A 72,089-nucleotide genomic window follows, 5' to 3' on the forward strand; every position below is an offset into this window, starting at 1 on the left:
CTGGCTGAGTCAGGCTTGCAAATTTTTTTCATTTACCACCATCAAAAAATGAGGATGAAATTAAACAAAATCTAACTTTCTACTTAGTGGTCAATAAATATGAAAATGCAATGAATAAAATACTCTGTTTCTCATATATTCCACTAAACATGCAATCCAATCCAGCCTTTATGCTTCAAAGCATGACTTGTATTTCACATGCTTTCTAGGGCACAGAGTTCTGTGACACAACAAATACAGACTGCAAGTTTGAAACATAGATGTTCAACTGGTTCTTCTGAGGTCATTTATTTGGTTGGATTCCTTTTGAGCATGAAACATTTCTATAATGTCTGACAAAATATGGAAACATTCTCAGATGAAAGGATACATGCATTCCAGAAAATAATCCACTGAAATCTAAAGAACCTCTTCTTGGAATACTTAAGTGCAAACTCTTCAGTTATGCAATTTTAATATAGTGGAAAGAAAGAAGTGTAAGCTATTAAATTTTTTTTTAACGCTTAGGAAGCAAATTAAAACAAAATAACATACATATTATTAGTGAACAGCTACAGTGCAAGGTGCGTAATTACATGTTAATTAAATTCTCCCCTTATTATAGCTACAGTGCCTCAAAATAATGTTTTCCCTCTATGTATTTTCCTTGTAGCAACATTTCCTGAAAAAAACCATAGGTGTAAAGCAGAAACTGTTAAGTATTTCACAACTGGAAGAATAAAACTGCACCTTTTTTTTTTAAGTTAGAATTTAAAACTGTATTCAGAAAGAAACTGAACTTCAACGTGTTTTAATTACCTGCCCTTCTGTTTATAATCTTCAACTTAAATCTAAACTAAACAACAACGCTGGCAGAATACCATAAATTTGAGGAACTGGGATGAAATACTTCAAAGTAAATGTTAACAGAACCATTTTCCTCTATACAAATATAATTTGATTCAGGTAGTGAGCCAGCCTTTGTATGTGCCATCCCCTACTGCCCAATTCCTGCAAAACCCAGCATCACCTTTCTTATCTGGCTATTTAGGACTTTTCAATTTTTCTCTTCACCAAGTCTAAGCTTCTTCCTGCATTTGCAGCTTTTCTTTTAAGTCTGCCTGTAAAGCAAATCAGAAGAAAGAAGAGGTTATGATGGAGCTATCTTAGGGTGCACATTGTCTTTGTGGTCTTGACACAGAGTGGAGCAGCAAGGCAGCCATTATCCTCCACACCTTCCTGTTTTGCAGACAGACCGGTGTTGCCGTCTGTCTTAGGCGATAGCGCGCTATCACGTTGCCCTGCACCATTCCGATGGATGGCACGGCTGCCATGAGCAGGAAGGGATCTGGGACAGCCATTCCTCACCTAACCTTGTCTTGGAGATAAGCTAATTTTCCTCTATTCCCAGACAGCCTTTACCAATAGACACCAAATCAGAAAAATTGCTTTGGGACCGGGTTGTTCCTACTGTTTGCCTTTGCTGCAGATGTTTGTTCTCTAGTGTAATGTGTTTTATTGAAACAGTGCTGGAATTAAAAAGCATTACTGAAAATGAACAATAAAAAACCGTATTTCTGTGATGCTGCTTGTCTGTCTTAATTACAAACACAATTATGAATATGCATCTCATTCTGGAAATCCAAACTGCTGTAGACATTGAGTGTTTAATTTGCAATGTAACATTTGTGGGGAAGGTACAGGGGTTGTGATGTATTCTAATGAAATCTTTGGCAGTGATAATGCATAGCAACCTCTGATCGTAGAGCACTTGGAAATGTGGGATCACTGGAAAAAGGGGCCACAAACACTGGTGTTTTATGGGTAACTTGTATATTTTTCAGTATGAGAATTGCTCACTGCGAAAATACAAGAGACATGGAAAGAGTGCAATGACAGTATTTCTAAGAGTCATAAAGTTTTGTTCAAACTACTGGGACAGGCTGACAGGTCTTTTACAGACTCTACATAAACTGTTCCAAAACTCAGAGTTACACTCTTAATGGAATTCAGGTAATTTTGATAAAGCAAATGGATTTGTACCAGAAGCATGGATTTGTACCAGAAGCACTTGCAGTAACTTGACATTTTAGGAACTTTTGTAGCTTGCCATTCCTAGAAATCCCTGTTAGTGCTATTCTGCAATATATCAATAGTAGCCACAGCTGAAATATTTTCAAAGTTCTCAGTAGCTCAGATTAGAACCAAAAGGCTGGAATTTGTCTCTCAACTTCTAATCTTTGGAAATGGTCTTCACCATATTCAATTCAAGAATCTACAAATATGTCTTCATCCCTTTATGTGATGTGTACACTTGGTTGCTGGAACAATGATCCTCTAGGCTAACAATGATCCTCAACTCCCAGCCACTCCAGATGCCTTTTCTTCTCCACTTTTTACACACCTCTGGCTCTGGTCCTACCTCCACTGAAAATCATCTGCCACCACACTTTGCTATGGCTGCTGCTGAGACCACTGAGTGTCAGCACTGTGATACCAGACTAAAAGTTATTTTCTAGACTCAATTAGAGCAACAGTTGCATTGTTAATGCCTATATTGAGACATAATGAAGATTGTGAAACTATATTTCACACATAACAAAAAACAGTATGAGTTTGATCATGAATCAGGTAAAAATCTAATTATAAGACTTCTTTGGAGGTCAAGAAACTGAGAAAACAGGTGAAAATGATACACTGGTGAAAGAATTAAAACCTGAGGGGAAATTATTTTTTTTTTTGTATACAACCAGAGTTGCAAACAAAAAAAAAAAAAAAAAAAAAAAAAAGAAAAAAAGAAAGCATTTTTCTCATCTGTGCAGTCTTGTAAAGAAAAAACCATAAAACCTCCTAGCACTGATGTTAATGGCATGAAGGTCAAGTGAAAACCAGATATTTACTCTTTTCTATTGATAGGGACAGGAATGAGATAACACAGGCCAGAGATTCCCTCCCATTTCTAAAGACATGTTGAAATGGAATATGAACTCAAATAGGTTCATCTAATGATCTAATCTAGTCTAATTAATATAATAATTCATACAATAATTCTAATTCATATTTCCCACTGATGCATAGTACAAGCAAAGCAATTTACCAATACCATAGTATTTTCAGATAATATTAGGTATTTATTAAACTGCTGCTTAGTCAATAGTGTCTAATGTGCTGTATCTGAAGTTCAAAGTGCCCAATGCCACCTGGTTCTTGCCAGTGAGACCAAATTCCAGCAGCTCCTTGGTGCAAATCTGTTCTAGCAAATCTGTTCTTTGGCTTTCAATCATTTCCTGTTAATTCCAGTGACAGCAGCTTCCTTCTCTTCCATGAACCTCACAGAAAGAAATCATAGACCCCTCAGAGTCTGAAGACCACATACTGACAGCTGATCTGTTTCATTAAGGCAGCTCTTGTGTAGTCACACACCTACCAGACAAAGCCTAAAATTGGCATAAGTGAGTCATTTCTTACACAAATTGAAGGATGTGTGACATAGATGCATCTAACAACTTATATTAAGCACACATTGCATATACTCCAGTACAGCAGCTGGTCCTGAACCCCTAAGAAGGAATTTTATCACTGACATCACTGAGAGCAGGATTTGGCCTGTGTTTTTGACACATAGTAAGGCTGAAGATATATGTTGTCATATTACTGAGTATTTTTTATCTTATCATATGTAAGCTGACTAAACTAGGAGTTATTTATAGAGGCTAATTCACATTTTTACAGCATATGGATGTGCTTTTTGCCAGCTTTAGCACAAACACAGTTTATATTCATTAAGACTGAGCTAGCTAATTAACCATAGACAGAATTAGTGAATAGCTTTCTAGTAATAGTACCTCAAGGTTGCCAATAATTTCATTTGGGATTTCACACACTGCAGACTTCTCCTCTTCAGCAGTGACACCAGCTACAGCCTCGGAAGATTCTGCCCCTGGACAGGGCTCTTGCAGGCAATCCCCCTGGTCAGTCCCCTAGCAGCAACCAGCCAGAGGAAACACTGAGTTAGAACATCCTCCTGTCCTCTCTGAGACCCAGCAGCACCAGCACAAAGAGAGGCAACAACACAGAGCTGCTTTTGGGAAGCATTGCCCTGACAGAGACCATCGTGGCTGTCTCACACTGCCCAGGCCAGGCAGACACATCCTCCCACAGGGTGAGAGCCCAGATGGGCTCACTCAAATAAATGTTCTCTGCTGACTGATTATTGCATTAAATGTCTTTTCATTCAATCTGAGAAGAGAATGCATGCTATGTTCTAGAGAATAAATGCCATCAGTGACTGGGATCCAATGGAAATTCATAGAAAAACAGCTTAAACACACCCCCCCTGCCCTTGCCCCCAATAAACTAAAAGGAACAAAACTGTACCTGAGATTCTGTTGCTGAAGCTGAGGGGGAAAGTGCAGGTTGGTCAAGTTCAATCTCATCCTGGTAGTATTAAATAGAAAAAAAAAAAGAAAAAAGAAGAAAGTAATTTATGTTTAATTATTGCTCAGAGGTTTCTTGCAGTTTTTTTTAATGGAAATGAAATGGTTGGCAAACAGCAAAAAACAATACCTTTTCTGTTACTATCCAGGTGCTCAGAACTGGAAAGCATTCTGAAAATGATTATAGATCAGCTTTAATTTCTAGTTGCATCTCAAGGGGCCCTCTTTATAATGCTTGGAAAGAACAGATGATTTTCATAATTTCATAACACTACAGCTTCTTACTCATGTGGATAATTACGTTTAGAAAACACAGTGCTTAGGTAACGTTCTGTCTTCCCACTGCAAATTTGTCACTTCTGAATGGGGACACTGTTGCAGTTTGGAATTGCAGGGGAGTATCAAAGGAGTCAGTTGGAGTGAAGTTGCAGTGACACAAAATCAAATAAGGCCCTAAGGAAACTATTTTAATATGTAACTATAATTTAAGAGTTGCTAATGGTCCGAGTTTTGCTGCTTCTTCTTGTTCCTTTGCTGTGACCGTGGGTACCTCACTGCAGAGAGGGGGACCATGGGACCTGCAGCTCCAGGGCATGGCTTTTCCCACCTGGAGCAGCCAGATGGAACACCAAGTCCACGCTCAGGTTCTCAGGAGTGATGCACAAGGCAGCCCTGTGTCCTCTAAAGGAAGAAGGCTTTGTGTCCTACTTTAAAAAAATGGATGACAGAAAACATATGTGCCAAATAGGGCGAAAAAAGGCATTTGTGGCCAAGCAAGGAGCAGGGTACAGCACTGAAATGGTGTGTCTGGGGCCTCTGCAGGGGAAGTGCCCATCGAGAATACGAGGCAGATGTTCCAGTTCTGAGTCAGCGATTACAAACAGGATTTTGCTTGGATGGTGTAAGTAAACGACATTAATTCACATCAGGGTAATTGCAATTCCCATAAATTAATTTCCTCATACTTTTGAAATTCTAGCTAGGTTGATATTTGGGTCATTTAGTTACTTGCTACAGTTAACACGCTGAAAATATTAAAGCTTCTATACATCTGCAGAAGTGATAGCAACAACTGAAAATACAAAGTTAGACCTAGCCACTTCATTACAATAAAAATCTCTTTTGTAGTCCTAAAAGCTTTTCAGAACTTCTGTTTGGACTCTGTCACTACCACCAAGGTTCCCTGTTATGTGTGAGCTCAGTAAAGTAGGTAGATAGCATTAGCCCGTGTTTATAAGAACCTAACAGGCTGACAGAAAGATTTGCAGATTGCAACCGAGGAGAAAAACAGAGTTATAGAAGCATTTTCTTTTATCACTGTAATTCAAATTTTCAGCACTTTGTCAATGCCTACATACTCACAAAAGAAATAGTCAGAAAGTTTGTGCTTGGAATCAAAATGAAAAAACTGACTCAAACTGTATTTCTTTCAAAAACAAAGACACATTGTATTCAAATTCTAGTTTTTAAAAAACTAGAGCTTTTTTAATTTAGCAACTATCTCAATTTTCTTCCCTTATATTTTCTTATTAAAAATATTAGCTGAAGTGGATGACAATTCAAAATTACTTTCTGCTTCCTTAAAATAATATTTTTTGCTTAGTAACCTATTCACTAAAAATATATTTTTTATTTATATTAAATTATCATTCCATTTATTTTCTCCAGGCCAAATTAAAAAAAAAAATCAAATTATGTAATAAAAATAGACCATGTTTTTAGAATCAATTCCAAGCCAATCAAATACACTTTTGCTGCATGGATAAGATTTTTCAGAGGTTCTGTTTTTCTGAATAATATTTTTACTTCACTGCGTCTTTTTACAGAGAGCCATTCTTTACTCATCTGTTCCATGTCTAATAATAACTCTTGGATCATTAAGAAATAACTAAATTACAGCAGAACTAGTCTCTTTAATGAGCCATAATAGTCCCAACAGTCAGCCAAAAGTTTTTTTTAAAGACTGTGAAACTTCAATGTAGAATATGAAGCTTTTTGTTTAGTAATAACAAGTTTATGAGCAGGACTACAGTTTACTGCCAAAATATAGTGACCTAAAAATGCCATTCTGCATTGCTCCCTTCTATACATTGTGTCCTTAACAAGTCCAGGGGAAAATTAGAACGAATGAATTGTGGTGAGAGCCCGAAGCCAACAAACGTATTTAAATGAATCCTTCTGATGCAATACTTTCCTTTAAAAAATACAATTAAGTCTTTGTGTTTCCTTTGAACAAAACCTCATGTTTAATAGCACCAATGGCTCTGTAGTAAAATCTATTTAAAAACAGAGAAGGAGACACAGTAAGTTTTATACAGTTACAAAGGTTTTAAAAAAATGTTGCTAGTTTCTGACGACTGAGTAAATTTATGGTGAATTACTTCCACTGACCTACATTAAAAACTTCACTCTCCTTTTTTTAATTCCTGAAGATTTGTCATTATGTGAGCATTATTCACTATGACAAAGATGTATTACTCAAAGTGTCCTCTTGAATCAATATAACTATCGAAATGTGAGGAACAGTTTGGCAAGATGATAATGCCTTAAAAATTAATTGGCGATATTTTCCTGCACACTGCGGTCCAGTGGGTCCACAGGAATTCAAACATCAAGACATTGTGAGGCAGTTGCACAAATGTAGCTGGCATATCAGTGTCAGCTGCTCTGAGAGAGACTGAAAGGACAATTAGGTGCACTATTCTTACCAGTTCTGAGGTGAGGTGGGGTGCCAGGAGGCCGCTGGGCTGGGGAAGTCAGCACAGCCTGACATGGGGCTGATGGGTCAGCAGCACCTCCCCAGCCCAGGGGCAGCAGCCTGGCTGAGAGCAGACACTGCTCTCAGAGCACAGCCCCGTGCCACAGCCCTGCTCTGCAATTCTTACTGCTGCACGTCTGCATAAAGACAGGTTTGTATAAAAAGCACTGTGTTGTTCTGTACATAAACTCGTACACTTTTCTTGTTGTTGAGAGGTAGCAAATTGCCTTTTTACAAATGTAGGCAGAGAAAATACAGTAAGATAGTACAGAGGGAAATTTCTACAACAGAATAATAACAGGAAAGAAGATTGGTAAAGCGTTCTAATAGATGAGTTCCACAGATGTGGTAGTTATAATAAAATTAGCTTTGCATAACTTACCAATATACCATTGCATTTTCTCCCTGATGTTATCTCTTACTTAAATTAATTTGTCTTAAGTTACTATTATTGCAGATTTTATCCATTTTGTATTTTATTATTTAAAGTTTCTGTGGCATATAACAAGCCCTGGCTGATAGTGTTACTTTTAATAATACATATAAGAGGTTTTAGTATTATAGAAATGGCTGCTGGGAATATCTTAATAGTCATAGCACAGAATGTCTGCTCTCAAAATATTATGTAGATTAAAACTAGCTATTTACTTACACTCTAATTCAAGGCATTGAAAAGGTTTGCAGTATTTATGTATGTGGTATGAAGGGGAACAATCTACTCCAGGAATAAATATCAGAGTTTGGGAATTAGCAAAGCTAAGGTCAAGGTCAGTTTGGCTTTACTAACGTGCTTACTGAAAATGAGAATTCAGAGTTTATGTTTACTTATTTCATAAACGAGAAAAGAGACTGAGGGGGTGATGCATTTGCCTCTTTGATAGAAAGCTTTTGTACCACAGAAATATTTTAAAACCACCTTCTCAGCTTGATATTACCTGAAATTCTGTACTCCTTTCTACACAGTCTTAACATAAATTCTCTGCAGCTAAACTTACCAAACACAGGAAAATAATTATTTATAAGGATTGGAAAAAAGATCCCATGTTCAACATGGACCATTTCTAAAGCCTCATAACATCTTTCCAAGCCTTTCAATGGATATAGGTTTGATTTATATGAAGGGCAGATGAATTTCAAAAAGGGAGTTCTTTGTGCATTATTCTCTATATTCATATCACCTGTGCAGTTTTTACATGTATGCCATGGGACCTTATCCTACCAGAGGCCTGCACAGATTTCTCTCACATATATGTGAGCTTTGCTATCAAACAAACTCTGTAATACAGAGGATTTACAGAATTTACATTAGTTTGCTATTCATGCTAAACATGGTGGGCCCCAGACCTACAAATGTGCTGAATTTCAGCTGCTGCAATAAAAGGCACTTCCAAGAGGTGGTTTGTTGGATGCCTGTATTTCATGTGGTTGAATTTGAATGAATACCTAATGGACAGAGATGCACTGACTCAAACCAGCCTGCTTTTTTTAATCCCTCCCCTTTTACCTGCCAGCATGTGCAAACACAACAAATCCACCCCACCTGCCTGCGGAGGCATCGCCCACGAGCGTTCCCACAGGAGGTTCCTGGGAGCTGCTGACAGCTCTACAAACACATCTGCCATCCTCTTCTGCAGCAACTGAGTACACGAGGTCCAAAGGACCAAAGGATTTTACAAAGCACTCAAAAACTTAATCCAGATGCCTGATCTCTGTGGTGTGACTCAGGTGGCAGAGCTTCCTCCTGCACAACCTCACTACACACATTTGTATTAATATTAAAAGTAGGATTAAGATCAATGAGGGCCTAAAACTCTGCCTCTGAAGGATGTCTCTGGCTGCTAATGATGCACATGGAAATTCTGTGTGCGTGTTCCTGGGCAGGAGTTTTCAAACCACTATTCCTAAAAGAAACAGAGGTTCAGTGAGTCAAAGGTAGGCTTTATGCTCTTATTCCTGCATTTCAAAAATCCAAGTCAATATGTTCTAAAAGAGTTTTCCATGTTTCTGATCTGTGATGTGAATCGACTTTGCTGACAATACATTAGTAAAGAATCTAGTCTAAAATAGCTATTTGAAGCAATTTGGTGCCTACATTGACAAAACAGGATCTCCTCCTCCCCCCAGGAAGCTGTAAATCAGTCAGTGACATCTGGCCTCAAGGACATCAGAGTCATCTGAAATGTGGTAATTTATATTAATGAACATCAATATTAATTTTTAAATAAAAAGAATTTGCTACTGCCATTATGTTTACATAAGAAATATTATTTATAGCTTGTGTTCCTCCTTTCCTACATTTCGCCCATAAATTACTGTAAGGAAACACAATGTCACAGTTATAAATATTTTTCCTTGGAGTTAAAGCTTTTACATATCCTCTTACTGTTTTCAGTAACTACATGAGGACAACCAGGATTTTCTTGCTACTCCAGGAGCTGCTGCCAATTTTAATGCTTGACTGAGTAGAAAAGGGTGCTTCTACAAAAACAACCAAAGCCTTCCTCTCCAGAGATATCTTAATGCAGAGTGCCCTTAATGCCTAGATTCTGTAAGAATCTATCTTAACATACCAGGAAAAAAACCCAACAATAAAACCCCCTGATTTTACTAGGCTGCAGTTGTCTTCTACTGCTTTCACCAAGCTTCCAGTTATTGCTGCCAATTTGCAGATTATTTAGAAAGACAAAATAAAAGACATTAAAAAAAAATCCCAGCTGGCTTTAATGCTGAGGACACATCACTGAATGATTCACCTTGGAATGGTCACTCTAAATTCACATTGCATTTAGCATTGCCAAATCTCCCAGAGTTATGGGATTACAAGAGAATCTCAGCTTTCATTTAAAAATAAAGTTAGCTCTTATGGTTGCAGAGGAAAGATTGAAAACATGAATCTTAAAAGCTAAAAAACTAGACAGCAAGGAAAAAGAACCAAACAATTATTTTTAAGCAACTTATTATTTTTTGGGATACGTCTCATCATTTTGAATGATGAGGCTCATCAAGGCTAATATAACCCTTTAAAAAATACATACAGATTTTCAGGAGGGGTGAACAATTTTGGTTTCTTTGTTCTTGAAAGTGCAACTCTTGCATGTCTGGACTCTTCAAAGTATGAACTCCCCCCTTTCCATTTCAAGGGGCTATGGAACAAGCCATGGAAAGCAAAGAACAGCCAGCTTCTATATTGGCCACACAATCATAATCAACAGGGATCTAAAGTCATTTAAAAAATAAACAAAAAAACACCACAAGCACTGTTCCCACAGGAACCACCTATCTAGAGCTACAAATGGTTTTTTAAAATGAAGGCCCTTTTATTACTCATATGATCACATCTGAAAACCATAAAAGTAAGTTCTGTTGAACCCAATGAACAACAGGCAGTGGCATCCACCTTTATCAGGTTGGAGCTTTAAACTTGTTCTGCATCTTTTCTACCACATTACTTTATCAGTAAAGAACCAATATGAATGCTGAAAACATTATGATAAAAATGTGAAACAAAACTTGGCCAGGGGCATCTCTGCACCTCTTTCAGGGACCAGGCTTCAAACATTTTATAAATACTGCAATTCCATACTCTCAGAAAACCAATTTGCATGAGAGCATGTGCCTTTGGCAACAAAATGGCCTATAAGAATTAAATTGCTTGGGGGGCTGGTATTCATCACACCTGCTTTAGGGGCTCTGTCAACCCCCTAAACCTCTGCTTGCAGAAAGTGCAAAGACAATTGCCTCTCCTGAGAGACAGTCAACTAAGATAAATTAAGAACCTAAAAATTTCTTAATGTACCTGCCCTGGATTGCAGCAAGCACAGCCTGCTCTCTGGCCTTTTCCCAAGGGGAACCTAGGAAAGCTCACTCGGGGTCCCTGGTTTGCCTGGTGTAAGAAGCATGAAATATTCCCTTTTTTATTCAAATGGTCACTGTAGGAACTCAGAGATGATTACCAGCACCACGTGTTCCTCCTGCACCCTGAGTGTCTAGGGAAGAGCCAGACAGCTGTTGGCACTATCCTGGACTGTTATTTACAGGTGTTACATCCGAGATGCAGCAATATCTCACCAACTCTTACTGTTCCACAGGGCTTTAGGTCAGCCTCAGGACTTCCAAAAAAAGCCTGCTAATGTAGACATGCCTGTTTCCAGCATGTGTGAATCTCCAGTGTGTCTCAGGCTCTGCACACACCAGTTCAGAGCAGCCTGTGTGCCCCTGGAGCTGAGCACCACCCAACTTCTCTTACTTCAGCAGGCACACACTTCAGGCTTTACCTAAACAGGAAAAAAAGGCACCAAGATTCCAAAAACCTAGGAAAACTAAATCCCTCCACTTTTTAGAACAAAAAGGGCTAGAGAAGAGCCCAGAGGCACCTGCAGAGAACAGAAAAATAGCATTTTGCTGTTGGCACAGTGAAGGGCAGTCACTGCCTGATGCTGGAAAGAGGTCTCCCCTCCTGCCTTTGTCTGCCACTGCTCTTGGACAGCCTTCCCTTTCTACCCACTTCCTCTGAAATCAGCGTTTTCTCCACACAAGACTGGTCATGGACAAGCCCCTCACACAACTGTCCTGTGCTCTGCACGCTCTCTCAGCACCAAATGCCAGATGAACAAGCTCTCTCCAAACTCCTCTCAGTCATTAGGTGCATTAGATGTGGATAGGCTTGTCTGTATTGATTCACCCCCAGCTGATGCTACAGAAAATAGCTGCACTAACATTTAAAAGGTTGCTTTAAAAAAACCCCAAACCAACACAACCCAAGGAATATTGATCCAGTGCTAAAAGGGGGAAAAAACTGCTCACATAATTTCAAAAATACAATATAGATCTTTTTAAAGAAAAAATGCCACATTAGAAAACTGCAGAATATATGGCCACATAAAAATGGGGAGCTTGTGTTCTTTGTTATTAGACCTAAAACATAAGGTCTTTGCCTCAGTGTGTAAGTTTCTGTTAAAACAACAATTTGTCCTGTGGACTGTAAATTCAATTACTGTTTTTATTGGAATCACATTTTGCTTTGGAAACAATCATGCAGAAAAACAACCAGTAACTTAGACATCTTAAAAACATCTCAGAACAGGCATGGCTCTGAGAACAGATCAGTTATGGTAATTCTTCCACTGTGAACTGCAAGGTTTTTTAAATCCATTTCCATATTTTTAATTAACACCTAGTTAAAAAAAAAATCTTACTGTAGGTCATTTTAATCACAAATGGGAAAACAAATTTGTTTTATCAGAAAATGGATTCAACACTATTTTAGGGACTTATTTTTCATGTTTTTATCATAAAAATTAAGCCATTAGCATATATTTCCCAATGTAGGAATGCAGAAGAAAGCCAGCTCTCTGAAATTTCAGAGTTACAGTTTTCAGTCACCTCTCTATGTGAAACTAGTCTATTTTAACACCAGAATATTTGATCAGCACACACAAACCCTCCACATAAGTCTAAGGTATCGGTGCTTCTTTACAACTCTATTTCTATGGAATTTCAATCAGCAGAGTTGTAACCACGGCCTGTTAGTCTAAAGAAACCCTCCCTTCCTTACATGATTTTGTGCCCCAATATAAAGAGGTTCTCTCATTACATATGTGTTCATAAATCTGTTTATGCTGCACCTCCGTGTGCGTGCCTGTGTTTGTTTTAACTCTCCCTTAGAATCCTGTCATTCACGTTAGATAAAAACGCAGCTGTGGGTAAGGGCAGGGTTGGTCTGTGAATGCAGGAGTTAAACAAAGCCTTGCCTCAGCACAGCTTGGCTAGGTGGGTGATTTGAAATCTAGTAAAGCTTCCCCTTGGTAAACTGCCAAAGCCAACCACACCTTGGATGATGTGAGGTTGTTTTTGAGAAGGTAACATCTCCTTGCAGATTATCTCCTCCCACTTCAACTTGGAAGGTTTCTGAGAACAGTCATTTCCATTTCTGTTGGGGCATGAAATGGTTTCTGCTGAAAAATAGCATAAATCTCATTTTGCTTTGACTTGTTAGGAAGCTCATGACAAATCACATAATCCAATGTGGATTTTTAGAATTTGTTTCAACAATGCAGGGAAGAAACAAACATTTCTACTGAATAATTTCTCTCCAATTAAAAAAACAAATTAAAAACAGTCTCTTAACTCCTTATCCCTTATAAAGTCTGTTTACTACATCTTATAGAAAATCACCATACTCACAAGTAACAGAACTAACAAAAATCTAACATTTGGTCAAAGATTTCCACAATCATACAGAATTGTATCATCACTCAGAACAGAGAGCAAACACTTCCAGCTCTGGAGTGACAATCTTGAGCCAGCCATAGAATAAGTGAAGCTAAAGGGTATTGCATTGAGTTGTACACTGCAGCCTTTCCTCTCCTCCCCTTGTGCTTTGTCTCTCTGAGAAACTCTGTTCTACAAAAATAGGCAAAGAACATGTGACCACAAAGTTTGTACGCAGTTTGCCTGATGAGATAAAGACAATGTGTCAGCTTTTGATGGGAAAAAATGAAGCAATGATGCCAAAGGGTTTTATTTATTCCTTTCAGCAGCACCTTTTCCTTGGCAGCTTTCCTAAATAGCAATGTCATAAATACCTAGAGGGAGCAAGCACCCAATGGCAGCATCTTCTCTTGAGAATGCAGAGCCATTCCCAGAAACATGACATCTCCTACTCTGAAGTTGCTGTCTTTTGATCTAACCCTTAGAAGAAAGCACTCAGCAGGAAAATCCAATGTGTCTGGATTGCCAAGGAGAGAAGTGGAGGAGAAGATAGGAAAATCACTAATCGCTGGGAAGCTTGGCTAGCAGCACAGAGAAAGGCAGGCTGGATGAGGACACAGGACTTCATTTGGTGCTGTGGAAGAACAGAGCAAAAGTGATGGGAAGCAGCAACCACATCTCATGGGTGGAGGAGAGGCAGTAAGGCTGAGCATAACCCAGAGATCAGATCAAAGGTCTCACTCTGAAGACTCCTGGAGGTGGGCCCCATTAACTTCCTTACCTACATTAAGCTTCTCCCCTCCAATAGTCCCTTGCTCCATTGAGACAAAATGTCACAGATCCCAGTCCTTCTATGATGCCATTTTCCATTTTGGTCTTAAAAATTGGCAGAATGTGAAGCAATTCTCACCACTGTCACTGGGTTTGTGCTTTTATGTTGGCCAGAAATATTGACCCCTGCATGGAAACACAGTCCACACACACACACACATATACATATGCAACTGCTAATTTGCATATATATAGGAAAGGACTGAAAAATAAAATTTCAAAAAGGCTTTTAAAGAGGGAGTCGATATCAAGAGCTGAAAACAAAAATGACTTAACTAGAGACCCTAAAGAGAAAAGATCTTACCAAGTATAATAGACAAATTTTCAGTAAAGTCCCTCTGTACAAAGTATTTCCACATTTATAGGACTGACTGGTTTAAGAGTTCTTTACAGGTGTCCATTGTATCATGTATACCCTTATAAGTCATACTGGATGCACAGCTCCATATGGAAGAAACAGAGTTGATAGGAGGTACCTTTGAAAAACCTGGCCCCAGAACCAGAGACAGGTTATTTTTCCATGACAACAAGTAATAGATATGTTTCTCTCTCTGTGCTAAATTAGTCTCAAAGCAACACCCTCCATCAGAGAAAGACCTTGAGGTGCTCTTATAATACAAGTGAATGACAAATGGAGCACTTTAACTGGATTTTTAACAGCCCTAAAATTATTAAAATTGTGAACTTTAAATAATTATATTTCAACCAGTGTTTTACTAGTTCTCTCCCTACCTTCTCTGATTTTAATTTTCTCACTTGTCAGCGTGCCTTGGCAGTGAGAACAAGAAAGACCTCAAACCTTTGCTGATTGCCTTCCATGCAATCTGATTTCTATAAATTAGAACTTGCTGATGGGAAAGCAGACAGCACTACCCTTTGATCAAGATACACATCTTGATCTCTTTTATCATTTTTTAAAAAAACAATAATATTACAACAAAAAAAAAATCATCATACAAGCTTTTCGATCAAAGTGTGTCACTGTCTGCTTCCCAGCCGACATACTGCCAGTAAATTGGCGCGGTGCCCGGAATGCGCAGGCAGCAGCTGGTGGGTTTGATTACCATCTGTATAGCCACTAGTGTAGAAAATATTATGTCTCCATCTAGTGGGCATCTGCAGTTTACAGGAAATTTCAAAATGGGTTGGAGCAGACTTCCGTGCGTGGCGGGAGCTTCGCGCGACTCCCCAGCAGCAGAACTGGGCTGTCTGAAACAAGAAGGGCTTTGGAGCCCCGCCCCAGTTCCATCCCTGTGCTGGCACCTGTCCTTGAAATAATGTTTTCTGCAGAGGTATTCATAGAACAACTATTTCTGTTCTCACAACAAACCACCTCTTCCCAGTGCTCTGCAGCACCCTGGAAGCCTTGGTGGCCAAAATCTGAAATGTAAAAGAGGTAACAGGAAACGGAACGTGAGAGCAAGGATGCCATTAATGACCAGAACTCCTGAAATAAACAATAAGGAATAAGATGAATATGCCTAGACAATGTGTCCCTTTATATTAAAATAATACAAACTGCCCCCCAAATACTTAATGGCAGAACAGGTAAAATGTCTGTTAACTCTCTCATATAGTTTCTGATAACATCCTTGACTGAAGAGCAACAGGGGTAACACAAGATACACAAGCCTGTTTATCAGGAGAGTGCTAAGGAAACAGTCTTGGAACACAGATTTTAGAATCCATGTGGCCACCCAAAGGAGAAACTGAGGCACGAGCCAGCACTACGACAGCTCTCACAACAGTCACAGGACTAGAACAAACAGTTAATAAAGATAAATTCTACTCCACTCATTACACCTCGCTCCTTTTCATCGATTTCCATCCTTTTTGACAACTACTCCACCAGCAATGTACTGACTGGGCATATTTTATGCACAGCCATCTACTGTGAAAACCGTATCCTAATGAAGAATATCAGTACAGCAAAATGAAATAAAAACCAACAAGATCATACTATTGATTTTCTCCATCCACACAGACCAGATCTAAATTCCCTTAGCTTGAGAAATCTGTTGAGATAACTCTCCAACACAGGATGATTACATTTCATTTAATGACTTTTCTGAATGCACGATAGGTCCTGAAACAACTCTTCTTGTTTTTCTGAGTATCTTTTAATAAAGTTGTCCTAAATGTGTTTTGATTTGACACCTAAACTGGTTACAGTAAAGCATTTTTTATTTTTATCATACATTTTGTTACATCAGAGGTGAGTATTACATTATAAATAATTCATTCAAAGAAGCTTCAGTTTAACAGCACCTAATAGACACAGTCACTTAAGGCAGCACACTGGCAAATTCCAGCTTTAAATCAGAAGCTGATCTTTCTTCACATAAAAAAATGAAACTTCGCAGAAGAAAGCATCAGTTTTAAGAAACTCAGGCGTAAGCACTTAAAAATGAAGTCAGTGTGTGCCAACTACTGACTTTTGTACTAATTTATTATATTGCTTGTTTGTGCAGGAAGAGGATGAGATTTGTTTCAACAGAAACTAGAAGAATTAGAAACGACTGTTGCTCCCTCAACAATTTGCTGTGATAGAAGCTTTATTTTTCAGGTCAGCGCTCTCCATTTTTGATTGCTCAATGGGAGTGCCACAATGGCTAAAAAAAGAATGCTCTGAAACTTCAGGAAATAGAAACTGCTGACTACCTGGTGAAGGAATAATGATTTATAATATATGAATAGGGGCAATAATTGGATAGCAGGCTGTACTCAAAAAAGCCTTAATTCACAGATCTGACATCAGAAAGTCATAATCCATCGATCTAGCATCAGAATGATGGATTATGACTTTTTGAGAACATGTAGATATGTCAGCTTCATGAGCATTCCGGGAACCGTAGTCCAAATTGTTTTACTGAGATCATTTGAACAATTGCAGCTTTTTCCAATAAAGCTGATGCACTAATATTTTGAAATATAAAAGTTCTGTTGTTTTTTTTTTTTTTTAATCCTAAAAATCCTCCAACTAAATATCACAGGTTGCCATAACTTGAGATTGAAGATTTATTTTTTTTAATTGCTTAGAAGTTGTGTGATTTTCTAACAGACATGACAAGAAGTTTAAAACCTAATTGCTTTTTATGTCAAAAAAGTTTCCTATTCGAGTTTGGAGGCAAAATAAACAAGGTGTTTTCTTTCAGGAAAGAATTGACATATTCTATGCATGTTCCCCCCCAGTCTACTTTAGAAAAAGTTATTATGTGGAATTAGATAGAATCCTTTATGAAAATAAATAATACTCTTGCAGTACTTGAATACCTAGAGGTTGAAGTATATTTTTTATAGAGAAGCTTTTGAAATTTTAAATTTAAAAAAAGACAGTTGGAACTTCACTATCCTCATTTAAAAAAAAACAAACACCACAAACATGGGCTAAGGTTATTGAATAAAATATTCACAAAAGTTCCAGAGATCATTTCATTGAGCACTGCATACTTATTTAAACGTAAACCAAGATTTCATTCATAAAATTCAATTGCAAAATCTTCCACTGACTTTTCCCCATTACAATTAAGTGAAACCATCTCTCAATGAACAACTGTGACATTAGACTAATTCGGGGGCTCAGATGCGTAAGACCTCTTCCAAAAGTGCTTTCTGCTTCAGTGAAGTGTTGAGAATAAAAAGAAATCTAAAACATTAAATCCAAAATATTACTAAGTATTTTCAATGTATACTCATATTAAAACTATAAAAAACCTGTGACTAAAACATCTTCCAAAGGTATAAGAACTTTATGTTATACAAGTAACAAGGGCTAAAGGGCAAAAGAAACAAACCAAACCAAGCCAGGGTTGCATATGCCCCTATTTTTTTTCTGGAAGTTCATTTGTCTGGGAGGTTGAGTTTCTCCTTCTCTAGTTTTTCTCACCTTATTTTCTTTCTTACTCACAAAATGTTCTAATGGGCGCTTATTAATAAAGGAACTACTTAGGTGAAGTTTTTATTTGATACCCCCTCCCCCTTTGGTCTGTTCCTGAATAAAGGTACCACAGAGGAAATGTCACAGGGCTCTTTTATAATGGATGAAATAATTTCTTTCACTAAGTCCTATGTATACATTAAGTAAAGACATCCTGGGTCCAGTGTCAACCCAGATTTCAAAGCAAACAATAACAACAACAAGACCAAAGGAAGGGAAAAAGCTGCAGGAAAAAAGAATGCACTTTTTAGAGCAGACAGAAGTGATTTACTTCCTTTTGACAACTAAATATTAAATGGCTAATAAAAAAATCACTGCCATGTTCCACAAACTCCTTCCTCTAAACACACCTAACATTCATAAAAATCTCACATAAAGGAATCACATCACTGAAAAGCAACTAGTTCTCTAAAAGAGCCTTAAGCAACAATCACTCTGCACAACTGACCAAAAGAGAGGGCACCTCATGCCATTAACTTTTCTGGGGAACTACCATTGGCAGGCTGTAATTACTCACTTGAAGGCAGTCATGAGGACACCATGCCCAACTGTTCTCTGCCTGTGATTTATTTGCCTGAGGTAATGACCAGTGGCCAGAATATCAGTGTGGCAGTTCCCTTCAAAGAGCCCATTGTGCAGCACCAAACTGGTTCACTATTACTTCATCACCAAACCATCCTCTACCTGCATTTTCCTTGGATCCTTTTCCACCTAAGTATTCATCCAGCTCAACTCATTAAGCTCATGCCATTGAATGAGATCAAGCAGGAGGATGGCTACAACCTTTCCAGACTGAAAAAGACTAAACCCTTCGGACTGCATGCAGGGGAAGACATTGAGCATCTCCCAATTCCTCCAAATATTTGGAAGTGTGCATTAGTCCTACCCCTTTCTCTTGTAATTGAACTGGTTGTTTCCTTTCTTTGTCTCCACTGACACCACTAACTCATTTAATGTATGTTATGAAGCACCAGTCAGATGTTAAGTTTCTGCCTTTAATGATGTGTGCTTGAACCAATGACCTTGAAGTGCAAGGCACAATAGATCTTTACCATTCCCTCAACAGCCAGGCCTTTATTCATCAAGTTTATAAGCAAATCCTGTGTGCAAAAGGAACACTTACTATTATGGTCATTCTGCTGGGGCTGTACATTGAACTGAAAGAATATGAGTTATAAAGTGCATGGGTTAGTAAAATTTAAATCAAGCAAATGTTTAATACTGAGCCATTTCATCTTTTTCCAAAGTTCAGCAAATTTAATACAAAGCATTGAAATTGCACTTCAAGCCCTAAGGCTTGCAATGTTGGAGCCTGCCTGATTAACATAATTAAACGAATAACATAACTCAAAATTTAGTAAATAATTAAATATATGCAGACCTATTGTTTACTTCCAACTGATAGCATGATTCTACCTAAAAAATTGCACTACTTCATAGCTGACAAGTTGCTAGAGCACACCCCCTTTTTCTTGCTGCGCATATGATTCAAAAAGCAGAGGTTAAACACAGAAATTAAAAAAAAAAAAAGGGAGAATTCTATTTTTGGTCACAGTGGTGCTTAGTTTTTTCCTCTCTTTTTTTACAATAAGCAGGTGTTGCTGAAGAGGTGAAAAGACTCATGGTAGGAGGACATTGAGCTTGAGAAGGGTAGGAAAATGCTTCCTTGGAAAGAATTGTCCTCCCCTTCCACAGTCACTACATATCTTGTATTGCATTTTCCTACCTTAGCCAAGATCCGGCTTGCAGGATAAGCCAAGCTATATCCATTAGATAACTGGACGTACACAGCGTGTGAGACCTGATCCAGAGGACTGCTCAACAAGGGCAAAGCTGACAATTTTATGTGGCATAAAATTCCTGCCTTACACAGTGCTTGTGAGCCACACTCACACCTGCATGGCCACAGAGGGCTCCCAGAGGTCACAGAGACAGATTTTATGGGATGGAAATCTTATTTTCTTGACCCTGAAACCACAGAAAAAGTGCTTACTTTTTCTGCAAATGTTGCCTGCTTATCTTCATTCTCTCCTACAACAATTCTGCCTTCTCCTTCAACCACCACACTGATCAGCAGCCCCTCCCAACATATGAGGTGGAAAGCCAACGACAAAATTAAAACAAGTTGGCAAATGTACCTATATATACATATTTCATGTTAGCACAGTTATGCTTCAGAAATTATGGCAACAGCAATAGAATTCTGCTGCTGTGATCATGGATAATCAAAGCAAGTGAAAAAAAAAAGCCAGTGCTGAAATATTTTCAAAGGTATGAAAGTCTTTACTGTTGTGTAATTTAAATTTACTTGCCATCACTTGAAATTTCCTTTCGTCTGCGTGATTAGAATTTAAATGTTCCCAAAGTACATTAACAAATATAATTCCCGTTGTATTGCAGATATACTGCAGCAACCTCCTCTTAATGCTGAACACTAACTAGGCTCCTTAATTCACTACAGAAAACACAAAGCACAATTAGTTAAATGTTTTCAAATGAAGTCTTATTTGGGAATGACCCACAAGATGAACCAATACAGCACTTTCTACTCTACTTACACATACACACATACAACCACACATCACAAAGTTGTAGTAGTATTTTCTACAGCTGTAAATACGGGATGTTTGCATTAGGGAGAGTGTTTGTAATGTAACAGTTTTCAGTTTGAGGCCAAATTTTGCACATTACACGCCATGGTAATATACTGTTTATTTTCCATACAATCCTAGCAGTTCCCCTGAAATTACTTAGGACACAGTGTATTGAGGAAACATGAACTGAATGGTAAATCTTAGCAGCTCACTCAAAATGTTATACTCGACAACAGTAACAGAAGGACAGACCTTACAGCAATAAGGTAATAGTAACAGAAGGACAGACCTTGCAAGCCTTCTCATGCAATATCGCATGAAAAATTTGTCTAAGTCACCATCCCAAATTCTTTAATTTTCAAATTCAAGATATTTTTGATGAATAGAAATTACTGTTCCCTGAAGACAGAGTTCAAGAGCACATTAATGTCACATCAAAGATTTTATGCAGCCTGAGTAAATTGGATCTTAACTGGGAAGTAGTTGACAGAGTCAACCTGAAAGCCAGGTAAACATGAAGCTGCAACACCCTGCTGAAACACAACTATTTATTGTAGCATTGGTCAAGTTCAGTGTACTTTTCATGAGCAGATTTAATTTTTCCCCACCATACTGATCTTATCAGATGTAACAGGCAGAATCCTCTAAATAGCACAAATCTATAAAAATGACCTTTTATGTAACTGAATTCCATAGAGCAGGGTTTAGTTTGTTAAGTCATGCTACCTTTTCATTACTCTTTGTCCATTCTTCTCCAATTGATTTGGTAGAAGGAGAAAATGAAAATTTAAAAAATCAAATTCTGTATGTCTGTATAGGTTAGAGCTATTGGTACCTATCTGATTAAGCAATTTATTTTGCTACTAAAATTGCTAGTATGTAAACAGATAAATGTTAAGGAAGAAAGCAGATTTGTCTTCTTAATTGTATTGGTTCACTACAAAATGAAACAAAACCAACTCATGTTATGGTCTGCAAAATCCTAAATGTATTAAAATGACAATCAAGCTCTGAAAAACTTTAGGGCTTAATTCCCAATTCCTAGAGCAACTCAGTCCCCTGTGTAACACACAATGCCCTGTTGATCATTTAATGTATAACCTTTAAACTTTCCCATTTCCCAAATAACCTTCCTTACCACAGACTTCTACATTTTTTTCTAATGCATATGGTTTGCTGCTTATTATTTTTTGTAATGTTTCCACTACTAGGAAAGAAAGAAAAACCCCAGCAATCCAGGAGACAAAGTCTCATTTTATCTTACATTTGTCAAATATTAAGATTCTCCTAGCCTGTCAGATTTCTAAGCTTGTCCAATGTCTTTCATTTGTATCCAAAATTAATAAAGTCTATCCATGCTGTATGATTTTCCAGTTGCTCTGATTCTGATTATGCACAATAATTTGTAATTTAAATTCACAAAGATGTGCCAATGTAGCAATGTATTTATGTTGTCAGTTTTAAAGGCTTGGCCTTTTTGACTCTGATACCAAAGCCCTGTTCTTTCCACCCACTATAAAGTTCCAGTAATGCTTGGACTGACCAATTACTGCTGGTAATTTGATTATGTACTCTCTTTCTTTTATTATTTACCCATTTAACTGAGGATTGATCAGAACAGAGAGATAATTAAATATACTGCAATAAAACCAGTATGAATAACAAGAGTAGGAACTGAAGACAAACCAGCAGTAGTTCAGAAACACAGAGATAAGACTGAAATCCTGTCTTTAACTACTCCTATTGTGTTTGGCCATGTTAGGGTTGCAAAGAAAAGGATATTAATTTCATATTCAGTAATTCAGAGAGCTCTATTTGCAAGCAAGGAGGAAGGACAAAAGATAAAATCTGTGTCATGGTAAAATAAGTAACATTTGGCTCCTTATTTCCACCTTGACAATTTCTTGATTTCTCAAACAAAACATGATTATTAAACAGAAATTAATGGTTCAGTGCACAGTTCTAGGCATGCAGTATTGATAGAATCAAGGGGTCATTCTCAAAATTGACAGAAACATAATGACATTTTTAGAAATTCCACTGCAGGGCACCACAGTGAACCAATGGTAGGATTATTAAAAAAAAAAAAAAAAGAGTAAAAAATGCCACACAAAAAACCAACCATCCCCTCCTACCCCCCTCCCCACCCCAAAGTCAGCTACCTAGGCTCTAGTCCTCACTTTCTTTTAATCTAGACCTGCCAGGACAACAGTAACACTAAAAACTGACAATAGTTTATTATGAGAGTAACACTAGTTCATTGGAAATCTGACCATTACAGGTAATTTAACATTTCTCCAAAAGTAAGTATTCAACTATATCTTAATTCCCATTGAATACAAAAAGCTGGCACATCTTTCTTAGAACAAAAGAAAATCATTAAGATCCTAAATGTATAACAGATAGAGACAAAAATGATAAATGGGCACCATGAATACAAAATGAATGCTAAGAAAAACGCTGAGTGAATGTAAAGTAGATATTCAAAGTAGAATAATCTCTAAGGAACATCCTTAGCACTCTTTCCTTTTATTATATAAGAGTACTATATGCATTGGTTGCAATGTATTGCAATCTTTTCACAACACAACAACATCCAGTAAATCTAGAAATAGACCTGAATTCCAGCCTGTTAATGCCTGAAACTTGTCCACAGCCTTGATCAATGCAAAATTCAAGACATATCAAGCACAGGATGTTCTCACAACTCCGAGACCATATTTGGATGGCCTTCCTATAAATGAAGCATGCAACATTCATCTTTATCACTTAAAATCTATGTCATTTCCTTAGATTTTGTTCCCAGGCCAAATTTGATATGCACAGTCAAAATAAATGACAGTGCAAGTGCACAGGAGATATTTTTCCTTCCCTCGTATTATTTGAATAGAACAGAATCAACACATCAAGCACAGGAATTCTAACACTAAGAAAATAGTCATATGTGTATCAGAATGTAATTCATGCAGAATGACCTGTTCTGTGGGAGTAGTAACAATATTTTCTGCAATGTGTATTTACGATATTGTGGGATTCTTGTAGAACCAAGCAAGAAGTCAAAAGGACCACTTGTCATAAAAATGGAAAGCAGAATGTTGAGGTATTTCAGCCAAAAACATCTGTGTTTGTTTAGGAATTATCCTGGACACAACACCATCTGCAATGTAACCCTGCAGAACCTACATGGGCTCTAACATAGGCTTTGCTGTCAGAGGACAAAATATGAGGATGAAGTTAGCCTACAAAAAAAAAAAAAAAAAAAGCTGAGCACTCACCATATAAGCACCTTAATGTCAGCCAAACAGTCTGCCCACTCTAACAAGTAGGAAAGAGCAAACAGTAAGTATAAACAATTAAGTATTTCTCCTCTTTGCCTTAAGTTGGCCAAGAAGAAATTCAGGATGAGTTCACTACCAAATTTTCAACAGCACACATGGAAATCCAAACCAAAAAATATTTTAGATAATAATCTTAACTGTGAAGAACACCAAAAGGCTCCAGCTGTTGTGATTTCAAGCCTATCTGATGTTTTCTGAGTGCTCAAAACACATAATGGAGTCTCAGCTTCCACACAAACACAGTGGACTTGTGGGAGACTCAGGCAGCACAAGGTTAGTTAAGGCTGATGGAAGAGGCAGATGGGAGCCCATTTCCCAAATCAGAAGAGGAGAGAGTGAGGCTCAGTGGACTGGAGCTGGTGGGAGGTGGCCATCAGCCCACACTGAAGAAGGGATTGGAAGGACAGAATTTCCACCTTGCTCTGTCGCTAGCAGCCTGCAAGTGACTGCAGCCTTGGGATCCAATGGTGGAGGAAACTGTGCAGACAGGAGAGAAAGGGGCCAGAGCCCTGCACTGCCACATCTGGGCTACCTCACCCTGATCTCTTTGCTCACCAGTGCAGGGGAAGGAGGGCATGGAGACCACACTACACCCAACATATTGGGTATGTACAGGCTCTCCTTCCAGTACCATTTGGCAGCTTATTCCCATATTTCTGGTGCCTTACAATATTGTTGCAGTATTGTATTCAGACTCTCGTGAAAGGATCAAACATTATGCTTTGGATAAACTCCATCCCTTTGCCAAATGTTTTCCTCATTTAAGCACTAATAAAAACATTTTGAATGATTACACTTAACCTAAACTGTGCTGAAGTCTTCCAAAAGTCTAGCAAGCTTCAGAGAACAAATAATAAAAATGCTGAAGAAAACAGTTGTTTTGTTAATATTCTATTTACACAGCTGGATCCTAAGGAATTTTATCCATCTGTATATTTAGTAAGCAAGGCAAATTAATGCTTAGAATTGCCATTTCCTCAGTGAAAAACAAACCATTAAAATGAAAAGGCTCCCCCACAATCTGTCTCTCTCTGCCCCATTCCAGATAGACATGCTCACCTCCCCCGTAGCCATGAACCACGAAGTAACTGGAGAGGATTCTTCACAGACAGATGTAATTTATAACAAAGGCAGGAAAAGGCAACCCTAACACAGAGCTTGCTGCCCTTCCTATAAAGTTCATATCCTTAGCAAGAAAAAGCAGAGAATAATTTGTTTGGTTTCTGTACTCAACTCCTTTTTCTTTTATTGTGAAAAGTTTCCATTGTCCTTTTATGTTTTGATTATTGAGTAAGTTTAGAGACTTGCCAAATAGCCCTAGATTGTTAACAGACCACCACTATTTAGCTCTGAATGCTTTACCAAAATAAAGGCACAGTTCACATTAATATTAGATGCCCTCATTTTATTTATTATCTTTCCTTTGAAATTTAAACAATTTTCTTAGCTAAGGTTTATTAAATGTAAACCTAAGTAGCAATATAAGTTACCTCAAATACCAACCAGACATCCTATAAAACTTAGCTTTCTAATGAGTAACACTACATTTTGCTGAGCTTAGCATATTTATAGGAAATCAAAATAATGTTTTATGAATTAATATTCAAATACATCAGATTCAATATTCAGTAAAAATACTTTATGTTGTATCTTATGACAAGTTGTAAAATTCAAGGTGGAATTAGAAGACACAAACTTTCTGGTGCATTTTAAAAAGGAACTTTAAAGGATTGTAAAACTTGTCTGTTATTTAGACTTGGATTACATTTGTCCTCATAACATCAACTAAATGGATGAAAATTTATTAAAATGTATATTGATTATAAATCATCATGGTAAAGAAATGTCATGCTATTTATTTATATGAATAAGGTCAACATGTTATTCATAACATAAGGTCACAAGATGTCTGAATTTGATACTTAAATATTCACCCGTGGGGATACATTCCCATGAAATATTACATCACTTGCCCATTCCACCAATACTTTTATGAATGCAATTTGATTTTCAAGATGATGAAAAGCTGCAGATAAAGGTAAGGGGTACAAAACAGTTGTTAATTGTACTTTAAGGTCATGGATCTCTGTCAGTCAATTACCAAATATTATGCAGGAAATCTTGGAAACAGGGCAACTGCTCTGGAAAACCAGTCTCCAGTAAGTCAAACTGTACAGGCACCAAAATGGTACCTTCTGGCAAACAACTTTAAAAAGGGCAGCTAAATTTGAACCACCAAATATAAACAAAATGTGGCACATTCTTGAATAACTCCTTGATGCCTGCTACTTTACATGGAAGAGTTTGACACTGAAAATAGCACTGTACTGCAGCAGACATAATGCATTGGGCTCAAAATAAAATGTGTCTCTACTTTTTTTCAGCAGATTCCTTTCAAGTTACGTTCTTTGAACTTCCTAAAGTTGAGTTATTGCGTGAATACCTTTCTGCCAATGTGCCAGCAGTGACCTACCTGGCTCTCACCAGCATATGTACAAAGCCCTTCCAATGTTTTCCACACTGGCTGATAAAGAATCCTGTTTTCTAGATTGCTGTCTCCCCAAGCAAGCTGAGGACCCCTAGACTGTGTGGGTCTTGCTCCAGCAGAGCCAACTATGCTGTATGGCACCATGATGGAGCTGGGGCTCTGAAATCACCTTCAAAAGCACTGCTTTTGTGTCAGGGAGTTTAAACACAGACATGTAAGAATAGCAATCCTCTTAAGTGTTTATTTTTTTGTTTTAAACTGGAATTAAATAAACTGCAAAATTCTCAGATTCTCCTATGAAACTAAATTACCGATCTTTGCTCAGCTCCAAGTACTTTTTTCATGCTGGTCAAGTTAAACAATTAGAATTTGCAAAGGGCATCAACAGATTGAGGTATTCTGGAATACTAGAAAAGTAAAACAAAATTCATATCCTAATAGTCTGTCCTCAGCTACTTTGCTTAACCACTTAAAAACGTCTCCAAGTCAATACATTTCTGCCACTCTCAATGTCTTCTATTAAAATTTACATCTTGATTGATAACCATTTTTAAATGTGCTGTAATCTTCTGATAGAGCGCTTCATCATTTGGGTCATAGAACATTCTGATGAATAGCAGAAACAGGCTGTCATTAATGCACTGACTATCCTTCCAATCAAAGCCTACAATTCCTAGCTGACCTGCATTCCAGCAAATAAACAAGTCATTACTGCTCTTATCCCAACTATGTATGCTTACATACATTCAAACACATACACACACACACGATTCCATACATATGGAAATCAAGCAACTTTCTAAATAAATAATTAAAAACTCATAGAGCACATCTGTGTATATATTAATTCCTGCATAGTTCCAGAATTGTTTTCCTGCCAAGAATTGAAGTTTTTTTCCCCCTCTCTCTCTAACATCATACAGTCAAAAAATGTGATGCTTTGTCAGTTGTACAACTGAAGTAAATTGATCGTGAGCCTCTATTTTTTTCCTCTAATATATTTAGTTTTTCATCCTCCAGGGTGCTGAGCAATGTGACCTCAGTCACTTCTCAGTTTAATTCTGTGTATGTGAATAGGTCCATTGAAATTAAAGCTCCCAATTTTTTAAGACTGGCTGGGTCAGAACCATGGTGCTCAGCACACTGAAGGCACAGCCCATGTCAGTTATTTGGCACTTGTCCTGCCTGAATTCTTTTCTTTCGTGACTTCACGCATGTTACTGAGTTAAGAAGCAGGCTTGTTTTGTATTTGATGTTTCCTAAGAAAATAATTTAAAAAACGTTTTGTTAATCACTCTCTAAAGCCTTGTAAAAGTACTCAGCACTGGCTTATGAGTTCCACCAGCTCTCTGGAGCTCTCATCAGCTCTTAGGGCAGAGCAGTTCAGCTACCAAAACTCGGGAATGTTAAAAGTTCATTAGAAGATCATCAGCATGTGACATACATGGAAATTAATTGCTAAGCATCAGTGTAGCTCCCCTACTGACAAATGAGTATACCAATAGAAGCTTTGGAAAACAAAGGCTGTTTCTACTAGACAACAGACGCTTAAATATTTGAAGTAGCACTGCATAAAATTCCAACAGACTCCACTTTTCATTCAGACTAATCACAAATCCTTCAAGACCTCCAGTTCAGCCATAGCAAGCCTCAAGATCAAAGAGCTGGGTATCTGTGAATTTTGTCAAAAACCCACTGGCTCTCCAGCTGCTTACTTCAGTAATCTGGACTTGGGTATGGCACACTTCTGTAATGGACATCAAAAATTTTCCTTCAGACATCAAAAGACTGAGTACCAGTTTTAAACATCTACAATCAGAAAATAATGAACCTACTCCTGGAGCTGTAGTTTTGATCTTCATAGCAGCAAAGGCTTGAGGAACATGTTTGAAGGAAAAACTAAATAAGAGCATGGAAATTAAAGAGAAATAGAATGTAACACAACATCAATTTATCAAAGATACACGATGCCAGACTAATTTCATAGTAAATTAAATAAATAATTTTCTAGACAAAAGCAATGTGAGAGACATGATCAATTTATGAGCAGACAGGAATACCACACAGATGGGACTGAGCGCCCTTGAAGTCTATTCACTCTTGTATTCAATGACAAATTGGGAGGTGACATTGTGGGGACATCTTTTTTTTTCAAGCCCATAGTGCACTGGGAGTATCTCAGCTAGAAAATACAATAACAAAGGAGAACTAGAATAGCAGATGTACAATGAGATAGGCACACGATACAGGTATAAAACGCTTCTAGGACCTATCATGTAGGCTATTCCCAGCAGAGGAAAAGAAAGCACTATTGATATTTTACAAGGCCTTGCTTTTATCTCAGCAACAATATTATGTCAGTTTGGTCACTTATGTTCTAACAAAACTGATTTAAAGAGGAACAATTATAGAAGAAGGCCAACAGGATGACAAGAAGCTGGTATGGATGTAAGCACATGTGTATCAAAGTCTACCTTTAAAGCAAAGATTAGAGAAGGCTGGCTTTTCTAGTCTAGCTGAATGAAGGCTGACAATAAGATTGCTGTCTCTTTATGCACTAGAAAAATAAACACAGGGGATGGAACGAGAGCTAAAGGTCAATACCAGCACAAATTGTCACAAGGACAAATGCACATAAGCTTGTCATGAATACACCCTGACCAGAAATTGAGGTTTTATAACAATAACAGAAACCAGGCATCAGGGCACTTCCTAACTGAAGAGCAAAGAAAAAAAAAGTTAACTTTTTAAACTGGAGTTTGACAGGCTTCTGAAGAGGATTATGAATGTTTCCCTAAGAGAAAGCAGCATGAGAGTTAACAATTGAAGACATCCCTTCCAGTCCTATGTTCTTCTTGATGTCTTTGCCATGGTGATATTTAGAAAACAAAGCTACAAAACATCAACTCACTGGTTTTTAGGCACTAAAAATATCTGAAACCTCCAGGCTTTGAAAAGCACTCCATTAGCTGGGGAATGAATTTGTGTAGTGTGAACTGATATGCTTATGGAAATATTCTGGTTTCATACATCTCTAAAATGCAGTTCTCAAGAAGTCATGGATCAAATTCATTTAAACAATGATTGATTAACCAATCTAAATATGCAACACCTAATGAGGATTACGTATCAAAGTCAAGTCCCAGATTGTAGGGCTTTTGCCATCAGAAGAACACAAAGCTTTATTAGCTTTCAAAAAGCATATTCTTCCTATCCATCTCCTTAAACTCAAACAAAGAAGGGATTTTGTTCTAACTTAAAAACAACCCCAACCCATAACTGGATAAGGACCAGACACAGCCCAAATGCTTAATGCTTCAGAAAGTAGGGAGTACATAGAACAAAAGCATTAATAGAAACCAGTTTGGAACTCTAAGTACAGAGGATGATATCTAGTAACTGCTACAATACTGAATCTGCACTGTCATTAAATTTAATCTTTGATATTTTTATTGCAACCTGACCCGCTATGACATCTCTAAAGAAAATTACATTGTACACTACTATTTCAAGAAGTCAAACTTAGCTAGTCATCTGGGCCATAAAATAGCAGATTACTCCATCAGGCTGGCTAAAGCAACTAGGAATAAAACTAGATTTATCAACCACATTATTTTTATTAGGAAATGTTTCAAAGCAGACATAATCCCAAAAGACCTTAGCCTTATACCATCCAAAAATACAAAACAGAGAGGAGCAAAAACCATGAACTGCAGTATAAGGTACAATTTGTAAATGAGAGAAAAAAAATTGCCAGATATTGTGTAATATCCTATCAAAGCAAAATATATTAACTAAATGTAGAAATAGAGAAGAATTAACTTCTACACAATTCATGTATTAACAATTTAAACCTTTGTTCTAAGATCTGACGTGTTAATAAGAATTGCTCCATTGACTCCCTGAACATCAATATTTAGTCTGTACTGCTTTTGCTTTCCTTGAAATTGCAGGCCAATATAGGTGTACTAAATCACAGCTAGAGAGCAAAATGTCCAGAACAGGCAGAAGGGAAAAAAAACGGTATCTTTAACAGCAATATTCCTGAAGAACTCTGGTATGGTAGCACTGCTTGCATTTTATTTTGGATCACAGCCACAGAACAGCTAAAGCAGAGCTTCTTCTGTAATCATTCTAAATGGGGGGAACTGCTCATAATAGTAACAGGAAAAAAAAGCAATGAATTTACTTGGCAATCTTAACACTTCTCAGCAATTCCTTGTACCGTCATGTTTTCTAACAGGTATTCATGCATACATAATATATAGGTCTTTGTAGATTTGGAATGAAGGAGAAGTAAGGGATTTGATGGCTAGAAAGGCAAGTTTTAAATTTTAAATACTGTCAAAGTAGGTTAGAAGTGTGATGTGTGTTTTATCATCTAATCAAGCATTCATGTCTTTCTGTTTTAACCTTTTTTTTCCTAGGCAATATGATCACCTTAGGCAGTTTGAGGTTTAAAGGCTTTAGCCCATGCAAAAAAAAAAAAAAAAAAAAAAAAAAAAAAAAAAAATTAAATTAGCCTGGCATTTTTAATCTTTTTTTAAGACTTGAACACTGTCTGTGTTTTACAGAGGTGGCTTTATTATGCTAGCTGCATCAAATGCAGAATATTAATCAGACTGTGAAGCTCCACTAATTATGTGCTACATTTAAATAACTTACATTTTGTTAAGTGGCATGACCACAGATATTGTATGCATAATCTGAGTTTTGAGTCATTTCCCTTTTCTTGTCTGATTTTATTCTACACAGGAAATGACAGGGTCATTTGAAAATAACTGCAGTGAAAGATCAAAAAGGAAACTTGATTGAGAACACTGTATAATTGCCTGTGCTAGAGAAAAAAAAATTCCAATGACTTTACAACCCATCGCTATAAGATTTCTTTGGAAAACACACACTGTGGTTTCCCTAAAAGGATATCCATTACAACACTGAGTACAGCTTTTATTTGTTGTAGCTGTATCTCTTTTAAAGCAGCAGATCTTCTCCTGAGGGTGCTGGGCTTTTATTCCGTAGGTAATTTTTTCGGTGCACATACTCGCTGAGCTAAAGCCATTTCAGTGGAAGCAAATCAATTCTGTTGAAACAAGTAATTTCACTGACTCGTCTCAAAGTGTTCATTTGCAAAAGGAGATAATGCTGTAATTAAGCTCTTGGAACACTGCGCTTCTTGTTATTTGGGCAAATCTGGCCATTACAATTTAGAGTGTCCTGTTCCAAGAGAACAGGCTTTTATTGCTGGAGCTAAAGGAAAACTTCTTAGACGTTAGTTGCACTCAGCTTAGAGTCAAGATCAGATCCAGCTTTGGGCTGTCGTGTGTCTGCAAGGGCATTTTTATTGTAGTAAGACACTGGCCTACATAACAGGACAGCAGCCAAACTTTCAGCACATGGATTTCCCAGTTGATCTCCCATTCCCTGAGCAGATGCACTGCAGAGCAAGTGACCCCAGGTGTGTCCCTGCCACAGCCACACACACCAAACCACGGCAGCCCAAAAAACTGTTCATCAAAGGGACTGCAAAATAGAAGTAATGATCTCTTTTATGTATAAGAATTACTAAATAAAACAAAGTTACAGCAAAAGAACTTGAGGTCTATGCTGAGTTCACCTCTCCTCACATTTTAACACATAAAGCAAGTGCAAATAATGCCATAAATTTGTATGTGCAGCTTCAATACCTTAAACTTTTACTTATTGAAGAACAATGCATCACCCTATCAAAATGAACTCTAACAGAATATAAGTATTGATTTTCTTGGGTGTTGGAGTGTAGTTGGACAAATTAAAAGCTCTCTGCCATGTAGCTCAGAATACAAAACAGATGGATTGAAGTGAAGTGGCACCATAGGTAAGAGAAGGCCATAAAGGAGTTACAGTTAAAGACTGTCATGCAGGGTTTTGTGACAGTTGTAGCTGCAGACAGCACTTGTTGCTTGGATGGATCATCACTGAAGTCATTCCCTGAAATCCACTCCTACCATTGCCCAGAGGTGCTGGTACCCTCAGCAGAGGTGGTGCTCCCCCAGAGTCTGCCCAGAGTCTATCCTGTGGGTGGGACTGCACATGATGATCTCACCCACCCAGAAAGGAGACTTCAGAAAACCCAAACACATTTCCTTAAAGCTAGTCTGAAACCCTCTAAGATTCATGATTCAAGTTTACACAAGAAGTACTTAATCAAAGCCCCATTAAAATCGATTTTACCAATTAAGAAGGGCTAATCACCCATTGATCTGATTACCTAACACAAAACCCCCACCCTAACATAGTAATGCTGAAGTTCTGCTCCACCTTTGTATTGACAGTTTTGTCACCAATTTCATCACAGTTGGAATTTTAACCCACCTTGCAAATGACAAGAATATTTTCCAAATATTTGTATCCATGTCAAGAAAAGTAATTTTATAATATGGCTACTTAAAAGCAACATGGAAAGCAATTATCTCACATCACCAGAGTCAAAATACCAGCTGAAAGTGTAAAGGAATTTTTCCAGTGCGCTAATTTTAACTTCATTGTGTACTGATAAGCTAAAATATAAGTACCATCAAAAATAATACACTACTGTGCCCCTCTGGGCCATCAGTTGGTTCCTAATAAAAATTTAAAATGGAAATATTTTTTAATAACAAATATCCTCAAAAAGCTAAAGGAAGGTTTATTTGATTAATTGAACCTGTCCATTTGATTAAAGGCCATGTTTTGCATCAACACATTCTTATGTAGTTTTTCACATGTAAGTTAGAACACATCACAAAGCTCATTGTGACGCCAACTCACTATTGTTAACTGAATTATTTCAAAATGCTCAGTTTCTAGCTTGTTTCTTTCTTTCTAGTCAGTATAATTAACTCTTGGTGGCTACAGAAGCATGTACAGAACTCTGTACATGCACACATGTCTATGAGGGCTGTGGTCAGACTAGCGTGGCACAGAGCATTTTCTGATTTTGATTGCTGATTTTAAAGCAGAGTCAGACTCACGTTGCTAATTCAAATTACATGCATCAACTTACAAATACCTACACAAAAGTGTTCCTGATTTAACACAACTAATGACTTAACCAAGCAATGCATTTACACTTTTTTGAGATCCCAAATTAATTTTGAATATGAGGATCAAAACATCTTAACTTGCGCTCTTTAATCAGCCGTTTTACGTTAGTAATGCAGGGATGTTGACATGAAGTTGCTTTGAGCAATATAAAACATATGCCATGGTGCACTCGTTAAGGAACTCTGCATAATGAGTTCCATCTATATAAATGACTCACCTCATTACTTAGCACAAGATCTTCTCTACGAACGTGGAAGAGGTATTCATATGCTTTATAGTATTGGAATAAGCTGAAAAACAACATAACGTAGACTATCAGAGCTGTGAGTTTTTGGAAAGGTAACAATATTACAAGTTTTCTTAAACCAAGAGGTACCCTCCAGCATGGTAACAGTCCAACTTTTAAAAAGAAACAGTTGTTTAATTTCAAAAACAACAAGCAGCATATTCAGTTTGCAGGATTTATTATCAGATGGCTGTAGAAAATACAGCATGTTACTTAAAAATACATCCACTTAGTCCTTATGAAATTGAACTCCGAGAAGACAAAGTTCTCCTCTGAAAAAAGTAATTCCTGAAACACTTATCACCAGGATACTTATGCCTTTATTATCAGCAATAGCAGACAAGAAGGAAACAAAGCCAAATCGGCTTTCAGATTCTGGGATGGGCTGCCAGTACAGGGAGAAAGTTTGGTCTTGGAACACCAAAACAATAAAGAATAGAAGTATTTATTCTCTCAAGGTCACTTTGCAAAATCAGTGTATTATTTCCTCAAAGAAAAACTAAAAAAATGGATTAACACACAGCAGTTTGGTGTACTACAACAAAAGTAACTTTAAATAGACTTTGTCAATGGACTAAAATATTCCTTCCTTAAACATGTATGCCTTTCCATTTCACATGTTTCAAATAATTTTGTTTCCTTTTCTAATGATCAAAGATACAGCATTTGTTTAACCAAAAGTTTTGTTTGTCATAGTCTGTTACAATTAGTTCTTCTCTTACAATCATGATACAGAACTCCTGGCTTCTGTCACATCATTTTGACATATGATTTAAAATGTTGCTCTGTGATTTCATACCAAGTCCAGGCTGAAGAATGATTCCAGGACTTTATTGCTGTCCTGCCTGCTGTATCCATGAAAGGTACAGCAATATTTGCAGGGAACCTCTGTAACTGGTTCCTGTGCTTTCTGCCTAGGGACAGAACCCAGGTTCTTTTCTTGGGACCCCCATCAGTTGGGTCAGCAATACCTTTGGCTCGGTACTGGCAAGGCCCACATAAGAAGTCTGGCTGCCATCAGCTAGAGGCTGCCTTCCCCCAAACCCAAAGCACACAGGCAATTAAGTTCTTACAGTATTTGCAATTTCATTTAAGTACATTTTTATTGCAGCACTTCACCAAAGAATTCCTGACATGTTTCAGTGGAAACACAGAAATTATGTTTAAAGAGAGTTCAGGACTTAACCTGGAAATGACTCACACTGATTTATGTAAATATGTGTCCCCTTTCATACACACCTATAATTTGGTAAAATTCTAACAGGGATTATTTGAAAAAAGACAAAAAATATTTTATGAACATCATAGACACACAGGGAATAAGACATATATCCTTCCAATTGGATTGGCAGAAATTAGTATTTCAAACTTGTTCTCTTATCCTAGTGTTTTTGAAATAAGCCAGTTTTGCAGCACCTAAAAGTCAGATCTTTTCTTTCCCCTCCCCTCCAAATGTGTTATGATATTGTTCATGGACTATGCGACAGGTACATATAATTTAAAATATATACCCAAATGTATAAGTAATTATTTCTGGCATTTCTGAATTTTATGTCTTTATTTTTAAAAATATCTCTATTCAACCTGGCACCCCTAATCCTGTATGAAGGAAAAAATTTCTCTATTTAATGGTCTTGAAATCAAATTACATAAATCAGACATCAGCATTTATTTAGAAAAACAGTGTAATTTTCTTTCTTCTATCAGACATTATACAAAATGCCCCTTTTTGTTTCAATTTGCTGTGAACAATTTAAAAATTCCATACCAGTGTTTCTAGCAATTACCCAGAAATAATTTTACTTGTGTAAGTAATATTGTTAATAATAGCCCTCTTATGATGTCATATGAGAATCTGAAGGTGATTAACAATGACATATTTCCCCAGCTCCACTGCTTCCTGAAAAGAAAATGTCAGGAGCTACGTTGATGTGTGTTTGCCCAAGGAGACAAGATAAAAAGATGATAACTGTCACCTTCCACCAAACCTGAAGGTGTCATTATAGTTGCTGTACAGTTTGTGCCAATGTGGTTAAGCATTTGTCCCTGTTTCCATTATAAATCCCATGGGTTTACCGCTCATCTGTAAAAATGTGATCTGAACTACAACATGTCACACTATCTTGAGTAGAAAAAAATCTACAGGCTTATCATTTAAAATTAAACAAGAAAAAAAAATGTATTGAACTAATACATTAATTTGAATTGTAATAAAACTCAAACTATTTCTGAGTTAATAAAGTTTAAAATACACCCATTTAAGTGTGCAAATTCCATTCTTATTTAGAAAAAAATCCAGTAACTGAAATAATGGATGGCATAAACTGGACACTTATGATACATTTTACTGTATGTGTGTACATCCATGGCATTGCCACAGCACCCATTTGTAATAAATTAAGCAGTTTGGACATAGAACCCATATCTGGTGGCCAAAATACCATTCTGCTGCAAAAGTTTTGCAGCTTGATTGTGTTTCTGCCCAGCTAATACTTTGGTTCAAAGTAGGATGGAGCACCTAATCTCTTGGATGAAATTCTTCCGACTGTGAAGGAATTACTTCATGGACAAGATAGCTCTCAATGGATAATTTACACAAGACTTATAGATGTGCTATTTGGAAAGAACATTTGTTCCATATAAATACACAAAAGACAGACAGGAAGGCAGAAGTAAGAGGAGTTGAGACATCTTAAATGCCAAGTTTCCTTTTAGTTTAGGGTTAGTACTTGGCAGGATATTATTTTGCCTGACTACAGAAATTTGAGATTTAAAGAGATGTTCCCATTTTTTATGAGAAGAATCTTAAGTGTTTTATATTTTCCATGAGAAAGAAACAAAAGAAAAAAAATCAGAGAGTAGGAGAAAGAGACATATTTTATAGCCCGATTGTAAGAGAAATTGCCTGAAATGGGTTTAAATCCCCTTTTAAATCCAAGTACTCTAAACTGGAAGGCTAATGGCTACCCTAGTATTTTGCCTTCCCTCAAGAGAAAATACTTTTCTGCATTCAGGAAAATACCCTAAAAACTCCCACCTTGATGTGTTACATTTTTCCTACAGAAAAGTCAGAAAATTCCCAGCAAATCTAGATATGGATCAGCCATGACTTACTCAATTTTTATGCCCATCTGCCACAAATCCCTCCATCCCCACTTGGGTCAGAAAATGGGCTGAAGGGCTACAGCTGCAGTACAGTGGATGAGCATATTCTACAGTAGTAACTTATCCATCTTCCATCTCCTTGCCCCTGACGCTGACGAATGGTTGAACAGCTTGAGAACCATTGCGTCCATCATGTGCTGCCAACAGGGGTATGTCAGTGCAGCACTGCCTGAACCCCAGCAGTGCAGTGAAATGGGGTGTACACATGGCTACACAGTCACAACATTATACAGGGGCATTACTGGTGCTGGCAGACTCAGTCTTTTTCTCAAATAAATAACGAATGTACAGCTGTTTGCATCTCTTTCTGTGTCTCTGTTTAAAAGCTGAGACCTGCCACAAAACCCTTTCACGTACATACTGGACTTTTGCTGATTTTGAAATGCAACATTTTTATGACTCCTATATGACCAGAACCTCAATTCTGTAAGTACAAAACTTTAAATCACTTCAGTCCACAATAACTGTCAAGGCTATACAAATACTTAGAGTAACAGAATCAAGATAAGATCTAAATAAGATAAATAAGATCTACAATTTTATTCAGATGGAATCTAAAAGTAGCTCTTAAAAGCAAAACAAGATTATTGCCCATGCATCACTTTGTTTTCTTTTAGCACATCAAACAAAACCCTAAAGGAATATTTTCAGCATAATCTTATATTTTTATAAACTTCCAGTCCAAATTTATTTTTTGGACTTTCACATCTGAGGCCAGATCTTTACTGCTCCTTGCATATTTTTCTTTTTTATTATTTACAGTTTGGTGTTTGCAGTATGTTGGCACAGTAGGAAGATATCCAGTAAAATAAGAGCAAAATACTAGTAGTAGAAGTAGTGTAAATATAATAATAATTTTAAAATTGTTCATGTTGTTGTTCTTATTATTGCTGTTATTTTATCAGTCATTTTCTCACTGTATTAGATTAATGAAATAAAAACAGATTCTGTAGAAATAAATACCTGGAAAACAAGAAATCAATGATTGCTTTGCCTTGGTCAACGCTGAATAAATTCACGTCACCTCCTTCTTCTGACTCAGTTTCTCTTATTCCAGTCACTGCTTTTTCAAGTTCTTTTACATTGTCTCCCAAGGTCATACGTCTGACTGCAAAGTAATCCCAAAGAACAAAAACCATGTATAAACACGACAAGGTGGGATGGGAGTTTTTGGTCCATTTTAATTATAAGACTTCTTGAAGTTTTAGTTATGACCTACCACTTAAAAGCCAACAGCAGTCAAATGCTTCTATTGCCATTATTCTCATCACTAAAGTGTCCATTAAAATTTCACTACAAAACCACCACTCTGCCTTCACAATGGAAGGATCACAATAATGGCTGTTCAAGATACTACAGCTTCACCTCTTACCTGTGCTGAGAGAACCACAGGCAGAATAACATGCAAATTTGAGAGGCAGGGTATATTTTTCTTTAAAATAGACTACTTTTTATGAATTGTAAAAGATTATTCTTCAGACCATGCCCCTTGCAATATAAGCCATTAATACAGGAACAGATATTAAAAAGGGCAAAGAATATTTTAAAGTGTTTACAGTCATAATAGATTAAACATGAATATGCATAAGACCCTGCATGCATCATCAAACTTGGAGACATTTTTGCATCCTTCCAAACCAGATAATTACTTTACATTTTTACCCTGGAAATCAAAAACAAATGCCACAACAGGTTGGAATTAGAATTTAAATTCTGTTTGATAACTGTCCTTACAAAGAGGACAATCTGAAATGTATCAGTGCTTGCTGAACCCATAAAAAGAAAGTATTCATCTTTATGATTTGCACACAGTGTCTGCCATCACTAGTACCATGGAAAGTTAAAAATAAAAAAGCTTCAAATACAATTTATTTTTTTCTTTTATGTCTAAAAAATCTACAGAAAAAATGGGGAAATATCCGCCAGTGGTGAAATAGATTTATTTTCCTCATTGTTTTATGTCTCTACTGATACACTCCTTGGGTTTTTGTACAGAAAACAAATTAAAATACTTAGAAGATTTCTTTACTTTTATAGTTTTGCCCTTTAGTGGTACAGTAATCAAAGGCTTGAAAATTCTACCTCACTTTTCAGTAAGAGAGGCAGCACAATATAAATAACCGTATGGGAAGGGACAAGAAAGAAACACAGAGAATGCAAAGGAAACAGAAGCCACAGGAAATGAGGAAAAGCAACAGAACCAGAAATACCCTTTGTAGGGAAGTGAAGGCACATAACAGATCACCCAGGCCCTGAGTCTGCTGCCAACTCATCCAAATTTTCTTTCTTCTGCACATCTGATTTTTAGTCCCAGCCACCTGTCTCAGGAAGACTCATGCAGCACTTGTGTGAGGTAAGGAGTACTTTACCCTCAATGGATAGAAGAGAATCAAATCATGTAACTCATTCTGACTCCCTATCAAGCAAGGCCTCCAGTTTTCCTTGCTGCTTTACCTGCCTTAAATGCATTTCCATTACCCTCCCTCTCTAAATCCATTCTTTCTGCTCAATGCTACTCTTGCTATTATGCCAAGTCAGTTAAATTCTCCAGGCTAACTGGGTCCAGTGCAGGGAAAGAAAAAGAAAGTCATCAATATAAAAGACATTAGAATTTTGCTTTCAGTTGAAATGTTTGGTAATTACAAGAAAATTCATCTCAGCCCTGGGCTGTGAAGCAAATATAAGAAGTTTCCTGCAAGCATTTAAAAACTACATTTTCTTTCTCTAAAAACCATGTATATCTTAGCCAAATCTTAATGGATTTTCACAGGACAGCAAAAAGCAAATTCACAATGTTTGCTTGCCAAATCTTTATCTTTACTTCAAAGCACCGGGGCATTTGACCTCTCAAAAAAAAAAAAAAAAAAAAAAGACACAAAATAGGGGGTTTTTTTGTTGGTTTTTTTTTTTTTCCCCACAGTCTCTGTCTGCAAGCCCACTGAACTGTTTCACTTGCAATTTTATATATAAAAATTCACCAAACGCAGACAGGGCCATGGAAAATTTCTTAAGCTTAAAGAGTTAAAAGTTTGGCAAAGCTTACTGTAACTAAGATGACATTCCTGAAAAAGGTCAGTCAGTTTTAATAATGGTTGTGCTACCAGCCTGTTGTGTACACATGTATTACATGGTCTCATAAAGCTGATTTCTGATGGGTTCCCATTCTGCTCCATTGTTATTGTAACATAGTTAGCATATGTTAAGATACTTTCTCATTGGAGACAGGAAGGACAACTGGAATTCCAGTGATCATAAAGCACGTACATATTCTGTCAAAATTCCAAGTCAGAAAGGCCCTTGAACTAAATTACAGTGAACAAGTGTAATAAATGTTATGAGCTTGATTTTAAAATATTTGCCTTCTCTTTTGAATGAAACTGCTGAATCCTTTCACTCTTCCTCTGGGATGGACTTTTCTGAACATAATCACCTTCAAAGTGAATGTTAAACAAGCATTAGAATCTCTGACAAAGAAGGTTTTAGAGGACAGTGCTACCATTTTTTTCTGGCTATTTCATTCCCACTAGACCAAGCTTCATGCTTTGTGGCGAATTTCCTCATAGCCACAGGAGCTACAGTCCTTTGTCATTTTCATCTTCAGCAGCAATACCAGTTTACTTCCCTCACCAGTCCTTAGTTAACATAGATTCTGTGCCAGAAGTGCAGCTTTTGCCATACAGGAAACTGAGAGTTGACCTCTGAGGATAAAAAAAATGTAATTCACCTGCTATAACGCTACAGGATGTACTGAATATCTCAAACAGCAGAGAAATGTGCCCAAGGCTACAGTGAGTCAGTCACTGAGAAAGCTGGAATTGGAATTTAGGAGCTCCCTGCTCTCACTCTACTGTAATTATTACTTATTTTACCATAGCAAAGAAAAGGTCTCTTCAGGACTTGGGCCATTTGTACAACATATTGTACAAACAAAGGATGAGGAATATTCTACTCAAAAGACTTGAGATCTGCCAGTAAGAATTCTTTTCAGGCACAAGGTCTAACATAGCAACATTCAAGAGGAAAATAAATAATTTCAAAATTACATGTAATTAAATATCACTTTATTAAAATGACTAGGAAACATTCTTGCCTTCCACTTCAGATATTTATTTTACAATTCTTAATTATACTTACTGCTGAGGTTCTCCAAGGCGAAATTTAATAGACCCATGAATCCTGAGATCTGGATAAGACTGAAGTTCATTTCTTTAGCCCACCAAAATCCTGCAGTATAATAATCGAATAAAATAGTTTCTTTCAAAGATGTCTTTAGTTGTGTAAGATTCAGAAATTCTGCCATCTTCCTAAAAAAGTTGCAGAGTAAAACAATGAAATTAAAAAAATAAATTACAGATTCCAAAGTCTTACTTGGCCTGCATGCAGTTATAACCATAACATTTGTTTAGTTGCTACATTATTCATATGTGCATATGTACATAATTTCTTGAATTTAGCTACATCAATTCCTAGATTGCATTTATGATCAGAGGACATATCAAAAAGTAAACAATTACCTGCAGGTTTCACCAAAAACTATTGAAGTGTTAAGAACAAAAATCAGAGCAGTACAAAACCAAAGAGAAATACATAGAAAATTCCAGAGGAAAAAAGTTTTCATCAGGAATTGGTTTGTGGGATGAAATGACACACTTAGTCTCCATTTTCCACTATCATGCTTTCACTCTGATTTAGATAGTTTTACAGTATAATAAGGTCTTGTTTACATTTCAAGATTATTTTTCATGTGGCCTCTGATGAAAAATTACATCTGAAAATTAATGCAAATAATATAATACATAATTACTGAAAGTAGCTTAAATATTTAGAAGCTTAAATTGCACTTCCATAATGGTCAAAACGTTTAAAAAGATGCTTATCCCATTTTACTGGCACACCATGAAAATTTTTCCACTCACTTTAACTCGCAAAATTTATGAAAAAATACACTCCCTTGTAGGAGGCCATACTGTTGCTGACACATTTATGTCTACTCTATCCAAACACAGAATTAGTTACATCTTTTATAATATCTGTGTGCTTTTTTCCACATGAAGAGACGGGACTGGGGCTAGGACTCGGTTTCAATTCTTCCAGTGTAACTTTGGCCATGTCTCAGGTACTTAAGTTTTACATTAAAGCAATCCTTGGCTTCTCAACTACAGCTGAGGACACAGGTGCCAGTGAGCAGAGTTTCTACTCCTGTGTGAAAAAGCAAGGTCTTCCCCAGCCCTGCTGCCTTCTCATTCCTTCCTAAGAAGGACATTAATCCCAGACCTACTGACTGCAGCCATTAGAGTTTCAGGGCTTTACCCGACACAGTACAGATATGCTGTCAAAAGAGAGGAGTTTCTTTCTTTAATTAAAGCCTCAATAGCTAACAGAGTAAAGCATATAATCCAATCAGTTTTGTTTAAAACATGTATTCCTTTGTTCTGCATGACAAACTTGTACGGCTGCACACATGCAAGTCGGTTAAAAACACTTAGCCTGTGTCCTGGAATAGAAGTGGAACATGGCCAGCTGAACTTTCCAAGGTTTGAAACAGTCCATATCCTCTCTCTCTGAAGCTTCTGCCAACTCTGTGTTTTCATAATCAGAGCTTCTCAGGGATTTAGATTTTCTCTGATTCTGCTAACAATGCCAGTGCTCATCTTTCCAATATTCTGTAAGGCATGTCACTGACAACAGTATCTTTACATGCTTGTGAAACGATGGGGCAGCTCAATTCCATAGTTACCCTCCCTGCTTTTTCTTTCTTCACAGGGCTCAAGTCTTACCAAGATGGACAGCAGTACAAAACTCCCTGATAGATGGGAATGTAGGATATCAAAACTATCAGACTCAGATCTATTCTGATTTTCTAACCCTAGCTGTGGCCCTCAAACTGCTCTTGTAAATAGACACTGCACTGTGGTAAACAAAACTTCAATGCTGCTGTTAAACTGCTTAGTGTGCATAAAATACCCTGTAACTATGCTCCTTCCAGTCAGATGCAGTATATACTTTACATTCCCCCTGTACAGCATGTATATATAAATACATATGTGATCAGCTGAGACTAAAAGAGCATATGATCTTTCAGTGCTTTTCTTTTTAATTTTGATGAGAAAGTTGCACAAAGAATTGTGCACATTAAGCACATTTTAGTCTCCATGAGTTGTACACTTCAGTCTCCTCTAAATTTAAAGGGGCCCATTGTGCAAGAGAAAACAGGAAAGGAAAGAATTTTTTCTATTATTATTTGATGGTGGCAAATTTTCTTTCCAGTTTTAAAAAAAAAATCCCAGAAAAACTTTCTCTCCCTAGAATAGTGACAAATAGGAAAAACTGAGTATGTTTCAGGAATATTTTAATCTCTGTTAAATGGTCACCTATTCAGAGGAACAAAGCTGGATTTTATACACCCCCACCTCTTCCTTCCCAAACCAGACCAGCGGCCCAGCCCTTTGCCTTTCAATTCCCTAAGAACTACTAGTAGACACAAACGCTCCTAAATAATTCTGGCACTTCTGAGAAGTCCAATCTTTCAAATATAAATCTGGAGTCTCAGGTCAAACTTCTGGCCTCCTAAATTTAGCTGCTATTAAACACTAATAACAAGGGAGAGTGTTGGTACAGGAAAGACAAAGGCAGCCTGACATCAGAAGTCTTTGGCTGCCTCCCATTTCCCCAGAGCACCATAATGGCCACCTACTAATGCCCTCTTAAGCTTTCCATCCCTTGCTGAACTTTCAAGACCTTTTTGATTTTTTGGTAACTCATGTTACAGTACAGAATCTTGAATGTTTTAGCAAAAAAAGTTACTCAGAGAGGTTTACCAAAAAAAGCTCAGTATCAGCCTGTTCTTATTTTGTGTTTTGTTTACAGCCTATTTAAAGCTATTGTAAATTCAGAAACCACGACAAGGTGAAATTCAAGTGGAAAAAAAGGAGTCTAAGCAAAATTAAAATATATAGGAAAACCAGTAAACCAGGCTGGATCTGAGATCAAAAGTGTTTCTGCCATCTTTCATGAATAATACCAAATATCAATGATTTAACTGAACAATTAAAGACTTTCATCACAAAAGAAATCTAACAATTTTTATTTTATTATTATATGGGTTCCAGCATTGCTGTCACTGCTACTTACTTTTCAACTCCTTCCAGATCTTCTTCTGACAAGGCAGTTACTTGGGAAAGAGAAAGAAATGTCCTATTGATAATCTTTGCTCCACCTAAATCACCCTGATCTCGGACTTCATCCTGATCGTGGACTTCATCCTGATCTCGGAATTCATCCTGCATACATGGACATAGGAATGTAATTTAAAAAATGTTTATTTTATTATGTCACTAACTTATCTAAGTAACATTTTTATATTGAGGAGGTATGCAAGGGATTAATTCAACAAATGCCAAAAATGCAAGACAGCTGTAATTATACAGCAGTAACACAACACCTTAACATATTCTCACCAGAGAAAAGCTGGGCAGATACATGGGACATAGTATTTTTGTCATAAATTCATATGGGAACACACTGACATATTATGTGCTGCACAAGATTGAATTAACTTGCAAGTAAAAACAACAGAGATTTAAAGGTGCAAAAGAATCCATGAATCTAAATTTGACCAACATGATACTGTGTTGCACAATAATTAAATTTTAAAATTAACTTTCTTCTAAACATATTATGAGAATACATGAAAATTACTATGTTATTTGCTCTCCACCATGTACTTGATTGCATTTTCAAATTTACTGTCTACACTATCTCCTTCCCCTAGCCAAACAAAGGTCCAAGATGCTTGCTGCAACAGAATAATAGGGATCTGACACTACTGCTCCTAGGAAGGATGGACATGGTTTAGGGAAGAACAAACTGAGTATGAACTAACAATGCAATGGTCTTCAAAAAAACAGGAAAATTCAGTAAGAAATCTATGAAATGCAAAAACCAGTAGAATAAATGCCATAAAACTGTTTCACAATAGAATATGTAGATGACAAAGTGCAGTGTGAGATGAAGCAGCCCCTTCAGAGAGGTGCACTTCAGGGAAAAAGGGATAGTGGTCATGGGAGCGTGCTCCAGTGGAAGGGGATCCACAATGGGGCAGGATAAAGAAAAATATTTCAGTATGAAAATATTTCATATCTAGAATAGATAACCCAGAAAGGCAGAGGAATCTCCATCCTCACAGGCTTTCAAGAGCAAACTGGACAAAGCCCTGCTGGGCACTGGGTGCTGGCCCAGCTCTGATCAAGAGTGAACCAGTCCCAAAATGCCTCCCAGCCTCCTGCTCTGGCCTGACCACACAAACCCCTGGCACAATTTGCTTGTAGCAGGCACACTTGTACATCTGCAGGATCTGGGGTTTAGAGAAGTGCAGCAAGGCAGAGCCTGCAGAATCCTGCTCCCAGCTCATGCAGGGAGACCAATGCACAATTCCTGACACACACGGAGTTTTGAGCCTGACCAGCACTGCTCTGAGCTGACACCGACTCACTCCAGTGCTGGACAAGGAGAGCCCCCAAGTAAAGCTACACTACTCCCCCTGCTGCTGCTGAGCTACAAGACGTACTGAAATCCTGGGACTAGCTGAAGCACCACCACAGACAGGAGGGACAAAACAAGACTGAGAGCTGCAAAGAACATTGATTCAGTGGACAGACTATTTCCTCCCCTCTAATTAAGTACTTGAGTACTTTCACATATACCTCAATAAGAAAAATTATTGTTCCCAACTGCAAACAAGTCAACCTCAGGTACACTATCTCATAAGAACAGGAATGAAATAAGTGAAGGCTTCCTTCACATGGTTAAAAGCACGATGTTAGTTTACTTTTATTAGCAGTAATTTAAACAGCATAAAAAATACTCCTACAGTCAGTAATGCTGCTCTAATTGAAGCTGCAGGGAAAAAACAATAGCACTACCTGCTAATATACAATTATTGAAAGACATATTTCAGTAAGAAGAAAAAATATAAATGCTTTCCTGCAGTGGTGAAAAACTCGTTGAACATGAGATTCTTTAGAAGCTGTACGGGCTGAATTAAATGAATAACTGATATTAATGTTTTGGAAACTGAATTAAAGCTCCTCCCTCACTTTCTCTTAGGATGTTCAATACATAGAATACTTTATTATTTACAGTGACCACCACTATATAAATTACCTATGACTGGTCAGTCACTCAACATCTTACTGGGCACAATTGTTAGTAAGGCAAAAATGCTAACATTTCACAAGCTGCAGTTTAAACTGAAAAGATTGGCAGCTGCTGTAACTAACTCAGAGTTGCAGATAAGGCTCCCTAATCTGCACATCAAACCAGAACAGTTTACAGGGCAAGGTGAACCCTTCCCAAGATCCATTTCATCACCCAGGGGCTGGAACAACATTCCCAGCAGCAACATTCCCACCAATGCATTACTGGTTTTGGTAATGCTCATGATAAGATGGGGTTTGGGCACCACTGTCCTCTGTAACAAGCACAGGTATCAGATAAGAGATAGTGTCACAAATGACAGATGAGGAACTATGGGACAGAAAGAACATGATTTAATTTTTTTAAAAATCAGCAATGTTTCTATAATTTAAGAAAGTATTGAAGGTCCATAAATCATTTAAACAATCCTGTGTTTATAGACAGTTTCTGTTTGGGCTGAACCTACACACACACCTGACTAAAACTTACAATTATTTTGATTGATTACTTTTGTCTCTTTAACCACTACTAAAAGTACCAGGAGATTATTTTCATATGTGCTCACTGGTGTCAAAGAATTTACTGTTCATTTTAGTATTAACTGCAGTGACTGACTGAGGTAATCCAAGGTGAGTTAATTCTAGTAATGCTGTTCATGTGTCAGGAAAAAGAAAACTCCTGAGACCAATCCTACCAATGCCCACTCCCAGCAGCAAACTGCTTGTTTAAATACAGGCTGCTAGTAGAGAATTATTTGTTATGGTTTTATTTTCCTTTGAAGGATTTTTAACTGTTCTGAATGCATAATATGTTTCTGGCTGTTCAATACATTGCTCCAAATGCTGTGGGCAACCCTTGTTAACAGTATCAAATCAAAAATACCAAACCATTCATTCTAAAACAAAAAATAAGATCTTTCTAAATCTCAGTCTCTTCACTGCCATGAAGCAGGAAATAGCAGCAGCAGCATGATAAACAGCAAATTGCAAAAACCCTCCATGTTTACAGGGGTGGGAAAGAACTCTCAAAACCTCAAACCTGCACTGAGTCACCCCTGGCCAGGAAAAATGCCCCTCTACCTGGGGTGTTGGTGAGGGCCTTTCCAGAGTGGCCAAACCCTGAAACACAGCAACTGAAATGAGCACCAGCATTCCTCAAGAAAAATAAGCTTGTCCTTTGGGATGAGCCTTCTGCAGTGGTTGAAGACAGCATTTGCATTTGTTTGACAATATACCACCACGCTTTGCAAAATGGCTTCCAAACACATAATACACAGGGCACAGCAAATCCCACCAAGTGTAGCAAATACTCAAAGCATAAGGAACCCAAGATCCTGCTGTCCTCACCCTAGCAGGGAAATCAGACTGGACTCAACTTTCCAGTAGCTCATGAAAAGCAAGCTCAGCTGCTCTGCCTGGGCTGACAGCACAGCAGATGTACCCTGGAAGAGCACTGTATATCAGTTACAACTTTAATCAAAATGGGAATGAAAAAAACCCAACCAAACTACACCAGCAACACAGGCTGTTATTTGTATTATTATACACATTTTGTTATCAAGCTGTCAAATGCTTCAGTAGCAGCAGAAAATCCTGAAGCTTTCTACACAAATAGTTAAGGCAGAAACAGAAACACATTCACTGCTCCTGTTTGTTTTTAAAAGGCCCCACTTGTCCACTCCCACAATGGGAAGTTAAGATCAATAGTTGCTATTTTTAATCACAAACATTTCTTTTGTCATCAAACAAATGAGGAAATAAAAATAGCAGCACTCATTTCAACTACCTTCAAAAGGGAAATATGCAGATGTGTCACATGCAAAACACAAAACCTATAGGCAAAGAAAGCTTTCAAGGAACACTATAAACATCATAGTGTCCTTTTACTAACAAAATAAGTTTCAAAAATGTCACAGTGCATATATCATGATTTATGGTTGACCAAACGTATGATGACAATAAATTTTACTGATGTTTTCACAGCTGCAGACCACTTAGGAGAAAAATGTGGTTAAAAATAAAGCAGCAGCAAGACTTGATAAGATCAGTATTTAGATTTTCTAACAGACCTTCTGCTGAAAGTCATTACAAGCTGTAACAATTATAAAAATATTCAATTTAAATAAAAGGAATTGTCTCAAAATGTAAGAAATTATATAAAGAAACAGTACCAGAATAGTGATTCCTATACCTTATATATGGACCATGCTAAGCTACCTTCAGCCAAAACTAGGGACTATAGAATCATAAAAACACACAATTCCACATGGTTTCCAATAAAAACAAATCATAAAGGATAGACAGAAATATCACAAAGGTAAGCTACTGTGTGTAGAACAAACTTCAATACATGAGGAACAGAAAACACGTGGAAAAAAAAAGTTTACTGAATTCCTCTAAAGATTCTTTTTATAAAGCCATGAAGTAAAATCTACAAAAATTTCAATGGTACATTTCAACCAGATGTACAATATATTTCTGACAGCCTGTCGTGTCCCATAGAGCACAGCCTGTATCCTTTTACTGCGATCTGACTGCATTACCCCAGTGTTACGCTGCTCCAATGCCAAAATATTTACAGAGAGCGCTAATGTAGCTCTGTGAAAGGTGCATATATTTTTCATAAAGCATTTAGAATACTTAGCAACACATTTCACTGGAAAGAGGGTTTATTTATTTAAGGAAACCTAAATGGTGAGCTTTTGTACTGACAAAGACACAACCATGACACGGCTGAAGGCGCTTAATCACTCCCGCAACAGCCACGGCGACTTCTTGGCCAGTGGAGACAACAAAGCAGCTCAAGCAGAAGAAAATTATCTTATAGTAGCTACAACTACATAGACAGGCTTGAGGGAGAAATTCTGAGTTGATGCAATACCTCATACATTCTTGGGAGGAATGAATTTTACTCTTATATCTCTTGACAAGCAGCATGAAATGAGTTGCCTGTCAGAAACCACACCTCTGTCAACCAAGTCAAAAAAGGAAACAGGAAAAAAACAGGGAGGAGGCCAAAGACAAGCAAATAAAGCAAATATTAATGCAAACACTGTGGATTTGTAAAATCCTCCAGAGGATAGCAAGAGAAAGCAATGAAAGGTGAGAAATACAACTGTGATATTGCTGGAAGGAAAGTGTCAGCTTGCTTCTACTGCCCCAGTGCTCTTTAAAAGGAAACCACAAGCCTTTTCCTCAACAACCAAAAATTAGGAGACTCCTACCACCACAAAAAAGCCCACTATGGTGGTTTGACCCAGCCTCTCTGCCAGCCCCTCCCTCAGCCAAACAGGGGAGAGGAAACGTAACAAAAGGCTTGTGGGAAAAGGTGAGGACAGGGAAAGGGCACTGACCAATTACTGTCATGAGCAAAAGGGTCTTGGTTTGGGCAGAAAAATAATTCCTTACCAATGAAATCAGAGTAGAATAATGCAAAATAAAAACTTCATTTCAAAACACCTCTCTTCTCTTCCCAGACTCAACTTCACTCCCAATTTTCTCTACCAGTTTCCCCCAGGAGTACAGGGGGATGGGGTAAAGTGCTTGCAGCCATTTCAGCACGTGTTGCATCTGACCCTGCTGCCTCCTCATTCCCTTCCTTTCCTCAGGGAAGACTCCTCACACTCTAACTCTACTCCAGCATGGGGTGCCCCCCACCAGGGAGTCTACCATGAACTGCTCCAACATGGGTGTCTCCTCCACCGTGACCTCCATGGGCCCAGGGGCACAGCTGTGTCACCAGGGGCTGTGGGGAAACCTGCTCTGGCACCTGGAGCACATCCTGCCTCCCCTTCTCTGCTGGCCTTGGTGTTTGCAGCTATATTTGCATCCCCCTCTTCCAGCTGCTGTTGTATGGCCTCCTTCCTCCCCCTCCTAAATCTGTTATCCCAGATCTCTGTCTGGTGAGGTCACCCTCGGCCAGCCGCGGGTGTGTCCTGGAGCTGGCTGGCATTGGCCCTAGTGGACATGGGAAAGCTTCCAGCAGCTTCTCGCAGAAAACACTCCTGTAGCTCCCGACGACCTAAGCCACACAAACCCTATATACCAAGAAATAACCATACATTTATAAAGGAGGGTCGATAACCGAGTGAAAGCTGGCGAGGCCGTGGGAGGTCAGAGGTGGAGGAGGCACACACGAGCAGCAGCTCTGCGTGAGGGACAGACCCGGCTGGGCTGTGCCAGCCCAGGCTCCGCAGTCTCTGCTGGAGGAGCTGCCGGGCCAGGCCCTGTCTCTCCATTGAACTGACTGGGTGGCGATAGTGACACTGGAAACTGACACTGGGAAACTGACACCGGGAACTGAAAGTGACGACAGGTGTATTTTTATATGTACGTATGCGTATTTACAGACACACAGCCTTTTTAACACCACACTCTTTTCTACACAGAATTGTAAGGGTTGGCAGGGACCTGTGGAGGTAATACAGTCTATCCCCCAGCCGCGATAGGGTCACCCAGAGCAAGTGACAAAGGAACGTGTCCAGATGGGTTTGCAATGTCTCCAAATGCCTCTCTCCAGAGATGGAGACTCCACAACCTCCTTGGGCGGCCCGTTCCAGTGCTCTGCCACCCTCCTCATGAAGAAGCTCTTCCTCATATTGAGGTGGAAATTTCTCTGTTGTGGTTTATGGCCCTCGCTCCTCCTGTCACCGGGCACTACTGAAAAGAGGCCGGCACCATCCTCCTAACCTTTGAGCCATATATTGATAAAACCCCTCTCAATCTCCTCCAGACTAAACAGGCCCAGCTGCCGCAGTCTCTCGTCACAAGCGAGATGCTCCAGACCCCTCACCATCCTTGCGGCCCTTGGTGCAGCTCAGCACGGACAATTTACCACAAAGCGCTCCCACCCCGGCGGTACCTGCACGCCCTCCGCCATGGCCGCCGGGCCCGCCCCTAACGGCGCCCCGCCCGCGCTCCCCTCAGAGCCCGGCCCGCCCCTCACGGCCGCGCGGCCGGGCCCGGCGCGTGCCGCTTCTAATTAACGAACTCGGAACAGCAGCGAACTAAAACTACATCGAAACATTTTCCCTGTCAGCTATTGCACGCAGCAACAGTAATTCAGAGTAATAGCATTTACCCGCAATATCAAATAAAATGCAAGCATTTGGTAGGTGAACAGTAATGAGAACAAAGAAAGAAGTAATTTACTTTGCAAAGTTTATGGATGTGCTGAGGGAGTTGGTATGACAAAACAACTTCCTTGCAGTGCCTCACATAAAGCAAAGGCCTCCCTGGATTTTCTGCAGCTGTTTCAGGCTGTGCCACTGCTTTGGAGCAGTTTGCTACCTTCAGACGTTTGTCATCCGCAGTTTCTTAAAACGTGCAAACCACAAAGTACAGTACCTGTGTCCTAGCTGAGGCACAGGAGACAAGAACATGCCCATTACCCACTAAGGTTGTGATGTATAGTGCGAGATTCAACACGTCTGTAGCTCCTGTTCTGCTCAAACACCCTGACCCTCACTGACACAGGTAGACCAATCGCGCTTCCAAAAGGAGTCAGAAATCTTTGAGGTTCAGAGAGCTGGATCCTGCAGTGTTTTGTAGAATTATTCACAGTATTTTAAAGAAATAGAGCCCACACTGTGAATTTAAAGAAATAGAGCCCACACTGAGAATTCCTACAATTTGTGCTGTGCTCTGTGGCTGATAGCTGCACAGCTGTGTTGCTGCCCCTTTTACAGTGTATATAAATCTAACCAAATAAGAACATTATTCAGAGCTGCAAGCACTGCACGTAGTAAGGTGTTAAAACTGAGGAATTAAGTGGATGCAATGCAAGATTGTGTACATTCATTATTATGTTATCTAGTTGGTAACAGGTAGATTCTTGACTTAACCCTGCACTCCTCTGGAACTGAAAATGCCCATTGACTTCCATGAACATTTTCAATGTAAAAGACTTGGGGGCTTAAAGCCTTTAGAAAGAGCTAATTCTGTTTCTCAATATAAAAAGATTGAATTCTCTCTTACACAAAACCTGAACTGAGCAGGTGATTGAAGCTGAGTGCTGATTGAAGCTCAAACCACATTTCCAGTTGTGAGCTCCTAAACTTCCTACTTTTCAATTTAGATTTTTAGATAGTTGGTGTCAGAAGGCTTAGAAACAGAAAAAAGGATTCAACAGTTGCATCAAACCATGCCATCTAATTTCATGTGGATCCTTCATGTTTACAAAACCACATTCATGTGTATGTGAATATTTAAGGTGGCTTTTGATTTCCTTCAAATGCAAAACTTCTAAGTGCAACACAGAAATGCTAAACTTAAAATGCTGACGGAGTCCTTTCCTACTACAGGTAGTCATGGTAGATTTTCATATGATTTCTAATCATCAAACAGACCCAGGTTAGAGAACAGCAGAGCTCCTTCTCCACTGGTGCAGTTCTGTTAGATGTAAAGGTTTCCTGAAAGTGTCTGTTATTTAATATTTAAAATATGTCATTTAAGCAGAACATATTTGAAAGTCTGGCTTTACACCGTAAGTGCTCTTCTATTTGTCTGAGAAGCAATCAGAGCTAAGGTTTGGGAGAGGCTCTGCCAAGACTGGTGTCACTCAGAACATGAGCATCGTGGAAGGCACATTTCTTTATTGTCTCTCTTCGATTAAAGCTCTTTAGCTCATGGTGCCTAGGTTACCTCTAGCCTGTACAAGATAACCACCACACAGCCCACTAACACTCAGCCCTGGCAGGGGCTGGGCAAAGAGCTGGTTGTTCCCCTTAATTTTCTTCAAGTTGCCAAATTTTCATTTTGCTAATTATGTACTGAAGCATCACCAATATAGCAATTCCACACTGATCTCTGTACAATGAACTACACAGCTATCTTTTTAAAAATACTTTCCTCTTCATCACAATACTCCATCTTTTGGGCAGGGAGCAGGTTCTCCTGTATCACACAAAGGGAATAAAGGTCACAGCTGCAAGCAAAGCTTTGATAGTACAGGCCTCCTGCAATTGGAACACATCCAGCAGCTGCAAGTGCTCCAAAATATTCCAACAAACCTTCCAAAGTTTTAGTAGCCAAGGTGATTCAGTCTGATTTTGTTACTCATCACAGAGATCCTGGCATTTCAGGAGTAAATGAAACGTATTAATTTAAGAAAAGGAATGAATTTTCAGAAGTTACCTTTTACAAAAGCAAAGGTTTTGTAACAAAAAACAGGCCCACAAAAACATCCTCCTATTGACAGAGATCCTGTAAAAATGTTCAATTGCAAACACGTTTCCAGTCACTTTTAGTTAAGCATCACCAAGCAGAGTAATTAGCCATAGGCAAATTCAGGATGAAAAGCAGACAGAAATTCCTAGCAGAGCCTTGCTTGTTACATCAACATCAGATGGACATATAGCTCTCCTGGCTGCCAGCCCTTATGACAACAAATTGCTTATACTCATGCCCTGTGGTACAAGAATTGAGAAGAAACCATGAGCATATGTGGAGGACTTGCACACAGTATTTGGGTTTGACCCTCCCAGTAACAAACAGGTAATTTGTGAAAGCAACAGGACATTAGTGCTACGTGACTCTTAATAAAGAGCCCTGCATTACTGTGCATAAGTGCATTAACACAGTAATTAATCATCCCCTCCTGGCTCCTTTATAACATTCTTTGCAGATATTCTATCCAGGGAACAGCATTCCCCCTAGGTAATGTTCTTCTGTTTTACATATATAGACACACACCTTCAGAAAAAAATTCTGGACATGATTATGTACTAGGAAAAGAAAAACATAAATCCCAGGTTGTGGGGGAAACTTGTTTTTAAAACAAAAAGATAATTCTGCCATTTCTCAGGCAGTATCCAATTAAAATGAGATACAGGTATGAGAGGATAACTGGTGTATCAGCAGCAGGATAGACAGAGTTCTGAGTTACTTGGGGACAGATGCTGCTTCTTTTTTGCTCACTGTCAACACAATCCAGCTCAGTACCTCTCTGTGCCTGTTTAATTAATAGGTAGGCAAAGTTTCCATGTGATTTGACAGTGATTTTGAGACTTGTAAAGTTAGTACTCTGCCCAGCAACAAAGTCCAAGTTAAATGGAGCAAATCATAACTTTTCAATTATTCAAAACAATATGCATACAAAGAAATGAAAGTAGTAAAATGTGTATTCTATCAATGATTCCATTATCTTCTCACCATAAAGTGGCTCAATGTAGGATAAAAGCAAATTTTAGATTGATTCTCTTCTTGATCATAGCCAGAAGACTGCTATATCTATTGCCAAGAAATTGAATTGAGTTCATAGAAATCCTAAAAATTAGATAGAAAAGACTTATAAGAACATGTAGCCCATCTCCAGGGGACCTGTACTTTTTCCTGCCAACAAGAACTTCAAGCAGAAATAGGAATTTATTTAATCCAGTAGTTCAAGACACCTCCTTACTTGTATTAAACTGTAGAAATAATGTAAATGTGTGTATAACATTGCAGTTCAACATCAATGTGAACTAAGAAAGCTTAGGTTTTTCTCCCCTCTAAACATCTCTTACTACAAAAACCTAAACTATGACACCTGATGCATAAGATAAAGCAATATGGATAATTTAGAGCATAGCTATTTCAAACTATCTACCCTCAAGGTCATCAATTGATAAAACAAAACCTAAAATCTCTACAACTCAAGAACTCCTCATAGTTATTATTCAAACCAGAAAAATCCACTCAGAAGTCCCAAATTCAAGACAAGAGACAAAAAGAAGAGCCCATTGAGTGACTCTAAGTCCCCTAAGTCTTATACAGCCATGAGTACACGGGACAATGGACAAATAATTTATCATAAAGTTAGTATAGGGCTTTTGGTTTGTTGAGAGAATTGTTTCATTGGCAGAGAGCTGCATTCTTCAGGAGGACATGCTGTGCAGTACAGCATTTGCTAATTAATGTAGCGATGAAAATCACCAGAAAGAATAATTTAACGAGTTATAATTGCAAATAGAAATAAAACTTGTAAAATACAGGAGTATGTATATTCATATTCTATATAAATTGTTACATATTAAACACATACTCAAGTATTGGTACTGTATAATACACATGTATATATTCTCTCTTCAGACAGCCACTTCAGCTCAGATTCCCATCTACTCTGTATCTTTTCTAAAGACATAAACTACTGCTAATCTTGGCAAGTTCACAGGAACTGGAGGATATTTTACTCCATGAGAAAGATGAGACATTAATCTCCTGGGAAAACTCTCTTGAAATTTCATTTTGATAGACAAAACTTGACTTTTCCATTTGAACTGCTATTTCATTCTGTTGGCAGACCAAAGAAGATAGAAAGACACAACTACGTGAAGTATTACATCTTAGTAACACAGCAAAGTCTACAGAAAAAATATAAATTCACTGATTCCATTGCCCTTGCCCTTTTGCCCCCAAATGGGAACATAATTTCTTTCATAGGTTTCATATTTTACTCCTTTCATGCCTTTGTTGTGAAGCTCTATTGATTTTTTGCCAACTTCTCCATGTGATGTTAACCAGCTTTTAGAATAACATATAACAATTTAGGGCAGCAAGTGAAAAAATACATCCAGCTGAAATTACAGGAGGATTTTAATAGAGAGACTGTAGTTACTCAAGACTTGAATTGTCTTGTATACTAAAGCTAACTGTATTTTTTGTTAATTTGTGAATTGCTTGTTTGCTGGACTACACAAACAGCTTCCAAGGTGTTTCAATATTTCTTTAGTTATTTAATAAGGACTGGAAAGCCTGAATTACTGGGACATAATTACATCATATTTAAGTGATGTCTTGGACTAGGATCCCACCTACAGCAGCAACACCTGGAGAGTCAGTATGGCAAATGAGTCTCCATTTTACAGAAAGATGCCTGTCCAAGAGAGTGAAATGTGTCACTCTGCAGTTTGGCAATACATCCTAAGTGTCCCTGCCACCAGATCCAAGCAACAAAGTGGATCACGTGTCTTCTCTTGTGTACTTGGAAACACCGAGTACAAATGCCAAGGAGTGGATGAGCACATTCAGGAAGAACGTGTCCATGTGGTCTCCTTAAATATGTAAGCATAAAGCTTATTTTGTGATCACTAGGCAATAGGGTTAAAATTACGATGAAGCTGTTTGTTATTGCCCTTCCCCTTTATTTCCCTGACTCATTTGAGGTTATGGACTCATCTTGGCAAAGTACATTAAAATAAAATGGTATATAACTCAGTAGTCAGTCCTGGGAGCACTTTCCTTCCTAGATTCTGAATTTGAAATATCTGCTGTGCAAGCCTATGTTTACAGAGAGCTGCAAGGAGGAGTTAATGTCCATATTCACTCCAAAAACATTATGTAGTTGCATGCAAAAAATGAATTCACAGAGCTCTAGAGAGCTTATGTATATTACTTCTTGTAAAAATAAAAAGTCATTGAGCAGAGGATCCAAGGCCAGCACATATATTCGTGCTAAGAATATCACTTTAACTGCACATGAGCTCTGCATGTGATGTCATATGGAACATTATGGGTTTCTTCTAGAACAGGGGTCAAATATTTCCATAAGGTATTTATTAATGTAATTTATTGATTTAGATGAGGGAGAATTAGCCTGTTTAGAGTGGAAAGCTGATTATTCTAACCCATTCTTGAGCTCAGTATCTTGGAACTGAAAATTCAAAGGAAGAGAAAGATGTGGCACAGCTCTCATGTACTCTGCTGACACTTGTGACTTGGGTTATGGAGAATAGGGGTATTTTGGTACACAGGGAGCAGAGTTACCCACACACTTATCCTAGGAAATTTAGAAGGAGAATGAAAATACTGAGTGCACTGTTTGACAGTGTTCCTTGAACTGGAGCTTATGCTTTTCTCATTTACTTGAAATTTGAAAGAAGATGATAGAAGTTAATGGAGTTTCATTATGGTAAAGCAATGTAAAAGGAATCATCTTCCTTGTTTTAACATCTGTGAACGCCGTCTTCCTCTTCCTCACAAACAAAACATATGAGATTCTGCTCAGTTTTAATGCTGTTTGGCATCTGTGCCTATACTGCCAGGGACATTCAGAACCGTTTACATTAACAGCAAATATTTTTACTCCAAAGAAGGAAACATATCCTTATTGATATTCAGCAAGTGGTGCGTTGTTGCAACCAAGATATAATTTACTCACTTGTCTGACTGGATTACATTACTCCATGCATTTTGTAGTTTCATCTGTGAAAAATTGAACTTTAGTTCTACAGCTGTCATTTCCCATAATTCTTTTAAAACAATCTGTGGCAAAAGGATAAAAAATAGCTCCAATAGAAACTGCTTCTGGGGATGGCATTTGAAAGGACATTATTTAGAGTTAATGAATTAGACAAAGAAGTTTGTCATATTCTTTACATGAGCTGTGAGTCAGACTTTGTATACAAGTATTTCTGCCACTTGTGTACTTTGTAAAGGCCACGACTCCCTTTGTTTCCTGGGAACCCTGCAGTGAAAACATTTGTCTTCAGAAGCACACGGCTTTGTTAGGCTGCCTGGGTAATAATATCTCCAGTTGTTCTGTTCAACCTTTTTGTGTGCTCGGAAGCAGCGCTGCACCCGCCCACTGCCGTCCTTGTCAGGGCTCCCCTACCTCGGCACTGCGGCCACCTGAGCAGGGCAGCAGCTCAGTCACCCACAGGCAAAGCCACGGGAGCTCAGCCAGAGCCAGGATGGGAGGACTGAGCCATTGCTTATTTATAACACTTGCAGTTAAAACTCAGCTGCAGCAAAAATGGAAAGTCCCCAAAATGGAGGATCGGGATGCTCTTTCAGCTCTGATTTCTGCCTCTTCGCTTCCTCTGATGTAAATTTTCAAACTCCCCTTGATGAAAAGAAGATCAAGCTCCAAAACCAGACTAAGCTTCAAAAGACGATTATAGGCTTTCCTACACAAAACTGACTCAAAGTTTTATTTCCTAGTTTTATCACACACAATGTAATTTTTCTTCTACCTCTTGCTTTTACACTAGCACATGGATCACACGTTCCTTCTTGGTAACTACCTTTTGCATGTTACCCAAGCCAGACATTACTCTTGATAAATGACTATTTAAATTTTCACTGCCTCTGCTGCGTTTCAAAATATTAACTGTAACTGAATGTTTTATACACATACCAGAGAAATATTTTTCTCACAGCCACAGTGAAAAGTTTTGTTGAAAATACAGAGAAATTAAATACAATCCAAATAAAGCATTTTTTACATTGAACTCAACCATGTATATTTTTGGTGCCAAATAAGAATTAAAATCAGAGGCTGCAAGTAGGGAATTATAATGAAAACAATTTTTCCAGTGCTACCTACACCTTTTGCTGCTATGCATAAATCCTGCTATCACTCATGTAATAATGACAGAATAACCATAATTATTTCTGTATTAGACCAAAAAAATTCCCTGTATGATTTCATCTGATGGTAAAACATAAATCATTACACTAAATAGATACTTTTTGTCTACTTACAGAAAAAAATGGACTCAATCTTCTTTCTCTCCACCCTATATAATTAAAAAAAAAAAAAAAGCAGACACCAATTTTTAGCCAAGCATTCATCAGAGTATGTATTGTTAACAGGTGTTGTGTATTACATTTCCCATGCACACAGTGTTGGAATGTAAAACTGTAATACTGCTCCTAGGAACAAGTAGCGTAATTAAAATTCTTTGTGAGTTTGATTTACTGGGTATTTTCTTCCTTTAAAATAACTACATTGCAAACAAGAGCCAATTTCTTAGATTTGATCTATGGGTTGTGCAGCTTATACTTCAGGTTCAAAATGGTGATTTAGACAATAACACATAACAGCTGAATAGTTATTTATAATGGCACAGCACCTGCGGCAGATTGTCAGCTGAAAAGGCAAATCTAAATGCTTTCAAATTCTCTTGTGTATTATAATGGCAGTAGTAGTGGCCACTATAGATACAATAGTTAGGCATGTAATGTAACTTTTGTTTCTGATTGCTTGCCATTTTCTCGGTTTTATTCCTTTAAGACTGAAAATGTTCATACTTAGTGTCAGTCCATATGCATTTTAAAAAGCTCAGGCACAGTTTAGCTTTCTGTTAATTTTGGGGGCAGGAGGTGTCAATGGACTTAAATATTAAATAGGACATCAAACTCTTTTCTCATCACTTTAAGATTTTCCACATTTCCCAGACCATTACACATGCATAATTAACACAACTTAGGTTTTTTTTTTTAATCTTGATTAATGCTGCTAAGAACTCTGGAGAAATTTGATCTGAAATTTTAAAACTGTAAATACATTTTTCTTACCTCAATATGTGCCAGGATTTTTCTATGAGCCTTTAGCAGCAGCTCCCATTTAAAAATCTGAACTCGTGCACACGCAGTTTCCTTTTACATTTCGTTCCTCCCTGGACTGAACCCAGCATTGATCATTTGTGTGATGATGTGCTAATTCTGCATTGATGTGAAACACATGTTAGGGAGAAATATAACAGCTTATTGCAGCAGACCCAGGCCCATACAAAACCATCAGTGCACTGATGTAACCTCCACCCACAACAGAAAGTCCATTTAGATGCACAGTCCACCAAGCAACACTCAGGTTTCTACCAGAAGGAACATCTGGGATGTGAATATGCAAGGATCATTCCCAAAAGGCAAGCACTCTAAACCCACTAGAATTTTCCAGACAAGACAGAATTTGAAATCCTCTTGTCTATTAAATATCTATAAAATTACCTATATACTTTCTGAGTGTTGGGAGGCATAAGATGGGCCATATGCTTTGGGCTCTTTAGCTGGAAGGTGACAGACAGTCCAACAGTACATTTCTACCAGAATGACCAAAGTCAAATTAGGGAGTAACTATAAAAACATAAGCAAAAATAGCATTTGTCCCCAGATGAAAGGAAAATTAGTTTCCAATAAGCTAATTGCTTTAGAACACAAACAAGAGATAGAAAAAGAAAATAATTACTTGTCTGTAATAGAGATCCGTAACAGAGGCTAGGAACAATCCACTTGCTCTGGGGTTGATGGGATGATGCCACTGCCAATTAGCACGAGCACTTTGTTTTATAACATCCATTTACTCACTGTATGACCTTTTTTAGTGTACACCTCAAAATCATCTTTGGAGTACTTCCACTGGAGCCAAGGGAGTTAATCCATGAATTAGCTTGGTCACTGAAGTGATTCATATGCAACAGAAAGAGTTACAGAAACTTAGTCGGAAAAGAGTAATGGAGAGAGATTCATGCATGCTATAAATCTTCTTGGCTTTGTGCTAATGTTATTTATCTATTTGAGATAGCAAGGAGGTTCTATAATGTGTGCAATATGGGACAGTGGCTTTGCAATATAAACTGTCCATTAGTAATGCAAAGTAACTTATTTTCATCTGCTAGATCATTACTGTGAATTTTTCTCCCTAGTTTTGACATGTTATAAATCTTCATGAAGTCCACATTTGTTCTCTTTATCTTTTACTTCCATTTGATTCATTCTATTTTAAATGTATGTAAACACACTGTAAGACCACCAAGCTTTTTGTAATTTCAGGAGGGCCATGCTTCCACTCCTAGGTAGAAACTGATGCCCCACATCTCAGTCTGCTGGCCCAGCTGGGGCAGCTCAGACATTCCTGTGAGCATCCCTCACTTCACAGTGCCTGTGCCGCCATAAGACACAAAGGATTTAAATGGATTGAAGCACAGTTTGAGAGAGTTCAGCAGAGCTGTGGCACCAGCAGATGCCAGGGAACAAGGTGTAAGAGCTCCTCCAGCATCGCTCCCCAGCAGTAAGCAGGGTCCCCATAGAGCTGTGTGCACCCCTCAAGTGCCTTGGCAACAGCACTGAAGCAGCTTTGGCCGCTCGGAGGGCGGCTGGCTCGGGGCTGACTAACAACCCCTTCATCCTCCCAGCCTTCAGCTGTGTGAGCTCTCCTGGCACCGCTTCTGTCATTGTACCACTCCAGGACACGCAGCCCCATGCCAGCCGGTGACACCGGGCAAGATGTGACTCCTCCCACCAGCTCCCAGAACTGACCTCTCAAACAAGCTGCCACATGGTCCGTTTGGTACACCTGGGTTTACTTCATGCAGTCACAATATTTCCCATACTCTCCATCTGCCATTTAAGGAAAGACGGAATGCAAGAAGCAGTAGGCTGCTACTCACTCTGGAATGACTTCAGGTCTGCTGAGAACTGTTGGGATTTTTTTTTAACTCTGGCCTTCACAGCCTATGTAGTAGGGACAGATGTACTTACTCATCAAGATTCCTCCAGTTGCTTCTCATCAATAAACCTGTCTCACCTTGGTGCAGCAGAATCCACATTGTTGCACCCAAATTGTTCCCTAGAAGAGCAGTTGTATGCTAAAGGAATTCCAAGTTGTTCCAATACCAGAATTTTTTGCATACCTTTTATTATTCTGACTACCTTCCAATAGAACATTTGAAGAAGTAATTGGGCTTTTGTAGGACACCTGTCCCATTCCCACTTCCCACTGCAGATCTGCAGCCATAGCCACTGACAACTCTTCAGTGGTACTGCTGTTTCTCTATAGTTTCAGTTGTTTTTATCTAGGTGCTACTGTAGCCTCTATCCCCAAAAATTCAAAGCAGGAGCAGGAGACATGAGCTTGCTGCTGGAGTTGGCTTTTTAGCTAACTTGGATGGATAAGGTCCAGTGAGGTCTGTGATGTCTCATCATCACCCATAGACTCCATAGTGATATTTCACTGAATATTCCAAGCTGGACCTACTAGCATATCACAACATCTGTATATTTATGGAGTAAATAAAGCTGGAGCAAAGTCAGTCCAATGCACAGAGGTTGGTTACAGCAGAGTAATTTAAAAAATGAAAATAAGAACCTTCATTTCCAGCTCTTAAGTTCTCACTACTTTTTGTGGTTTTGATCAAGCCACTAATGTTTTTTAAAAATTATTTTAATATAAAACTAGGCACTCAAGATTTTCAATATCATCAAGACACTAATGTTTCAAAATGTTTTTAAAAATCACTAAAGATATGTATCAAAACCTTCCAAGCAAACTTAAATTTTCTTTCAGGATTTGTCTCCACTTCCTTCAAACCCTTGATTTCATTATGTAATAATTGTACACACTTTCTAAATATTTTTTAAGTTCGTAATGTTCTACTAAAAATTATTTCATTAATATTTATAAACTACAAGTAAAGCTGTAAAGATTATTTTCCTACAATAAGAATGATACTTTTAGCATTGCATATGTTTTTTTTTTTAGGAGGTATTTATTGGATTTAATAAGCACTACTCTGTGGGAAGCCAGCAAAAATTAAGATTTAGCTGACACTCCTTTATCCAGGAAATCCTGATTAGTGGAATCTTACATAAGAAATACAGAAAAGTAATGCAGTTTTACATTCTCTTTAGGAATCAGCTCTGGGGATCTGAATTTCCCTTCTTTGGACAAACACCTCCAGGGAATTTCAACCCAGGAATTAGAGACTTTTGCTTATTCCTTTCATTCTTTTTCGTGCCCATAAGCCATGTCTACTCTTTGAAGACAATTAAATAGCTGGCGAGGAAACGTCCTTTATTGTTAAATAGCACTTAGCTCTTTAAATAGTTCACTGGCTAACAGTCACAGGTTAATAAGGTAAAAGCATTAAACACATTGTCTGTGTGCACTTCATGTGATAGGAATTCCCAGACACTTCCTGCCATACATGAATGTTGTCATCTTATGGCAAAGCTCCCATACCTTCTTGATGATTCCTCATGGGCAGTTCCTCACAGCACTGACTCCTTCTTCACAGCACAACCAACAAACTCCATCCCTCTCCTCACCCAGCTACCCACTCTTTTGTAGCACTCATCTTCTTATTGGACACAGCTGTGGCCTATTAAGGGCAGGCCTGTTCCTAATCTCTGGTGATGAGTACAGCTGCAACTCCTCAGGTGTGAGACAACCTTCTGCACTATCTTTATTTTCTTACATGCTATCCCTCCACACATGAATACAGCAATTTGCAGAATATCCAAACCAGAGCCATTGGGAACTGAGCTGACATCCCCTTGTTTCAGTTCCCAAGGGTTAGAAAGGCCTGTGCATGTATCCCAGCCATGCCTGTGTTACACACACTAAAATGAATCAGGGCTCTGTGTGCTCTAGTTCTGTTCACACTGGCTCCCAGACAGGCACAGCAGGGCTGCCTTGAGCCCAGGATGCTGCTGAGCTCCTTCCTGTGACCACATGGACATGGAGCAGGCACTTTTGTAATGCTTTGCTAGTTATCAACACCACTCCTTCTTGGCAGGAACCAGTGACACACCACAGCAGAACAGCCAGCAGACATGACCAGTTGCCAAGTTAACAAGAACGCAATTTTTGGCTTCAGGCTCCAGAAAATGTTAAACCCATCCCTCCCTTGCATCATCTCCCTTAGTCTGGTAGGCAGGAAATGCCTCTGCCCACATCTATGAGGGAAGGTTTGATAAAGATGACCCTATTACTATCAAGTATTTACCTTCAAGTGGCAGCAGCACATTGAGCTGCTATCCTGCACCATGTGATGGCAGCCCCTGTGCCACAAAAACCCTCTCTCAGGCCATCACTGTGAGCTTGACAAGCTGCCTAACAGCAAACCAGATACTCCAACAGCCTTGTTCACAGGGTATAAACTAAAGCAATACTAGCTCATAGGTTTTCTTTGACTATTGGAGATAAATAGTTTGTTAGCAATAATCCATCAAATTTCAACCCATTTGGCAAAAGGCAGAGAAATTCTTAAATGATGCTGTAATTATAAAGCTGAGTAATTTCTTTATATTTATTTCACCAGTATGGATTTTTAAGTGCCCTCTGAGAGCAAAAAGATGTTTGTAGAGATAAAGCTGTAGGGAGCAATACATTCGTGCTGACACATGTAGCTGAACCACCAATTTTGCTTTATTAATTTAGTTGCTGGATTTGTTCCTGATATCTACAGAGGTATTATCAGCTCCTAGAGGTGAATCAGTGGGTGGAATGAGGTTGATTACAATTGATTTAGTAACCAAAGAGTAATTTTTTCCATTGTTTGTTCAGCACATTACTAAACATATGGCTTAATTACAGTTGCCTTGTGTTCTTTTCAGTGTGGTGTTGCTTATTTTACTGAGACACTGATTTATGCAAAATATTAATTGAAATAGAAAACAGACTTACTATGGGAGCTGACATCCATAAAAATATTAGTTGCTTATATTTTGCACTGAGCTTATTGGACTTCTCAGGGGAATTGGTGTTTACATTTTAATTTGGAGCAACAAGGGCTCCCTCCCTCCAGAAACAGTGGTAGAGCATGTACCACAGTCTGGAGCATGGGTAAAAAAATTTACTTTTACCAGCAGCTGCAAAGGGAAATCCTCAGAGTTCTTGAGCCAAAGTCTCAAAAATGTGCTGAAGTAGCTGTTCCATTTCCAGCATGATTGCAATAATTGTATGCAAATGTCTCATTAAAAGTAATTCAACTTTATATAGCTATAAATAAACTACTATGCTGTTGTAATGTGTTTCCAGGCCATTAAGTAGTATAATAAAGATACATGGATTCTCTCAATAGATTAGATAATCAAAAAACCACCCACCCCCACAATCAAGCAACTATACATTGGGAGATCTTGGAGGTTTTTTTAGTCATATTTATAATTAATCTATTTGGAATAAATAATTCACCAAATATAAATATAAAATAATGTTCAGTCACAGAACTCATAACTCGAAATATCCAGGAGGAATGCTTTTATATTTCCTATTCAGGGTTTTAATTCGATGCATTGAATTTTGCTGCCTATTTCATAAACCAAATCTAATATACAATCAAGTTTATAACCAGATAGTCAGAATACAGAATTAAATAGTTTTGCAGAGGCACTCATAAAATCCTCCTAAACATTTTTAGGAGAGAGTATGAGAATTTTGTAACCTTCACTACCCACTAATAGGATTCAGATATCCACTGTGAAATGATTCAAACATTTCCTGGGTAACAGCGTTTGCATTTATAATATTAATTTCAAAGGAAAAAAACCCCCAAAAACTAATACACATATCTCTATACTGCTGTACAGAGATAGTTCTAGGAAGCAAGACTAGACAATAAGGGAAATAAAAAGTGAGCCACTATATCAAAGTCAGCAGGACTGGTAAAGAGAAGGGTTTGGATACCATCACTTAGACCACATCCAAGGACTGAAAAGAATAAAAAGCCTAGAGCAAGCCCAAATTAAAGTTTGTCCTATGAGGAGGTGGAGATAGCCAATCTCTCAGTGGGGTCATGAGCTGGAACACCCACACACAGCCAGTACAGAGTGTTAACCACAGTTACTGCCCCACACGGGCCCCTCTGCCTGCACCGGGCCATGCCCTGATGGATTTCTTTTGTTTGGTCCTAAAAACTAAGAAAATTTAGATTGCCCAAGAAAACAAACAATATTAGACATTGCTGTGGGACCATAAGGAGGCATTAAAATGGATGCATAATATGTTCTTGCCTTAGTTCAACCCCCAAAGATTTTCAAGGCTTTAGAAACTGAAGAAAATACATCTAAGGGGAAAAAAAAGGAGAGGGAGAGTAGAAGAAGAGTTGAAATTTTAGTGACTTCTTGTCATGATTTGACACTGGCCCAATGCCAGGCACCCACCAGAGTCACTCACTCACTCACCCTCCCCTGCTACAGCTGGGCAGAGAAGAGGGAAAAAAAGTAACAAACACTTCGTAAGTGAGATTAGGACAAGGAAAAATATTTCAAGGGGTAAAACAGGCTCAACTTAAGTTGCAAAGTGCATTTTATTGCTAACAGAATCAAAGGAGGATAATGAGAAGTAAAATAAGCCCTTAAAACACCTGTTGTCCCCCAGCCCCTCCCTCCTTCCACCAACAATGCAGGGAGACAGGGCTTGGGGGTTTTAGTCTTGTAATAAGAGTTTATTTTGATTCTCATTATCCTCCTTTGATTCTGTTAGCAATAAAATTCTCTTTGCTACTTAAGCTGAGCCTATTTTTTCCCCTTGAAATATTTTTCCTGGTCCTTATCTCACTCATAAAGTGTTTATTAATTTTTTTTTCCCTCTCCTCTGCCCAGCAGTAGCAGGGAAGGGTGAGTGAGTGACTCGAGTGGGTGCCTGGCATTGGGCCAGTGTCAAACCACAACACTTTTCAACAACAGTAACATAGGAAATGCTGATATTCCAAGGCTGTGGGGGCATCAGGAGAAAAAACTTTGGGAGTCATGGACAATATGCATACCCACACTGAAGTTAGCCAGGACAGGAAACAGCCACCTTCAGTGCAAGGTGCTTTTAGACCCGTGGTTACTCAGAAATGACAGCCACGTGCATTCTGTCCGGTTGGCTTCTGCCCCCTCACTGCCCAGCTGGCAGAGAAACAAACCAGAGACAATTGTTTCAAATCCTAAATGCTTTCAGTGGCAGTGCCAGGAGGTGCAATGTACCCGATGCCTGCACTGGTGCCTGCAGGGGCACACGGGACAGGCTGTGAAGTGAGGCAGGATCCTGGGAGCAGCACAAGCAGCTGCCACAGCCCCCAGCTCCCCCATTGCCACTCCTGGTCAGCTCCTACACATTCCCAAGCTCTTTGCCAATTGCAGAACTGCATTTTCCCCTCACTGCTGAGCCATTCTGGAGCTTTACTGGAGCACACCAGTGCTGGCCTTCTCTGAGAAGGGCTGACTGCAGCTGCAGTGCATTCACAGCTCAGGGCTCACTGCTGCTCCTGCGGTGGGAACGAAAAGAAGGGCACAGAGCAGAAGTATCAAGGGTGGTCAGCTCAGAAAAGATGCCAGGCACAGGGGCACAAGCTACCAGGTCTCCAGAAGAGGCATCTTGTTCTCCTCAGGAAGTTCTAAGCCAAGGAGCTACACCTGAGCAATTCCCAGTCAGGGCAGCTCCTAACGGAGCTCATGGGGAGAGGGCAGCACTGACGAGCAGGGTCTGGTGTAATAAAACCTTTGAATGCTGTTCAAAAACGCTTCAGCCGCTAAAGACTTCCCCCTGATGATGTTCTTGCATCCTTCAAAGGCTTAGAGCAGTCCATTAAACATAGTATTAGTATGATACAGCCCTAAACTTTTCCTCCTCCTGAAACAGAATCACAGCAGGAGCCAAGATGCAATTCAGTGACACAACATGCATAGTGACAATTTTCCAGAATGTGATTATAGGAGGAAAAATTCCAAACCCATCACTATCACTCTCACAGAGTAGCTTGGAAACCTGAACCAACAGAAGAAAAATAAAGCAACAGAGAATGAAAAAGATATAAACAACTCCAAAATAAATTGTTAACTCAAGATTGCAATATAATCTGTATAAAATATTTAAGATGTTTTTCTATTTATTCCTGAACCTAGAGTGATTAAAATGCTGCCATAGTACACTGTATTGCTCTTTTTTTAATCACAAATGCAATTTTAAGCAAGTAGACAAACTCTAGGAAATTAAAGTGAATATTTATGTCCATATAAACTTCTTAATAGCAACATTCTTGCTGTGAGCACAGCAGCTGAAGAGGGTGGATTAAATTATTTTGGCCAGATCCTGTTACTATTGTTTTCACTGGCAAAATTCCCACTGACTTAATGGGAGCTGGATTAGATCCTGACTTGAATTAAGTACAAATCTCAGATGCATATATAGCATAATCACTGATATTCCAAGCATACACTCTAGTTGTCATGTCTGTTTTCCCTCTGTGAGTTTTACTGATGCTCTGAAAATACCAATCAGGTACACTATACACCAGTGATTAAAGCTGCACAGTCTTGTGTTTCCAGATTTGGGAAATTTGTGGTTTACTCATATTTGAGATCAGAACCCACAGCCTGAATGACATTCAGCCTCTTGAGTACAAGGCTTCAAATCTTGGTATGTTCAGTTCCTCCTCTTGCAGGCTTTGCAATACATATGAACAGCATTTATTTAAAAGGCCAGAGAATTACAACACATTTGGCAGTCAACAGATGCTGTTGGTGTGACATTTTCGCTCCCTCTCCTGTTTCCATCATTTGGGAATATTCAAGAGCAACCTGGAAAAACTAGGAAGCTTTTGGGCTTCATTCCTTCTGTCTTGAATGATGATCTCATAAAAAGAGAACAAGCCTCCAGAAATTTTAGGAGGACATAGCTTCATCAGAGGTCTTACAAGAGCAGGAATTCCATCTCCCCCAGCAGGAATTCCATCTCCCCCAGCAGGAATTCCATCTCCCTCAGCAGGGTGCTTCAACAACCAGTTCTTGGGGCCGGCCCTGCTCAGCTCCCTGTGGCATGTGGGACACCCCAGGCTGTGACACAGGCAGTTCCACCTTGTCCTGGCACATGCTCCTGGCTTTGGGGCTCTCACCAAGCCTCTGTCAAAGCTGGCTAAGAGTGTGCTAAGGGAGGAGTTTGCCTGGAGCACACAAGGAGTCTGAGGCCTGACTCCAGGTGACCACAGGGCTCCAAGAAAGGGGAGAACAGCCCTGCAAGGAGGCTCAGTCAGGGCACCAAAGTGCAAGGTGTCCTTTCATGTATTGTATTAAAAAAAATAATTAGCTGAAGTGGTGATCCTGAAAGGTTCCCAGGATGCCCAAAGGTAATGGGAATTAGTTACTATATGCTCCATATGCTCTGAGACAGGCTCTGGTTTCACACACACACAGGGGAGTGGGTTTTCTAAACAAGTGCTCCAAGGCAGTGGAGATTTATCTGTGATTACTGTGGCCCATCATTGTTTCAGCTCAGGAAAGCAATGTTACTTATAAATGACAGTGTAATTTCCTATGCAGAGGCTGTTTCTCTGTATGACTCATCTGTGTATTGCATTCCAAGAGGTAAGTATGAATCATGGATAACTGATAGAAAAATGCAAATGAATCCATTAAATTTTATTTTTTCTTATTATGGTCTAAACAGAGCAACTTTTAAATTTTTCTCCTGACTGTGAAACTTATTGGAAATAAATTGTATCAAATCAAATTGAGAAATTTTTGCATTCTCCAAAGCCACAGATTTTCTTATTGCTGTTTCAGCAGGGCTGGGGGATGTGGGGGTGGTTGTTGATGCAGTTGATTTTCATTTCATTTTTTTGCACTAAGCTTACAGCTGGAGTTTTATGGCCAATGGCAGCAGCAGCAATGAAGTTAACTTTTTTTTTGTTTTAAATGTAATAAGGGAGATAGAAAATTAACTGTTGATGGTTATTATTAGGAATCAGAGAAATGGGCTGTAGGTGAGAATCTAAATCCAGTAATTCCAAGGTTAGTACCTGACACTTACAGAAAGATTGTGAAGAGGTTTGAGAAATTCACTGCAGACATGTTTTACAGAAAACAACCTGCTATAGCAGCTCAACCCTACAGCATAAGGGAGTAATTTAGTTATGAGAGTGGAGAAGTCACCTACCTTGGAGAGGAGCAGATTGTGAGCACCAGCACTTCTCAGGCAGTGAGTGCAAGAACCAGGCAGCCCAACATCAGGGAGAGCAGCAGGGGACACACAGCCCTGCAGAAGGGTTTGGGATCATGGCTTCAGTCTCCAGGGACACCTGGGCAGGAGAGGATGGTCACAGCTAAAGGAGGATGTGTGGCAGGGCTGGAACAATTAAGCTAACTCACTGATTTCTTTCCTGGACTGTGCCTACTCTTCCACACAACAGGGAAGATGTGTCATTTCAGAGACTACATAAATCCATTATTGAAGGGCTTTGATACCCAAATCTGTTTAGCCTCTGCACTGTCATTTGGTCTTAAACTGTGAATTGGCATCAACTATTCAGTTACATCAACTATTTAGGACTGATTTGAACTCTAAGGAGTGCAAAACTAATTCCAAGGTGTAATGAAAACTGCCAGATTAACAGTATTAGATACAGAAACAAAGACCACCTAATTTTCAGGGCTGGAATTTTACCATAGTTTTATCTTGTCTTGGAGCTTTTGTCCATTACAGATATCCCAAATTAAAGTGCATGGATGTTTTCTGTATACTGCAGTCTGCATGCTGCTACTTTTCCTATTTGAAGCCCATAACGCCAATTCAGAAAGGAGACTATTATGCCTAGCATAATGACCAAAACTGAAAATACCTTTTCCTGGAGTCCCTGGGGCAAAAAGACATTTATGCCTTTGATGAAATTAAACTGACAATGTCATCTTAATATTCTGCCATAAAGAGATTAGGATAGCTTATATTTAACTGTATTTTGGGATTCAGTACACATCTACCTGTCTGAACCTCTGCTTCCTGGAACTGCTAGATCTGATTCCTTACAAATAGAGGAATTTTAAAAGGAACTACCAAAGTAAGAAAATACAAAACTGAAATGCTGGCTGTAATATTTACTTTATGCTTTTTGAGACAATATGCCCTGAAATGAAAAACAAAATGTGAACTTTGCAAATCTCAAAATCTATAATTAAAAACAACACCTGAAAAGATAATTTTTTTCAGCTGACAAATAAATGTCACTTTTAAATGGATCTTCCACAAAGTGATAAAAACAAGCAAAGGGGCAAAAACTGTTCTGTTTTCATTGGCAGAAAACATGGAGGGGGTTTTTGCTATGTACTTAAAATGACTGTGCTTTGACTTGGCAGCCACATCACAAATGTGACAGACTTGATTCATGTTCCTGTGCAATACAAACAATGACACAGGGCTGGATCTGAGTGGCTCTCAGCAAGTAATTGAAGGGAGAACAAACAATTGTAAAGAACCAGTGGTGCACAGTTCTGCTGTTAATAAATAGAATCTGAGCTAGACATGCACCTTGTTATTTTATAGTATTCTCCAGTTATTTATTTAATTTAAAAAAGCCTTTTTTGCCTTGGGCCAGGGACTTTCAGAGATTAACTGGTCCAGTTACTCTGCAGAAAGCAGAAATCCCTGTCACTGGTGGGGCAGTTTTGCACCACCTGTATGTGCTTACACAGGTGATCTGCCTCCTGCTGCTGCAGAATGAAGAAGTCTCTGCAAGGGAACGCATGGTGACCCCATCTATTTAAAGGCAGCAGAACTGGAATGCATCTTGCTTGATCAGCTATAGCTGCAGTGGTTCTCTCTGGTTTTGGAGTACTGTTCTAAATAATACAGCGCAAGCAGTTCTGGTTTTATCTGCAATACTCTCTCCACTGGTACCAAGACAAATGAATCTGAAGTTACCAGCATCCTAGCAAACTACAGTAGGTCAATACATAATGCTTTCATTTACCAGATGTCTGAATCCAAGCCATTTCCTACAAAGATGTTAATGTTTACTCCAAATTAAAAATGCATTTTCTTGAGACATCTTGTGGAAAACCATGCTAGTCTATCATTCATTCCAAAGTCAGAGGCAAAATACATGTAAATGCAGGAAATTCAAGAGTACATGGAGTGGGGAAGAGGGGCTGAATCCAATGATAAAAACTAGCACTTTTTAATTCAAAATTCTTAGCTTTGGCCTCTAAAGCATTATTATTTTTGTGCTCACCTTCAACATCTGTGATCATAACTTGTTTAGGTGAACTATTTTCTGCAGATGGTTGGGGAAGTAGAGAAAAGGAAGTCTTACTTGAAACAGAATATATTTGTAAGGTTAAGTGCTCTGAAGGCAGCACTGATTAGGAATATTAAATTGCAACTTCCTTGAAGTTCAAATAAATTAAAATAGGCATTAAAGTAATTTTTAAAGCATAGAAGAAAGAAATCAAAGCCTTATAAAAATCTTATGTTTAAGCTGTCTTTTCACCATGAAAGTGTGAGTTTTCACTAAACATACTAAGCAGCACAGAAAAGTTCCCCTTCACTAGAAAATATAGCCCAGGGCTGC

General features: G+C 38.4%; 1 protein-coding gene across 1 annotated transcript; it reads right to left on the reverse strand.

The window, feature by feature from the left end:
• Window positions 1-287: 287 nt before the first annotated feature.
• CABCOCO1 (ciliary associated calcium binding coiled-coil 1) lies at window positions 288-51,160 on the reverse strand. Its single transcript, XM_058029478.1, has 8 exons — window positions 51,143-51,160; window positions 44,219-44,367; window positions 41,222-41,391; window positions 38,051-38,195; window positions 33,854-33,926; window positions 4,357-4,416; window positions 3,825-3,959; window positions 288-1,100 (listed from the first exon to the last, which is right to left on the reverse strand). Exons 1-8 carry the CDS (start codon window positions 51,158-51,160, stop codon window positions 1,059-1,061), a joined length of 792 nt encoding a protein of 263 aa, XP_057885461.1. The 3' UTR covers window positions 288-1,058.
• Between the last annotated feature and the right edge of the window lie 20,929 nt (window positions 51,161-72,089).

Source organism: Melospiza georgiana, chromosome 8 (genome assembly GCF_028018845.1).
Source record: "Melospiza georgiana isolate bMelGeo1 chromosome 8, bMelGeo1.pri, whole genome shotgun sequence".
In the NCBI taxonomy this organism is placed as follows: domain Eukaryota; kingdom Metazoa; phylum Chordata; class Aves; order Passeriformes; family Passerellidae; genus Melospiza; species Melospiza georgiana.

What these genes read in the sequence shown, in the direction of transcription:
- CABCOCO1 (XM_058029478.1), bottom strand. An exon ending in CGCCTTGGAGAACCTCAGCA is followed by an intron (nt 38,196 to 41,221) that starts GTAAGTATAATT and finishes ATTACTTTGCAG; the next exon opens with TCAGACGTATGACCTTGGGA. An exon ending in CTTCAGCAACAGAATCTCAG is followed by an intron (nt 3,960 to 4,356) that starts GTACAGTTTTGT and finishes GGTTGCTGCTAG; the next exon opens with GGGACTGACCAGGGGGATTG.